This window comes from Melospiza melodia, unplaced genomic scaffold, assembly GCF_035770615.1.
Source record: "Melospiza melodia melodia isolate bMelMel2 unplaced genomic scaffold, bMelMel2.pri scaffold_55, whole genome shotgun sequence".
Lineage (NCBI taxonomy): Eukaryota > Metazoa > Chordata > Aves > Passeriformes > Passerellidae > Melospiza > Melospiza melodia.
Window position 1 is genome coordinate 448,153 of NW_026948799.1, and position 71,662 is coordinate 519,814.

Here is a 71,662-nt window from a genome sequence, read left to right on the forward strand (position 1 = left end):
GCTGGCCTCTGGGCCAGCAGGGAGGCAGCCAGGGCCGGCCATGGCCGGGAACAGGCCCTGAGCCCCACAGGAGGATGGAGCTGGGCCACAGCCAAACTCAGCCCAGGCTAAAGCTGGGCTCAGCAGCCAGGCCTGCCAAGGGTTGGGCACAGAGGCTGGTGCTGACAAATGTCCTGGGCCCCCTCCCTGCTCTGTCCATGCCACCAAGGGCACAGAGCAGCCTCCTCTCTGGGCCACTTGCCTGTTTGCAATGCCTTGCACAGGCGCTGGCCCTGCCCCACAAGGCCTGCCCTGAGTCCTGCCCCTGCACACTCAGCCAGGCTGAGATGGACACTGATGGTTTCTGGGCCAGGCTCTCTGAGCCCAGCCCAGCTCCCTGCAAGCTCTGCCAGCTGCCCTGAGCTCTGAGCAGCACCAAGGGCCTCTCCCCAGCCCAGCCAGCTCTGGCCCCAAAGCTCTGCTCAGGCCAGGCTGCTCTGGGCACTGCCCCATGGCCTCAGCCCCTGGCAAGGGCACAGCAGCAGCTGCAGCTGCTCAGGACTCAGCCCCAGCCATGGGGGAAGGTGCTTGGCCAAGGCCAAAGGAGGCTCCCTGGCTGCCCTGCTCTCCTCGGGCTGAGGTGCTGAGAGCTCTGCAGCCCCTGCTGCCATCCCATCTACTCAGGGCAGCACAAGAGCCCCAGCCTTGGGGCCCTCAAGAGCTGCTCCTGCTCCAGGCCCAGGGCCCATCGCAGAGCTGGGGCAGCCACAAAGCTGTGCCCATTTCTGTTCATTGCTGCTCTGATGGGGATGAATCCTCAGCCACTTGGGGGTTGCTGATGAATTTTATTTCTCCAGAGGCCACTTTTTTCTAGAGCTCTTCCATTCAGAAATTCAATGTAAAAGGCTAGAAAACATTTTTTCAAACACACCTGAACAAGGAAAGCCCTTGGGAATAATCTAAGTCTTCAAGTGTTCTTGGGCTAATTAGACAGATTTCAGAAGCTTATTTAAAGTGAATATACTGCATTTAAAAAAATGCAGAGAGAATTTTTTTCCTCTTTTCTTTTCCTGTTCATAGATTGATATCAGCAATGTCCAATTGATATTGACCCCCAGCACCTCCTCATGCATTTTGAACAGATATGAAAATCAAGACCCTTCATGGCTGACAATCAATCACACTTTGTCTCTACCTCCTCCCCACCATTTCCCTCATCCAACCCCTGGCACTCAGAGCAGCTGAGGAATGGAGTCACATCCAGGGGTGTCTCCAGGACTCAGTATTGGGGCCCGGTCAGTTAAAACTCTTTATGGATGATCTGGATGAGGCCATCGAGGGCACCCTCAGTCAGTTCTCAGGTGAGCCCAAGCTGGGTGGCAGTGTGGCTGTGCTGGAGGGCAGGAAGCTCTGCAGAGGGATCTGGCCAGGCTGGAGCCATCCATGGGCCCAGGACAGCTGGATGAGGTTCACCAAGGCCAAGGGCCGGGTCCTGCCCTGGGCTCACAACCAGGCTCCAAATCCCTGGCTGTGCCCTGCCCCTGATCCCCACAGCCTGTCCTGTTTCCTTCATCCCTGCATTGCCAGGGACTTTCTGGGACAAGGGAGCTCTGCTCTGACTATGGAGGGAGGTCCAAATGCCACCATTGGAATGGGAACCACAACTCATCAGGTTTGTGTCCTTTGAGGGTCAGGAGCTTGTGAGACTCAGAGGCACAGAAAGTTTCACTTCATGGCCAACAGACCATGGTTGAGCAGGACACAATTTAATAACAATCACCCTCTTCCCTGAGCTATGTGCAATGTCCCAGCAGCATCTGATGCTCAATATCCACAAGTGATTTCCATACTAAAATTAATTTCAGACAAACGGCGTTTTGTGATAGGTATAAACACAATTAAGTTCTTGTATCAGGATGCTCCTTCTGGAGTGTGGGGAAAACGGCTCCAACAATTCCTGATTTGCAAAGCTGTCAGTGGTGGATGGAGAAAGGGGCTCAGGCTGCTCTTGGTGTTGAGGAAATTCTGAAAGCAGCCTGACTCATTTTATCTCCTAATGCCCTGGTGGATCTCCCCTCTCTCCCCTCCCACCCATTGGCTTTTGTCTCCCCCCAGCCCCCTGTGAAGAGCCTGGCTCTGTGTTCTCCATCCCCTCCTGGCTGGCACTGCCAGGCTGGGATGAGGAGCCCCTCAGCTTTCCCTGCTCCAAGCTGGACCAGCCCAGTTCCCTCAGCCTCTGCTCACAGCCCAGGGGCTCCAGCCCCACCTTGGAGGCCCTTCCCAGACCCAGCTCCAGCTGCCAGACATCTTTCCTGCCCTAGGCAACCCAACCCAGGCCACAGTGACCTGGATAATCCCCGTCCTTGATGTCCTGGTCACACAGCCATGGCTCCTTGTCCCCATGTCAGGCTCTGGGGTGGATCCTGCGGAACATCCTTTGGTGGAGGCTGTGGCTCCAGGTGGGCTGGGGGGATCCCAGGGGACAGGGACCCTGCTGGGCATTAACAGCATTGGACTTGTTGGGAGAAACTGTGAGGGGGAGCTGGGGTGGAGTGACCAACCTAGTGACCTGACACAGCCCTGCTGGGATTTCGCACAGCCCCTCTGTGACGTTACAGCCTGTTCTGTGATGTCACAGCCTGCTCTGTGATGTCACAGCCTTCTCTGTGATGTCACAGACCCCTCTCTGATGTCACAGAGCTGCTCTCTAATGTCATCCCAGAGTCTGTGATGTCATTGTATGCACTGTGATGTCAGACCTCTGCCCTGTGATGTCGCAACCTTCTCTGTGATGTCACAGACCATTCTCTAATGTCACACAGCCCCTCTGGGATGTCACAGTCTGCTCTGTGATGTCACAGCCCACTCTGTGACCTCATGTTACCAGATGATCAATTGTCTCCACCAGGTGAGCTGACACCTGGAGCTTGTTCTCCACAACCCCAGGCCTGTGGAAACCACACAATGCCCATTGTGTGAGAAGGGGAACTGGAAGTTTAGCAGCCTCAGTGTCCTGCCAACTCAGCCAGGCCCACGGGAACACTGGGGTCCACGACCACCAAGCACCAACAGAGACCCCCAGGAGAACAGGGGAGGGGAAATACATTAATGATTTGGGGAAAATTATTATCAGATATATATTTAATCTGGGACAATTAATGAATATGTATGCAAAATACAGAATATAAACAGAAACTTTCCTTTACTCAGCCTGCAGGGCTTTGGGAGGAGCTGTCCCCTGTGCATCCCCCTGAATAAATAATGCTGCTTTTTAATGCTGCATTGGTGTTAGGCAGTTTTCTATTTTACTGAATTTTTGGTAACACTCCCACTGCCAAGGAAAGCTCTGTCTGCTGCTGTTCACAAACAGAGAAGGGCTGGTGGCAGATGTGGGGCTCGGAGGCTGCCTGGGGCACAGTGACCATGAAATAATCAAGTTTTCAATGTTCTGTGAAAGAAGGAGGGGCAGCAACAAAACTTCTACACTGGAATTAGGAAGGGCAGACTTTGGCCTATTTAGGATGCAGATTTGGGGAGTAATGAATCAGGCACTGATTTTTTTTAAGGAAACATCCCTTAGAAACAAAGGGGTCCAGGAAGGATGGACACATTTCACGAAAGTAATTGTAAGGGGGAAGGAGCAGGCTGTCCCAGTGTGGCAAAAGATGAGCTAGTGAGGAAAATGACTGGCCTGGCTGGGCGTGGACATTTTGTGGCAAATCAAGGGTAACAAGAGGTGCATCAACTTTGGACAGAAGGTCAAGCAGCTTAGGAAATGTTTAAGGATGTTGTAAAGCTGTGCAGAAAAAAAAGTTGAGAGGTGAAAGCTCAATTAGAGTTTAACCTGACCACTTCTGTGGAAAAAAAAAAAATAGACAATGTTTCCACAATTAAATTAATAGCCAAACATGGGATAAGGAGAACCTCTACTCTTTATTGGATGCAGTGGGGAATATAGTAACTAAAGATAAGGAGAAGGCAGAGCTACTTAACATCTTGTTTCTTTCAATTTTCAATATTAGGACAGGCTGTCCGCAGGACAAGTGTTCTGAGCTGGTAAATGGGCACAGGGAGCAGAACAGCCCCTGTAATCCAGGAGAAAGCAGTTGGTGACCTGCTGAGCCACTCAGATTCTCACAGGTGTATGGGATTGGATGGGATTCATCCTAGGGGGATGAGGGAGCTGTGGATGAGCTCCCCAAGTTGCTCTCCATCATTTACCATCAGTCCTGGCTCAGCAGGGAGCTCCCAGAGGACTGGAGGTGCCAATGTGAGCCCATCCCCATGAAGGGCTGGAAGGAGGAGCTGGGGAACTCCAGGCCTGTCAGCCTGACCTGGGTGCCCGGCAAGGTTATGGAACAGATCACCCTGAGTGCCATCACAGGGCACCCACAGGATGGCCGAGGGATCAGAGCCAGCCAGCGTGGATTCCAATGTCTGTACTGATGATCTGCATGAGGGGACTGAGTCCAGCATCAGCAAATCTGCAGATGACACCAAGATGGGTGTGAGTGTGGATCTGCTGGAGGGTAGGGGGGCTCTGCAGAGGGCCCTGGACAGGCTGGATCCAGGGCCCAAATCCAACAAGCTGAGGTTTTACAAGTCCAAGTGCTGGGCCCTGCATGTTGGCCACAATAACCCCTGCAGCACTACAGGCTGGGGACAGAGTGGCTGGAGAGCAGCCAGGCAGAAAGGGACCTGCAGGGAGTGATGGACAGCAGGCTGGACATGAACCAGCAGTGTGCCCAGGTGGCCAAGCAGGCCAGTGGCTCCTGGCCTGGCTCAGGAATGGTGTGGCCAGCAGGAGCAGGGCAGGGATTCTTCCCCTGTGCTCAGCACTGCTTGGGCAGCACCTCAAGTGCTCTTTGCTGGGGCCCCCAATTTAGGAAGGACATGGAGGGGCTGGAGCATGTCCAAAGAAGAGGAACAAGGCTGGGGAGGGGTTTGCAGCGCAAGTCCTGTGAGGAGTGGCTGAGGGAGCTGGGGTTGTTTATCCTGGAGGAGGCTCAGGGGAGACAAGGCGGTGTCAGGGCACAGGCTGGACTTGATGATCTCCATGGCCTGTTCCACCCTTGCTGATTCTGGGATTCTCTGAAAGAACCCTTGGAGCAGTTGCAGGAGGAGCCCTGGGCCTCCTCTTCAGGAGCTCCAGCAGCCCAGGTCCCTCAGCTTCTTCTGCCAGACCCAAAGCCCATCCTGTCAGTCCTGCAGAGCCTCTGCAGCTCCTCCTCACTGCCCAGAACAGGGAGCCCCAGAGCCAGACACAGCAGCCCAGATGTGCCCCCCTGGGCTGGGGTGCCTCTGGCAAGGGAGCAGCACGAGGCACTGCAGGAGCCTGCAGACAATTCCTGCAGCACTTGTAGGATGATCTGGCTCGCCAAGGGACGTTCCCATGGTGCCAAGTCAGGACTTGCAATGGGGAGTGGGGCCAGAGAGGAAAGGGCAAACAGGGATGGGCTGTGTACAAGGGAGGGAACAGGGGTGGGCAATGTCGCAGACATTTTTTCATAGAAATCCTTTCTTTGGGATTTGTTCATCTTCTGGGAAGCTGAGGCCCCAGAAGAAGAATGTAAACAATGGTTATCGGCTGGTGTGGAATGAAACAGGTGCAACGGTGATTGGTCTTCTGTGAGTGTTTGGATTTGCTGACCACTCACAGGAGAGTTTGTCCTTGCTTTCTGCTGGACACAGAACTTTGTTATTCTTTCTTTTCTATGCTATTCTTAGCTTAGCCAGCCTCTGCAACTTCTCTCTTTATTCCTTTTAGTATAGTAAAAATGTATTATATATCATATATCAATAAATCCAGCCTTCCGATCAAGAAACAAGATTCTCGTCCACTTCTCTCACCCTGAAGACCTTCATCAGGTGGCTGTAATATTTGGTGACCCCTCGTGTCAGAACAAAAATTAATTTGATAAGACCAGAGGAACAAAATTGCTGCACTGGGTAAAATCCTGTCTGTGTAGCATTTGATGGTGGCTTTGAAGTGACCACAGAAGTGGATTCAAGCCAGGAGCTGAAGAACTGAAGATCCTGATTTGGACAGAGGTCACAGCCAAGGCTGACCACAAAGAGAACCTTCTTCTGGAAAACCTTCAGGAAAAATGGTAGACAAGAGCAGCATACCTGCAGAGCTGGCCAGAGCAAGCTGGACTCTTTCAAAAGGTACTGTTCATTTTTCTATCCCTGAGGGTTCAGCCCTGAGAATATTGTTGCTGTTTATATGGGGGACACACTCCTTGGAGAAAGTGGTTCGTTTTTCTCCTTCAGAGGAGAAAATTATTGCCCTCTGGCAAAAATGGTGTAGAGAAGATGGATTTTTTTTGTCAAAAACCAGATCTCTTTAAATTCTTTTGATGGGCAAAGCTTTTTCGGTTCTTTACTGATGTGCTATACGCCTTGGATGTTTTCGTGTGGGAGTGCATGGACTCCATTTTCCGATTCGTTTGGGGTCAGGAGTGCGACTTCCCTCCTGTCTACCCAGCATTTAGAAAGCTCTTCCCAGTTTTGAAACGGAGAGCAGCTGTTTTTCCATGGATTTCTAACTGCTACGGGTTGGTTCCGTTCTCCCCAAATTCAGCGGGAGAAGACCCGGTGGGGGATGAGATTCTGCTTCCCAGCCCCCCCTGCTTCGCGGCGGGGGGGGGGGGGGGGGGGCGAAACTTCGCCATGCGAAGAAGTTTTTTTACTCTTTTTCCGGAGCGTGCGCAGATGGAACCTTCTCTTTCCCCTCTTCTCCCTCGCAGGGAGGATGGGAGTGGACAGGCCTGCCACAGCCGGCCTCTTGGACCCTCCCCCGCTCAGAGATGGGGGTGGCACCGGTCCCTGAGGCCCCCCCGCCCCTGTCACCCCGCGTCCGCCTCCAAGACCCGCCCCGCCGGCGCGGCCGCCACTCCGGGCGATCCCGTCTCCACCTCTCCAGGCAGTCCCGCCCACGGCCTTACCAGCTTCCCCGCCTGCGTCTGAGAATGCAGAAACAGCGCTTCCTGTGCCTGCTGAGTTGCTAGGCGACGACGACGCGTCTCCAGCTTCTGGCTCAGCGCAGGAGGAGTTCTCTCCAGCCCCTCCGGCCCCCCCGCCGTTTCCACTGGCCTCCCCGCCGCCTCAAGCCAAGACGGTCCCTGTTCAGGATGGTGCTGGAGACAGCACCAAACCCGCGGGACCCTCGGAGCAGCCCGCGGCCGCTACTACACCCAGTGTGATTCCCTCCCCGGGTTGTCCCGGGGCTGCCCCAGCAGTTCTGCCGCTGTCGGAGACTCTGTCCTCTGTGTCGGCGTCAGAGACTGCCCTGGAAACGGCTGTTTGTTTGAGCTCGGACCATTCCGGACAGGTTGCCTCTGTAGCAGCGGCCCCGGTGGCTGGTCTCTCCTTCCATGGAGCAGGGGGTGCGCGACAGCTGGGGGCAGGGGCAGTGCGTCTGCCTGCTTTCAAGATCAGCATTCTCGGCGGGTTGGGGGGTGTTTTTTCAGGGATTGTCCCATGGAGGCTGCCATCTCTGCCGCCTCCCTTATGCCCTAGTGGCGGGGGGCAGGTGGGTCCCAAAAGCTCTGCCTTTGGTCCCCAGCCCGGAGGAGGTGGGGGCGAAGCCATGGGGCAGATGAGAGACATACCCGATGCATTTGCATTGCAGGGGAGAGGGCACAGATGGAGGAGACCACAGCTGATTTGCTGTGGGAAAGAAACATCTCCAGACCCCAGATGGCATTTCTGGGGAAGGCTTTTATTTCCCTGCTGCTGGCATGCCTCAGTGGTATTGGGAAAAGGAAGCGTGTCACCACCCATGCTGCCATTGTACTGTGGGAATGCAGAGCCTGTGTCATGGGTTTGGCGTGGTCTGTTGGGTTCAGGAAGTTTCTGGGCTAGGGCCATCACTTGGCCTGATGTTTCTGGGAGTTGTGATTTCTCCTACCGGTCCTGGCCCCCCTTTGTGGGCCAGTTTTGGGGTTCCTGGTCCATCATGGGCCAGGGCCCCCAGGGCTTTCCTTCTCTGGCACTGCTCTGCTCAGCTGATGCTCTTTTCCTTTTCAATTAACAAAAAATAAAATTAAAAAAAACCCTTAAAATTAAATAAAAAAGGTTGAAAATAGTGTGCAGCAGCTCTGAAGCACTGAAGCATTGAAGGGCCAGAATAGGACATTCTAAAAATTGTTCAAATTGTTTGAAATTGTGTGAAATTGTGTTTTGACTGTCAATGGTTTTTGATAACTATTGACGGGACTTTTGCAGCAAGTCTGTTTCAAGACCAAAATCTACTCTCAGATTTGTCCAAAAGAAACAACTTCAGCTCATGGACTGTTCCGGAAACTCAGCTGCTTGGACTTGAATTTTCTTTGCATTGTTTTTTGCATTTTCTTAGATTGTAGGATTGTTTTAGTGATTTGTTAGTATTGTATATTTTACAGGTGAAGAAATTTCCTGTTCATTTCACATCAGCATTTTTCTTTTTAATTTATACAATTTAGAAAGGTGAGATGTTGCAGACATTTTTTCATAGAAATCCTTTCTTTGGGATTTGTTCATCTTCTGGGAAGCTGAGGCCCCAGAAGAAGAAGAATGTAAACAATTGTTATCGGCTGGTGTGGAATGCAACAGGTGCAGCGGTGATTGGGCTTCTGTGAGTGTTTGGATTTGCTGACCACTCACAGGAGAGTTTGTCCTTGCTTTCTGCTGGACACAGAACTTTGTTATTCTTTCTTTTCTATGCTATTCTTAGCTTAGCAAGCCTCTGCAACTTCTCCCTTTATTCCTTTTAGTATAGTAAAAATGTATTATATATCATATATCAATGAATCCAGCCTTCTGATCATGAACCAAGATTCTCGTCCACTTCTCTCACCCTGAAGACCTCCATCAGGTGGCTGTAATAGGGCAAAATGAATAAATTTGTGCAGAGGCCAGGACAAAACTGAGTGGCTTCCCTGGTGTCCCCCAGCCCTTGCTGGCCCCAGGGGCAGATGGCATTTGTGCTCCCTCAGGTTCATGCCCCCACAGCAACAACATGGGGGTGCTCCCCTTGCTCTGTGCAATGCAAACAGGGGCTCCTGAGCCAGTGCTGCCGTGTCTGTGCCTGCAAGGATGGGGCACCTGTGTGAGCTGGGGGAGAGGCCAGGGCTGCAGAGGGGGGATGTTGTTGGCAGCTCCATGAGGACACTCTGGTATTACAGGGACCTGTTGAAGGTCTCCATGGTGAGAGAAAGACGAGAATCTTGTTTCTTGATCAGAAGGCTGGATTTATTGATATATGATATATAATACATTATAACTATACTAAATAGAAAAAAGAGAGAAGTTTGCAGATGCTTGCTAAGCTAAGAATAGAAAGAAAGAATCTATAACAAAGTTGTGTCCAGGGACTCTGTCCCTAGCTTGCACTTGTGATTGGCCCTTTATTATAAACATGGGAACATGAACCAATCACCAATCAAAATAGGTGCATCCTATTACATTCCACAGCAGCTGATAACAATTGTTTACATTCTCTTCTGAGGCCTCTGCCTTCCAGAAGATGCAGAAATCTGAAAGAAAGGATTTCTCTGAAAAAATGTCTGCGACATCTCACCTTTCTAAATTGTATAAATTAAAAGAAAAATGCTGATGTGAAATGAACAGGAAATTCCTTCACCTGTAAAATATACAATACTAACAAATCACTAAAACAATCCTACAATCTAGAAAAATGCAAAAACAATGCAAAGAGAATTCAAGTCCATGCAGCTGAGTTTCAGGAACAGTCCATCATCTGAAGTTGTTTCTTTTGGACATCTGAGAGTCCTTTTTGGTCCTGAAAACAAACTTGCTGCAAAAGTCCCATCAATAGCTATCAAAAAACCATTGACAGTCTTACAACAATTTCAAACAATTTGAACAACTTTTGGAATGTCCTTTCTGGCCCTTCAATGCTTCAGTGCTTTAGAGCTGCTGCCCGCTATTTTCAATCTTTTTTATTTAATTTAAAATTTATTTTTTTTTGATCGAAAAGCAAAAGAGCAGCAGCCGAGCAGAGCAGTGCCAGAGAAGGAAAGGCCCTGGGGGCCCTGGCCCATGCTGGACCAGGAACCCCAAAACTGGCCCACAAAGGGGGACCAGGACCGGTAGGAGGAACCAGAAATCCCAGAAACATAAGGAGGCCACGCAGTGGGCCCGGCCCAGGAACTTCCTGAGCCCAACGGCCGAGGCCAAACCCATGACACAGGCTCTGCATTCCCACAGGCCTGCACCCTGCTGCCAGCACAATGGCAGCACGGGTGGTGAGATGCTTCCTTTCCCCAATACACTGAGGCATGCCAGCAGCAGGGTAATAGAAGCCTTCCCCAGAAATGCCATCTGGGGTCTGGAGATGTTTGTTCCCCACAGCAAACCAGCTGTGGTCTCCTCCATCTGTGCCCTCTCCCTCTGCAATGCATCGGGTTTGTCTCTCATCCACCCCGCAGCATCATCCCCATCCCTCCAGGCTGGGGATCAGAGGCAGAACTCTCGGGATGCATCTGCCCCCTAATGCCACTAGGATGCAGGAGAGGTGGCAGCCTCCATGGGACCATCCCCGAAAAACCACCCCCCAAACCACCAAGAATGCTGATCTTAAAAACAGGCAGCTGGACTGCCGCAACAGTGAGCTGGCGGGCAGCCCCCGCTCCACGGAAGGAGAGATCCCCCGCCGGGGCGGCTGCTACCGGGATGGTCTGAGCTAGAACAAGCCGCCGGTTCCAGGGCAGTCTCTGACGCCGACACGGAGGGCAGAGCCTCCAACAACGGCAGAGCCGCTGGGACGGCCAGTGGAAGCAGCGGGGGGGAAGCCCGAAACCGGGGAGGGAATCACGCTGAGTGTAAGATCAGCCACGGGCTGCCCCGAGGTTCCTGCGGATTCGGGGCCGTCTTCCACACCATCCTGAACAGGGACTATCTCAACTTGAGGCCGTGAGGAGGCCGATGGAAGCGGTGGAGGGGCCGAAGGAAGCGGCGGAGAGAACAACTCTGCTGAGTCGGAAGCTGGAGACGCGTCGTCGTTGCCTAGCAACCCAACAGGGACCGGAAGTGCTGTCTCTGCAGTCTCCGACGCAGGCGCTGGCAGGGGCGGGGAGGCCGGTGAAGCCGTGGGCGGGACCGCCTGGAGAGGCGGAGACGGGATCTCCTGGAGAGGCGGAGCTGGCAGGGGCGGGGAAACCTCAGAGACCGGTGCTGCCCCCATGTCTGAACGAGGCGGAGTCTGAGGGACCGGCTTTGGCAGCACCGCCTCCTCCCATCCCCCCGGAGAGAGAAAAGCGGGGGGAGGAGAAAATCCCATCTGCGCAGGCTCGGGAGAAAAAGTAAAAAAACTTCGCGCGGCAAAGTTTCAGCCCCCCCTGCCGCGAAGCAAGGGGGGCTGGGAAGCAGAATCTCATCCCCCACCGGGTCTTCTCCCAGGGACGATGGAAACGGAACCTGCCCATAGCAGTTAGAAATCCATTGAAAGACAGCTGCTCTGCGTTTCAGAACTGGGAAGAGCTTTATAAATGCTGGGTAGATAGAAGGAAGGACACGTCCCTGGCTCCAGACGAACTGGAGAATCGAGTCCATGCACTCCCAGACAAAAACATCCAAAGCGTATAGGATATCAGCCAAGAACCCAAAAAGCTTTGCCCATGGAAAGAACTCACAGAGATCTGTTTTTAACAAAAAAAATCCGTCCTCTCTACACCAGCTTTGCCAGAGGGCAATAAATTTCTCCTCTGAAGGGGTAAAGTGAACCTCTTCCTGCAAGGCATGTGTTTGCCATATGAACAGCCACAGACTACGAAGGGCTGAATCCTCAGGGATAGAAAAATGAACAGTACCTTTTGAAAGAGTCCAGCTTGCTCTGGCCAGCTCCACGGGTCTGCTGCTCTTTCCAAACATCTTCCTGAAGGTTTTCAAGAAGAAGGTTCTCTTTGTGGTCAGCCTTGGCTGTGACCTCTGTCCAAATCAGGATCTTCAGTTCTTCAGCTCCTGGCTTGAATCCACTTCTGTGGTCACTTCAAAGCAACCATCACATGCTACACATACAGGATTTTTACCCAGTGCAGCAATTTTGCTCCTCTGGTCTTATCAAATTAATTTTTGTTCTGACACGAGGGGTCACCAAATATTACAGCGTCCTGAGCGGGTCGCTGGAGGTGAGAGAGAGATGAGAATCTTGTTTCTTGATCAGAAGGCTGGATTTATTGATATATGATATATAATACATTATAACTATACTAAATAGAATAAAGAGAGAAGTTTGCAGATGCTTGCTAAGCTAAGAATAGAAAGAAAGAATCTATAACAAAGTTGTGTCCAGGGACTCTGTCCCTAGCTTGCACTTGTGATTGGCCCTTTATTATAAACATGGGAACATGAACCAATCACCAATCAAAATAGGTGCATCCTATTACATTCCACAGCAGCTGATAACAATTGTTTACATTCTCTTCTGAGGCCTCTGCCTTCCAGAAGATGCAGAAATCTGAAAGAAAGGATTTCTCTGAAAAAATGTCTGCGACACTCTGGGACGCTGCCCTGGGCTGTCCAGCGCACTGGGGATGGATCAGCCCCTGCTCTGCTGCTCCTTCCCGTCTGCCCCAGGGCCCTTGCAGAGCCCCAGCCATGCTGTTTCTCCCCAGCCTGCTCACAGCCAGCCTGGGGCTGCTCATGGGGCTTTTCTGTGCTGAGCATTGGCCTGGGTGTGTTCTTGAGAGAGGCTGGGCAAGGAGCCTGGAGCCCCCAGGGCCTGGGCTGAGGCGTCAGCGCTGCCCCAGCAGTGCCCATGGCCTGTCCCTGCTGCAGCCCCAGCACTGCCACCCCCAGGGCTGTGCCTGGCCCCGAGAGCACTCAGGCCCTACAGCAACACCAGGGCCACCAGGGCAGCGGGGCAGGGCTACGGCAGCAGCACTGGCAACACCAAGTGCTGCTGCTGCTGGGCACAGCTGCTGGGCCAGCACTGATCTGCCCCCAGCTCTGCACACAGACATTGCTGCTGCAGCTCCAGAGAAGGCAACAAAAGGGCAATCTCCCTTGAAAATTTTGCTGAGAGATCCCTTATTTCATTTGAAGTCACCGAGAACACAGATCCTGTTGATACAGTCTGGGGCCACAGGGAAGGTGGAGAGAAAAAAAAATAGAAATGGCAGAAACAATGGCCTTGGTTTAGGGAGAATATTAAAAAATTAAAACAGACGGGAAAATAACCAATCCAACAAATGTGCCAGATATTACTTTTATTACAAGAGATACATACAAATTGGCAACCAGTTTAATGTATTCTAAATTTTCCAGTCATCAGTCTCCACACTGCAGCCTTGAGCTCCTGGTTCCTCAGGCTGTAGATGAGGAGGTTCAGGGCTGGAGGCATCACTGAATAGAGAACTGAAAGGGCGAGATCCAGGGATGGGGAGGAGATGGAGGAGGGCTTCAAGTAGGCAAATGCAGCAGTGCTGAGAAACAGAGAGACCACGACCAGGTGAGGGAGGCAGGTGGAAAAGGCTTTGTGCCGTCCCTGCTCAGAGGGGATCCTCAGCACAGCCCTGAAGATCTGCACATAGGAGAAAACCATGAACACAAAACAACCAAAACCTAAACAGGCAGCAAGCAATGACATCCAAATTTTTCTAAAGTTGGAGTGTGAGCAGGAAAGCTTGAGGATCTGTGGAACCTCGCAGAAGAACTGGCCCAGGGTATTGCCATGGCACAGGGGCAGGGAAAATATATTGGCTGTGTGCATGAGAGCGTTGAGAAAGGCACTGGCCCAGGCAGCTGCTGCCATGTGGGCACAAGCTCTGCTGCCCAGGAGGGTCCCGTAGTGCAGGGGTTTGCAGATGGACACGTAGCGGTCGTAGCACATGATGGTCAGGAGAGAAAATTCTGTAGAAATGAAAAACAAAACCATAAAGATCTGTGCAGCACATCCTGTGTAGGAGATGTCCCTGGTGTCCCAGAGGGAATTGTGCATGGCTTTGAGGACAGTGGTGCAGATGCAGCCCAGGTCAGCGAGGGCCAGGTTGAGCAGGAAGAAAAACATGGGCGTGTGCAGGTGGTGGCCGCAGGCTACGGCGCTGATGATGAGGCCGTTGCCCAGGAGGGCAGCCAGGGAGATACCCAGCAAGAGGCAGAAGTGCAGGAGCTGCAGCTGCCGTGTGTCTGCCAATGCCAGCAGGAGGAAGTGCCTGATGGAGCTGTTGTTGGACATTTGCTGTGTGTGCACACTTCAACCTACGGAAGGAGGAAAAACAGGGAAATGGAGGGGAGATTTCTCACAGAAAAATCAAAGCCTTTTCTCACAGACATTTTCCTCCCACTAAACACCTACCCCTTGTCTATGTCTAGGAGACCTTGCTTCACCTTTTTTTCTGGATCCCTGATTGCTTCTGGCCAATGTTGTGTGAGGAGCTGGACCTTGTGTTGAAGGATAACTGCGGGTCAGTCCTGAACCCCAATCAGTGCATAGGAACAGTGAGGGCAGGGGCCAGTCCTGGTGTTGGGCCTTGGATAAAGAATGTTCAGCTAAGGCAGAGGAGCTGCCTGCATGAAGGGATGGGGATGGCAGGAGGCAGAATGAGAGATTCTGCTTCACTGTGGAAGAACAGAGACTCCAGAGAGGAAGGAGGGTTGTCTGAGGCTTAGGGCAGACTGAGGGGAGCTGCTCTGTCCCTCTCTCCTGTTCCAGCTGCCCTGGACTTGCACCTTTCTGAGATCCACTCCTGTGTTACCCTGGACAGCCCGCAGACACTGCTGAGAGCAGAGAGATCCCTGGCAAACAAAGTGGCTCCTGCCTTTCCCAGAGTCAGGAGAGTGGGCTCATTGCCAGCCTCCAAGGCTGCCCTGCCCAGAGCTGCCCGGGCACAGGGAGCTGGGACACCCCATTGCTGTGCTCAGCCTGCACAGGAGGAGCCCAAGGGCTGGGCCTGGCCCTGCAGCTGGAACTGCCATTCCAGAGAGCCCGTCAGCAATGCCAGCAGCTCCTGGGCAAGGCAAGGAGAGAGAGAGAGCTGGGCCTGAGGAAAAGCCTTTCCCTGGCCAGCCCTGCCCAGCCCCTGCAGGCAGCAGAAGGGCAGGACAGTGGCCCTCAGGCCCTGGGCAGCAGGGAATGGGCACATGGCCACAGAGATGCCCTTCATCTCTGGGGCTGCTCTGCTGGCCCAGGAGGGACTGAGGGCCCTGAGCCCCCGGGCTGAGGGCTGTGCTGGCTGTGAGGGGAGACAAGAGCTGTGCTGCTCAGGGCAGTGTGTGCCCTGCAGGGCAGGCCCGGCAGGTGCCACATCTGCCCTGCAGCAGGGCTTCCCTCAGCACTGCCTCCCTCCCTCCCTGCCCACGGCTCTGCTGCTGGAGCTGTCCCAGCCCCAGCTGCTCCTGTGGCCCCGGACTCCTTCCCTGCCAGAGCCCAGCCCAGCCCCTGGGCCAGCCCTGCCCTGCAGCTGCTGGGCCCTGCAGGGATTAAAGAACAGCCTCCCCAGCCTGGGCACCAGGGAAAGGTGATGCTGTGTGGATCTGGAGGCTGGGCAGGTGCAGACACTTGCTGAGATGCCCAGGAATCCTCAGGGTGATGGTTTAAGAGTCTCAGCCCCTGCTGTGCCCTGACCAGCTGAGTTTCCATTGCCACCAAGCTGAGCCAGGGAAAAGTGGGAGCACAGATTCAGGAAAGCAGAGGCCCAAGCAGGAAACTCCTGCCCTGAATGAGTTCATAAAAGTCCCCTCAGAAATGAGCTGGGCATGGGCTGGAGCTCTGAGCAGCCCTGGCTGCAGCCCCAGATTCACCCCCTGCAGCCATCCCTGGCAGCAGGAGCCGTCCTGCCCTGTCCCTCTGAGAGTGCCCAGGGCAGCCCCGCTCTGCAGCACATCCTCCTCCTGCTCCTGTGCCACAGAGAAAATGGGAGAGTCCTCCTGACACATCCCCCAGGCTGTGGGGTGCGCTGGCTTCAGGAGATCCCTCCAGGAGCACAGGGGACATTGCCCTGCACCCACAGACTCACCATGCAAAGGTCTGTGAAGATGTTTCCCCAAGTGAAGTCTCAGCTCAATGTCTTCCCAATCCTGATTGCCTTCAGCCTGTCTCTGCCTGGCTCCTGTCCCCTCAGTGCCTGCAGGCACAGCCCTCAGCCCTGCTGGGCTGGGAGAGGAGCTGGTCCTGGGAAGAGCTGTTCCTTTAAAGCTCATCAGCACAGACATAGAAAAAGGACTTTAATGAGCCTCTCAGGGATTTGGTGTTGTTTACGTCAAACTCAGTCCCTGAGAAATTGTTCAAAAAACTTCTCAAGAATTCAAACTTAAATTGGAACTCTGAAGTTTCTTCAAGTTTTAACGGGTCCCAGTGAGGGATACAACTGAGAAAGTGTCCCCAGGTTCCAGGTAGAGCAGAACACTGGTGGCAGTGATGACAGCTGCGGACAAACAAGGCAAAGGTGTCTCTGGTGCTGAGCAAAGCTGGATGTGTTTGTGGAATGCAAAGGGCCAAGGCCTGAGGCCCAGCCCCTGGCCAGGCAGATCCTGTCCCTCCCTCCTTGCTCAGGGCTCTTGCCGGGATGGGCACTGGCATGTGGGGATGTGCAATGGCAAGGGCAGGAGCATGGGGCGGCCCCTGCCAGGCTGCTGAGCAGGGACAAGGCCTGCAAGGGTCACTTGTCTCCTGCTCCTGCCTCAGTGCTTTCCTTTTTATGGAAAGGAACCATCCTTTCTTCCCAGGCACCCATTGTGGGGAAACAGGACTCCCATACAACTAACCAATATGATTAAGCAGAGGCTATTTATTGTTTCCATTATGCACTTATTTATACATTTATATATATATACATTTGTATGAATATACTTATTCATTCATTCTAACCCTACTGCATACACCGATCACACTCTTCTTCATTGGTGCCTCTGCGTTGTCCATGTGTCCTGCACTCACTTCTCAGAGTTTGTGATTGGTTACAGTCCAGGTGGTTCACAGCCTTCTGTTATCTAGTTCTTGTGGTCTTGGTATTCTGTTTCTCAGCCTTTTCTTTCTTCATTTAGCACATTTTATGTTTTAGTAACGTTGATGAATTCCAGAGGGCTCTGATAAGAATAACTACAAGTGGTATGGCTGGTGCACAGTGTGGCCCAAGTTGTTTAGATCCATTGCTATAATTCCCCTTTCTTCATCTTGCACCAGCCAAATCCTTCTCAATGTATTTTCTGCCAAGCGGGTCACCAATTTCACTATGCGTGGAATAGCACAAAGCAATATAATAGTAACTACTAGTAATAACAAAGCTCCCTTTAAGATATCTTTCAATCATCCATTTATTACCCATTCCTCAAACCATTCATCCAAGCCCAAATCATTCAGAGTCAATTTCTTCATGTTGTCTTGTAGTTGTTTGAGTTTCTTGTGAATGGAAAGAGGAGGTTCATAAAACACATTCCTTCAAAATTCTCACACCTGTGTCCATATGCTAACAGCAAAAAATCTATAGCAGCTCTATTTTGCAGTGTGCCATGTCTAATACTATCTACATCAGTGAGCATTTGGTTTAAAGTAGCTCAACTTGTGTTCAGTGTGGGACTCCATAAAATCAGAGGGTTTTGGGGAAGCTGCAAAAGGCAGGCCTCAGAGACAGTAGAACTGTGGTTAGAGCTAAGCAGTAGCCATGAGATAGGTCAGCAGAAGAATTATTTAAAAAGTAGAAAAGTAAGGGCAAATAGAACAATGGTCTGTGTATTAACGCTTGTCTAGAATAACTCCCTAAGATACAGAAAAGTTTATTTAGCAAGATATTAGGAAGTTTGAAGCTTAATAATGGAGCTCTGTGCATTATTGTGTTTTAAGGCTCACAAGCAGGTATTGTATTCGAAATAGGTAAGCATTGTTTTAACCAAAAGTACTTGTGCTTACAGTGGTTGGATAGAACTACTGTCAATATGCTTTTGCTTTGTGTGATTGGTCAAAAAACTTATAAAGTAAGTTATAACATTAAGTTCTTCATCTGCTGCTTGGGATGTGAGCTGCTGGCATCTTCCTATTGTCATACCCACGTAATGAGACTGATGCCGAAACATAAAACAGCTCAAGGCACGTTCCACAGCAGTCCCGTCCCATTTGTGATTTGTACATAGCCCCCAGCTGGCGATATCATCCACATCATCAATAAAGAGATTTCACTGACCTGGCCCCAATCCTGAGCCCTGGGGACACCCCTGGATGTGGCTCCATTCCTCAGCTGCTCTGAGTGCCAGGGGTTGGATGGGGGAAATGGTGGGGAGGGGGTAGGGAAAAAGTGTGATTGATTGTCAGCCATGAAGGGTCTTGATTTTCATATCTGTTCAGACTGCATGAGGAGGTGCTGGGGATCAATATCAACTCAGGACTGCTGATACCAATCTATAAACAGGAAAGGAAACTAAACAGGACAAAACAATTCTCTATTCATTGTTTTCGATATAGTAGGTTCACTTTGAAAACACTTCTGAAATCTGTGTAACCACAGAAGAACTGAAGATTTGAATTATTCCAATGAGCTTGTCTTGCTTGGATGTTTTGAACAAATGTTAATCAGCTTTTCTCGCTGAATTCCTGAACTGAAGAGATCAAGAAAGAAGAGGCCTCTGGAAAAGCAAAATTCATCACCAGCTGTTGGGAAGGATGAAAGTTTGACAAGAAAGTCTCACACATGTGTATGTTTAGCAGAAAGATTTTTAAATGTAGAATCTGAAGAAGGAATAGAAATGAAAGCAAGTTTTGATATGGAAGAAAAGAATTTTTGAACCAGTCTTACTGGCTAACCAAGGAGGCAAAGGGTATGTTAGTTATAAGGGGTTTTTATGGCTTAGAGCAAAGGATAAACCCACCTCAATCGCCCTGGACACTGGAAATTTTGGAGGAGGAATCATGTTTTGGTCATGGATGCTTCAATGAGAAGAGCAGTTCTTTTCCATTTGAAGGAAAGCCCAGAGCCCCAGGGTTTCAGGGGTACATGAGAAGAGACCCTTGACATGCCAAGGGCAGTTGGACCAGTCAGGCCAAGCCAACCAGATCTGTTCCCCGTTCCCTTGTTTCCATGGGGCCCTGCAGTGTCACAGTGGTGGTGTCATATTGGATCCTTGGTTCCATCAGGCCCAGATGTGTCACACTGGCCTCTTGTTTCCATGGGGCTCCACAGTGTCACAATGGTCCCTTGCTTCCATGAGGCCTTGCAGTGTCAACAGGGTTTCCCTGGTGCCACAGTGTCACAATGGACCCTTGGTTCCATGGGGACTCTCAGTGTCAGAAGGGTCTCCTTCGTTCCATATGGCCCTGCAGAGCCCCTTGATTCAACGAGGCCTCCAAGTGTCATCATGGCCTCCAGGATTCCATGAGGCCCCGCAATGTCACAATGGACCTTTGGTTCCATGGGGTCCTGCACTGTTCCATGGATCCTTAGTTCCATGGGGCCCTGCAGTGTCACAATGGCCTCCTTGGTTCCATAGTGCTACACAGTGTGACAACTGCCCCTTGGCCTGCCAAGACTCCACAGTGTCACAATGGTTCCTTGGTACAATGGGGCCTGTAGTGCCACTGTGGTCTCCATGATCCCATAAGGCCTTGCAGAGTCACCACAGACCATTGGTTTCATGCAGCTTCACAGTGTCACAATGGTCCCCTCAGCTCCACAAGGCCCTGAAGTGCCACAATGGCCCTTTGGTTCCACAAGGCCTCCAAGTGTAAAAATGGCCTCCATGGTTCCATGAGGCCCTGCTGTGTCACAATGCACCTTTGGTTCCATGGTGCCCCAGAGTGTCACAATGGTATCCTTGGTTCCACAGTGTCAGAATGGACCCTTCATCCCATGGAGACCCACAGTGTTCACTGCAGTCCCCTTGATTCTACCAGGCCCTGCCATGCTATAATAGCCCCTTGGTTTCAGTGGGTCCCAAAGTGTCAGAACAGTCTCCATTGTTCCATGAGGCCTCACAAGGTCACTGTGCTCCCCTTGGCTCCACAGGGCCCCACAGTGGAACAATGGACTCTTGGTTCCATCAGGTTCCTCAGTCCCAATGGTCTCCTTGGATCCGCAGTGTCACAGTGGCCCCTTGGCTCCATGTGGCCAGGCTGTGTCACAATGGCTCATGGTTCCATGAGGCCACACAGTTTAACAAGGGACCCATGGTTCCACCAGGCCTTGCTGTGTCACAAGGGATGTGTGGTTCCATGAGCTCTCACACTGCCAGCAGCAGTCTCCTTGGTTCTGCAGTGTCACCATGGACCCTTTGTTCCATGATGTTCCGCAGTAGAACACGGTCACCTTGGTTCTGTGACGTTCTGCAGTGTCACAAGGGACCCATGGTCCCACCAGGCCTTGCTGTGTCACAATGGCCCCTTGGTTCCAAGAGGTTTCTCAGGGTCATAATGGTCTTCTTGGATCCGCAGTATCACAATGGACCATTGGTTCAATGTGGCCCCAATGTGCCAAAATGGATTTTGGTTCCATGGGGTTCTGCTGTGTCACAATGGACGCTTTGTTCCATGAGTTTGCACAATGTCACAGCTGACTCCTTGTTTCTGTGAGGCCCCACCGTCAACAAACCTCTGAAATATCAGAATAAGTGTCCTGAATACTAATTTGCTATTTCAGAGAGAATCATTTATTCAGGCCTGATGTCTAGGAGGCAGAACTTTCAACCCTGATATGGACATGTAATTCTGCCAGTTGGCCCTGCCAGAGCCAACTTGGGCAGCACTTTGGCCATGGCTGCTGGGCCTGGGCCTGAGGCAGGAGCAGGAGACAAGTGACCCTTGCAGGCCTGGGGCCTCATTGCCTCCTTGTCCCTGCTCACCAGCCTGGCAGGGGCCGCCCCATGCTCCTGCCCTTGCCATTGCACATCCCCACATGCCAGTGCCTAACCCGGGAAGAGCCCTGAGCAAGGAGGGAGGGACAGGATCTGCCTGGCCAGGGGCTGGGGCTCAGGCCTTGGCCCTTTGCATTCCTCAAACACATCCAGCTTTGCTCAGCACCAGACACCTTTGCCTTGTTTGTCCGCAGCTGTCATCACTGCCTCCAGTGTTCTGCTCTACCTGGAACCTGGGGACACTTTCTCAGTTGTGTTTCTTAGTGGGACCCCTTAAAACTTCAAGAAATTTCAGTGTTTCAATTTAACTTTGAGTTCTTGAGAAGTTTTTTGAAGATGCTCTCAAGGACTGAGTTTGATGTAAACAACACAAAAGCCCTGAGAGGGTCATTAAAGTTTTCCTAGTCCAGTTATGGAGAAAGATTTCAAGGACCTTGTCAGAAATACACATTCCAATTTTAAAGGATGTATTTTATTTTATTTTATTTTATTTTATTTTATTTTATTTTATTTTATTTTACTTTATTTTATTTTATTTCTCTTTAGAGCAGAGGTGAATGCAGCATTCTGTGATTGATACTGACACAGGGTCTCTCCTCAGCAGCTCTGGCTTGCTCACAAAAGCTGTACCTTGAGCTCTAACCCAGTGTCGACAACCTTGCTCCACATTGCCCAGCCCCATCCTGTCTGTCCTCACTGCCCTGGGCCCTGCTGTGCTTGCAGAGCTGGCTGCACCCAGCCTCAGAGGGGTTCTCCCTTTTTGTTTTTTTTTTTGAGTAATTTGAAACTCCTGAGTTGCCCCACTGCAAACAGACACACTGCTCAGGTGTGTGCCGGCCCCAGGTGCCACCAAAGCCACTGCAGAGCTGCCCTGGGCCAGCTGTGAGGGTGGAACATCAGCCCAAGCTGCACTGGGCCCCTGCAAGGGGCTGTGGCCATGGGCACTGCACTGACCGCACTGCTGGGTTTGGCTGCCACGGCCACCGTGAGAAATGAAACTGTCCTTGGAAACACTGGGGAGGACTGGGACATACTGGGAACACTGGGAACGCTGTGGGAGGCACTGGGATGTACTGGAAGTGACACTGGGGAGGCCTGGGACAACCTGGGAACACGAGGAATGCTGAGGGGGAATGTGGGTGGACTGGGATGGACTGCGGGGGTACACTGGGACATACTGGGAGTGATACTGGAGCAAACTGGGGACACTGGGGGCATTGCGGGGAAGACTGGGGACACTGGGGCATCCTCTGGATGAAACTGAGGTGCACTTAAAGGGAGTGGGAATAAACTCAGGTGTATTGAGAGGGATTGGGCTGTACTGGGAGGGATTGGAGGGGCACTGGGGTAGTACTGGTCTGTACCGAGAATGAACTGGTCTGTACTGGGAGGGACTGGAGGAGGGTGAATGGGCTCTTCCCGCCTCCACTGCATCCCATTTGCTGACGCTCCCGCCCATCACCGATCGCAGCCAATCAGCACCAGGGACCCAGTTGTGGGGGTGGTGCCTAGATGGGTGGGTTTTATTTTTTGCCTACAACTCCCATCATGCCCCACGGCCTGACTGAGCCCAATTAGAGCCAGAATTAGAACTCCCGTCATGCCCGGCTTTCCACAGAACCCCAGGATCACCCCCATCTGTCCCATTAGTGTCCCCCAGACCCTCCAGGATCCCTCAGTGCCCCCTCAGTGCCCATTCGGGACCCCCAAAAGCGTCCCCCGACCCTGTGAGTGCTCCCAACCCCACAGATGCCTGGAACAGCCACTTCTGGGAATTCATCTCCTATCATCCCCCGCGGCCTCAGAGCCCCTCAGAACACAGTCCCGCGTCTGAAACTCCTGCTGTGCCCTGCGCCCTAAAGAGCCCAGTTGGAGCTCCCCGAGCTCCCACCGAGTGCTCTTGAACTGTTTAAGTTCCTCCGAGGACCTCAAGTCGCGACTCGGACGCAGAAGTGTCCCCCAAAAGCCTTCCCGGACCCCTAAACATCATGTTCGAGCCACTTCCAGGACTACAGCTCCAATCATGCTCCGCAGTGCACGTCCAGCACTGTTCCAGCCTGGACTTCATCTCCCGTCATGCCCCGCACCCCACTGAGACCCATTGCAGCTGTGCCTTGAACTCCCATGATGCTCCGCGGCTCTCTTAAACCGTATGATACCCGCGCCTACAACTCCCATCACCCCCCGTGCCCAGAGAGCCCCGTTCGAGTCTCCCAAGGACCTGCCCGCACCCCGAAGGGCCCCAGATTCCCCTCCCTGACCTCCCAGGGCCCCCCTGGATCTGCAAGTGCTGCCCTGGACCCCGAACTGTCTCTCAGAATCCCTGAGTGCCCCTGCAAGTGCCCACCCGGCTCCCCCAAGTGTCCTCCAGACCCTCAAGTTCTGTCTGAATTCCCTCCCCAGGCACAAAACTGCCCTGAATGTGCCCCAGAAATGTCTCCAGGGACCCCTAAGTGTCCCCTTTTACCCTGTCTGTGAAAATTATTAAAAAGATGACAAAAGGATTTTAAATAGGACTAATTAGCATAAAAAAAGGGAAATCAATAGCCAACACTGGTCAATGAATTAATGAAGGGAATTGTGTTACGTAGAACCAATGACCGATAAATCTTTTGCTTGCCAAAAATGTACGGATTTTTAAATATAAACATAAAATTCAGTAATACAAATATAGAATAACACTATTATAAATAAATTAAAAAATAATTATAATTTATTATTTCATTACTTTTTTTTACAGGAAAAGGCATGAAGATTTTATGCTTTGGATTGTCATTCTGTAAAAGACAGTCCAAAGATCCCTCATCTGCCTCTCAACTGCTGTTAAGGACAGAGATTGAAGCCCTCCCCAAGGACTGAGATGACACTCTTTAAAATTCTAACCCAGGGGTGCTAGCCTGACTGGAGTGGGATGTCTGCCATAGGAAGCAGGAGGTTTCCTATAGGAACCAGTCCTGAAACAGCAGGCCCTACTCACTTCTGGCACCGGTTTGTGCTGTTCAGAACTGGACTGTCTGTACCTGTTCTCAATGGATTTATTCTCCACTGTTCCCTCTATGTGCCATCCTGCTCCCCTCCCGGCGGTAGATTATAAAAGACCTCTGAGTTAACCAAAGACTTTGAGCCCCAGCCCCTGCCCAGGCAGATCCTGTCCCTCCCTCCTTGCTCAGGGCTCTTGCCGGGATGGGCACTGGCATGTGGGGATGTGCAATGGCAAGGGCAGGAGCATGGGGCGGCCCCTGCCAGGCTGCTGAGCAGGGACAAGGAGGCCATGAGGCCCCAGGCCTGCAAGGGTCACTTGTCTCCTGCCTCAGGCCCAGGGCCAGCAGCCATGGCCAAAGTGCTGCCCAAGTTTGCTCTGGCAGGGCTGTCTTGCAGCTGCTGCCCATCCCTGTGCCCTGTGCAGCCCAGGCTGTCCCACGGTGTCCCTGCCCTGAGCCTCTGTCCCTGCAGGCTGTCGGCATCCCCCGGCTGCTCCACCTGGCTGGGCCCTTCCTTTGCTGACAGCTCTGCCTCCTGCCTGCCTCTGCCTGTCCACACAAAACCTTGGGCTGACCCAAAATCCTTCTGGCAGATGTGTTGTGCCACAGCCCTGCCCTGGGAGGGAAATTCATCTCTCTTGGTTTCCATTCTGGGTCTTCACAGCTGCATTTGTTGACATTATTTCTATCTCAGGCTCATTTCCACTATGAAGAAGAGGTCCAGTATATTTGAATCTACCTTTGTAGTCATCACTGGCTGTTCTCAATCTTTCCTCAATCTCCACACAGTTGAACCCACAATTTCCAGCTGCCATAAAGTGATCATGTTTGGGGCCTCCAAAGCACATCCTGGGAGATCTCTGGGCCCTCTCAAATATGTTCGACCTTGGAGATGTGATTTACATCCAAGAATGGCTGTGCACCTTTTTGCCTAAAGGTCTTTTTGGGGAATATAATATAGATTAATATACTGTACCTTTAAACTAACTGAGGGCACATTTAGATTTTCTGTAGGGATAAAATATTTTGTGATGATGGTGGCAGAACACTGGCACTGGTTGCCCTTTAAATAGAAATCCCACCCCTGGAAATGTTTAGGTCAGGGGCTTTGTACAACCTGAATGAGTGAAGGTGTTCCTGGGTCATGGAAGGGGAGTTTTACCAGAGGCTTTTTAGGTCTCTTCTAATTCAAAGCATTTTACAATTCTTTGATTCTTATATCCCAACTGCTTCTGCACAGGGCTGCAAGTACCTATGCACACCATGCCAGCATTTTAATTTGGCCAAATTCTCATTCTCTTGTCCATATCATGGACGAGAATTGCCTTTTTTATGGAGGAACCATTAAAAGGCTAAAAAGTAAAGAAACTGAAAGGAAGGACCAACATCTCAGTGTGAAAGATTCACAAAGTGGGACAATGGCAGAGACTCTAATGGTGACCTCCATGCTTTGGATGGGCATTTCTGCTTTGGGGTCTGAGTATCAGGATGGAAGGTTGCTCCCAGGAGGAGTCCCTGTGCATTTCCCTCCCCCATGGCTTTGCCCTTCCTGATCCAGCAGCTGTGGGGTGGCACAGCTGGGGTAGTGCAGGGACAGGGCTGGTTCTGACAGGGCAGTTGTGGTTTAGGAATGGTGCTCTCCCATTTCCTACTCCCACTAGCAAGACCATGTGCCTCCCCACATTTATATTCCCACCATTGTCCCCTATACCACAGGGGCTTTACCTGCCTGGTCGTGCTTGATCTCAGCCCACATTTCACAGTCAGGGATAACCTGGAGATGGTGTCCAGGGTTAAATCCACCCCTCGCTCATGAGCCCATCTGGAGGTTGCACCTCTTCCCTGATGATCTGAGGTGTCCAGAAATAACTCACCCTTGTGTGGCCAGTCCAGACCCTCAGACACTTAAATCCTGGCAGCCCCATCCTCCTGTCCATTGTTGTGATGCTCTTCAGTGCGCAACTCTTGGGCACGTGAGCATTCACAGGAGAGACTTTCACAGCCAACTTCTCCCCCAGACAGCAATGTCTTGCCCCACTCCAGCAGCCCAGCTGGGTTTCCCTCTGCACAGCCAATTGTCCTTTTTCCATGGTTCCAGCCACCCCACAGAGCATTTCCCACCATCCCCGAGTCAGTGCAGAGGTGCAGCACTGGCCATTTCTCTCGTTTAGAGCTCCAGGGATGGTCCCAGTGCTGCAGTGATTGCAGGAAAGGGGACCCCACAATGGGACATATCTTGGTCAAATACAGACAGGAAGAGTGACAAACTGTCTGTGACTCAGGTTTTGGCCTGGAAGCCCCTGCCATGGTTTGCAGGGAGCTGCAGTGTGGCCTGGCCCTGGCAGTGCCCAGCAGTTCTGGCCTGGGAGAAGGTGTTGGTGCCAGCTGGCCCAGGGAGCTGCAGCATTTGGGGAACGAATCCCTCCTGGCCTCCTGCCCCAGGGTGACATTGCAGGGCCTCATGGAGCCGAGGGGCCATTGTAGCACTTCAGGGCCCCATGGAATTAAGGAGACTGTTTGGACATTGTGGGGTCTTGTGGGACTGAGGCAATTGTGACACTTGAGAATAAAGGGGCCCCTGTGAAACTGTGGGGCCTTGAGGAACTGATACTGAAATCACCCAAATAGCAACTTTCTACACAATTTGAGTATTAGAAAGCAGCCATTCTTTATAGTAGCACTGATCACTTGGAGGATCCTTCCTCCATTCGAGTGCCCCAAGCGTCAGGTGAGCAGAGGTTTTATCACACACATTGATCACATATTCATGAGCTATTCTTCTGTGGTGGTCTACAGATGGTCTATAGGCCTCACAGTATAAATAATTCCAACTTTATAACTGAAATAAGTGATTTATTATATAATTACCTTACTTATGTAATTTGACCATTAAGAGCAGGCCCAGGCCATTGGGGACTCAGGCTGCTATTGGCTGGTTAGCTGAGTAGTAACTGGCTCAGCCAATGAGGATTAACCTCATGGGCCTTTTTATTTATATAAGAAAGTAGGATCTCAAGCTGGCTGTTGCTGCATGAACATGGAGTGTCTAGTCACCTGTCTCCTATCACTACAGGACACCGCTGCACACAAAGTGAAGAAAAAAGGGAAGTTTAATTTCTGACTCCAACATTTATAGTTTTGCAAAAGTGACAGTGGATTGGAGGGTGACAGTGCCACCTCTCCAATGACACTGGACAAACCAACAGTCCATCAAATTTCTCCTCCTCCATAAAAGAATGCAAAACCATGAGTTATTTACAGAAAGTGTGTGAGAAAGTTCATTACAAGAATGTGAACATCAGAAGGCTTAGAAAATCTTAAAAAATCAGGACGACATCTCACCCATTTCCATAAAAAAAAAAAAAAAAAAAGAGAAAAGAAAATGAACAATGTAAAAAAGAAGGCATGAACAATGTTCTGTGTCCATTTGAAGAGGAATCATCGGAGTGTTCACTCTCATCACCTGCTGAGAGTGACTCATCTGAGTCATCACTCAATGATTCACCCGCTTGATGCCTTTCATGTTGGTCATGGTTTCCATTTTGCCCATTGGCTGGATTCTTTGTCTGCTGTTGCAGGTCAGGACAAAGACACTTCAAAGGTACCCAGCGTACCCCAGTATCTGTGGATACATAAGCATACCCGTGCCCCGAAGCAATAAGGTCATAGGGATCTTCTCCCTGTTTGGTGACTAAATTCTGTACCCAAACCTTTGCTTGAGGCTGATGTGCCTCGTCCGCAGCCTGCAACGAGAGATGGTGATTCAAAATGACAGGGTTATTTGAGTTCTGCGGCACAGTGAGATGATTGTGCACAAAGCTTTTGCCAACTGACTGTGCAGGGTTTCACCCTGCATTCCCCTTTTTGGTTTTTGAAGAACCCGCTTCAAAGTACCGTGAGCATGTTCGACAATAGCTTGACCAGTCGGAGAAAGAAGGATACCAAACTTCTGTGAGACATGCCACAACTGCAGGAACTTTTGCACTATTGCGATGCATAAGCAGGACCACTGTCGGTTTTCACAGCAGAAGGTATGCCCAGAACGGAAAAGGCCTGCCTCCACTGGGCAAGGACATCATGGGCCTTCTCCCCAGTGTGAGCAGAAGCCCACATCCCAGAGGAGAACGTGTCCACAGTGACACACACATGCTTGAGCCGGCCAAACTCGGCAATCTGGGTGACATCGGTCTGCCAAAGCTCCAAGGCCTGAAGGTCTCTGGGGTTTACCCCAGCCGGCAAAAGCAGAGCAAGTGCGTGGCAGTCATCACATGACTCAACAATGTCACAAGACTCATTTGGCGTCAGCTGAAACTTCTTCTGCAGGGTATGTGCGTTTTGGTGGAAAAGCCCATGCGATGCTTTGTTCTGCACGAGTGTATCAGGTTGAGGCGCTACCCATGCTGGGTTAGCCAACTTGTCAGCCCTTGCGTTACCTTCCACTATAAAGTCTGGCAAATTGGTGTGACTCCTCACATGCAGAACATAAAATGGATGAACCTGGGGCTGAATGGCACACCACAAGGTCTTCAGCAAATGAAACAAAGCAGGATTACTGACCTCCTTCAAAACCGAATGACCCAACTGCTGTGTGATATTGGCCACAGAGGTGTAATCCGTGACCAAGTTGAAAGGTTCCTGGGAAAATTTCTCAAATGCCATGACAGCAGCCCTCAATTCAACCAACTGGGCTGACCCATCCTCATGACCGTCCAGAACCTGCCACTCTGATCCGTCCCTCCAAGTAACAATTGCCTTTCCTGTTTTCCCTGAACCGTCAGTGAAGATGGTGGGTCCTTGCACGGGTTCCTGACTATTTTTGGGCTGCAAAGGGATTTGTGCGAATTTTGCCATATGCAGTAGCCTATGGCTGGGCAGATGATAAGTGATCTGCTCTGAAAAGTTTTCCAGAGCACTCTGCAGGGACACAAAGTTGGCAAAGCTCCAGTCAAATCCTCCTGCTGTACCGGGAGTATGATCTTTGCGGGACCCATACCCATCAATTGCAAATACCATTGCCGGCATTTGATTATCAAGCAAGCAATCAGCTCAAGCAATGGGGTTGCCGTCTTCTGTGGCTGATGGGGCAGGAAAACCCATTTCAAGATGAGCAAGGAATGGACCATTTGTCACTCCATTGGCCAATGATGCCTGTGGGATGTGAATCTGGAGTGGTGATGAACACAGTGACATCAACGGAGGGATCAATGCGATGAACTTGGCAAGCATAAACAGCTTGCTGAACCACCTCCAGCACCTGACGTGCCTCCAGGGTCAATGTGCGAGGTGACTTTAGACCAGAGTCCCCTTTCAACAAATCAAACAGAGGAGACAGCTGTGCGTCAGTTAGTCCCAAGTATGGACGTAACCAAGTGATGACACCTACCAATTTCTGAGCATCATTCAGTGTCTTCACAGAATGCACAAATTGCACTTCCTGGTGACGCACCGTCTGTTCCAGAATTTTGACCCCCAAGTACTTCCAAGGCAGTTGAACCTTTTCTGGAGCCACCTGCAGCCCATGAGAATGCAAAATGTTGAGTAACCGCAGCTGAATCCTCAGCAGCTCATCCTGGGTGGACGTGGCCACCAAAATGTTGTCCATATAATGGTACAGATGCGCATCAGGAAACTGCTTGCCAACTCCAGACAAGGCCCGGGCCACATACCACTGGCATATAGCCAGAGAATTGCGCATGTCCTGTCTCCATTGATATCTCTGTGCGGGCTCAGCCTCGTTAATTGCTTGCATTGAGAAGGCAAATTTCGGTCTGTCATTGGGATGCAAAGGAATGAAAAAGAAACAATCCTTCAGATCCACAATGAGGATCGGCCAGTCTGCGGGAAGCATGGTAGGCGATGGCATGCACACCTGCTATGCTCCCATGCTTTCCATCACAGCATTGACCTTTCAGAGGTCTTGCAACAAACTCCATTTCCCAGATTTTTTTTCTTGATGCAGAAGACAGGAGTGTTCCAGGGACTGGTAGAAGGCTCCAGATGATCCTGGTCCAACTGCTCCTGCACCAGATTCCAAAGGGCCACCAATTTATCTTGAGGGAGGGGCCACTGGTTCTCCCAGACAGGTTTGTCCATCAGCCACCGTATAGGGGGCATAGGACACTCTGCACCCTTCATCACAGTGGCCCCCATCAAAAACCTCTCCCAATGTGCACCCTCCAGTGCAGACAGAACATCCCTCCCCCAGAGGTTGGCAGAACTAACATGAGGCCTAAGCCAGGCTGTCTGTCCCTCCATGTTCGCAACCAGCACGGGCCGCTGGCTCACGTAACATTGCAGCTTTCCTCCTAGGCCTGCGACAGGCATCTACACCAGATTCAGGGGCCACTCCGGGGGCCAGGAGGCAAGGGAGAGAACCGTGACGTCAGCACTGCTGCCAAGAAGCCTGCAGAGGCAGATCTCTGTCGGCATCACACCAGGAAGGGACAGGGTACACAGCATCTCGGGACATTCTTTGGTCAGGACAGCAGTCCAATGAACTTGAGGCAGCCCCATGGATCCAAAGCCACCAGCTGCATGTGACCGGTCACCTGTCCTGCGAACAGAGGACTTAAAGGCACAAGTTGAGAAAGTCGCGTCCCTTTTGGGATCGTGATGGGGAGGGTGGGTGTGGAGACCATGGCACAAATCTGCCCTGTAAAATCTGCATCAATGAGCCCCAGGTGCACAATGATGCCCTGAAGAGTGGCACTAGACCTCCCCATCAGGAGAGCACTCATGCCCCCACCCAAGGGACCAAAGGCAATCTTGTGTATTTAACAAGATTCTAAAACAACTGTTGCTGTGGTGCAGACATCAACACCTGCTGAGCCACGGGTGTTGGCTGCAAGCTGGCCAAGCAAACCTCCATCGGCTCCAGGGTCTGGAGAGAAGCTTGTGTCTGGGCATGTCTTTCCTTTGCGCTCCGCTCCTCATTTCCCAAGCCCAGCAAAGCTTGGCCATTAACATGAACAGTCACCTTACAGACATTTGCAGTATGGTTCAGCCTTCCACACTGACCACACAAGAACATGGGAATTTTGATTTTCTGTGCTTTCTTCCCCTGTTTCTTGCTGGCCTGAGCATTCCCCTGCTGTGGCCACCTGCCCTGAGGCACTGCCCAGACCGGTTGCACAGCAGTAGCCAAGGCAGCCGTCTTCTGAATTGGGGAGCCTTTGTTTGCACAGGCCTCTGCCATGTGGGAGACAGTAGGCTCACCAGGAAGAGCCTCTATGATTCTCTTACAATTGTCATTGCAGTTACTTCTCACAAGGTTTGCAATCACAAGTCTCCTGGCCACAGGAATCTGCCAATTGCCTCTCCACAGAGGCAGTCAGCATCCCTGCAAATTTCATGAAAGACTCATCAGCCCCCTGGACAACAGTCGCAAATGGCTACTTTGGAGCAGTCATTTCCAGGGTCCAAACCATTGCTGCAATGCCGATTGTCTGGAACTGGTCAAGAAGGAGGGGATCAAAGCCAGCTTGCCCCAAAGGATCAGCATGATTTCCTGTGCCCAACAGCATGTTAGTGCCAATCACACACCTGGGATCCTGCAGTCCCAGCGTAGCATTCTGCTCCTCTGCACTGGCTGCCAAACGCGCCCACTTGGTCTCACTGGAGTGGAGCCTGACGGAACACCGACCACCGCCCCAGCCCCGGCAGCTTCCATCGCCTGCACCTGCCCGACACACTGTGCAGACTCAGAGACGGGTGAAGCTGCCCCCCTTGTCGAAGAGCCCAACTCGGAGGCAGGTGAACCCGCTCCCGCCATGCCCAGGGGGAATGTTGTGGAATCACCACAATTCAGACAAGGAGTTGTCATCGAATCAGACTCAGTCAGAGGCGGAGGCTGATCCAGAGGCTCCCCGCCGCCCCTAAGCACCAGAAATGCACTAAGAGAGGGTGGGGGAGGGTCCCCCACACCCCACTGCCCACATGACATGGGGCAGAGTGGGGACAGCTGAGCCGATTCCACAGAGCCCCCACAAGCCCGTGGGTCTCCGCGCCCTGGACTCGGGGCCAGCTGGCTGGGAGCCCAATCCACCCCGGGGGAAACAAACATCACCCTCCAAGACAGACCCATCCCCCAGCTCACCATCCTGGGATGGGTGGAAGGGTCCTGCATCGCACAGAAACTCAAACTCCCCCTCGTCCACCTCCAAGATGGAAAGGTCCCTGTGGAAATTCTGAGAGCTACAAAAGCCAGTCCCCCACCAAATATCGTCAAACTTTTTCCACTGCACCAGCAGTGAACCCACATCTACAGAGCAATCATCAAGCAAGGCGTACATGAGATGGTCTCCCACAAGAGACCACACCTCCCTGGAGAACACCTCCGCAGGGTTTGAAAAAAACCCTTGTCTGGCCCACAAAAAAATTCTTTCAAAATCACTCTAGAAAACAGAAACTTGTTTCCACTCCAGGAGACTCCTCCAGAGGTCCAAAACTAGAGAATCCTCCACAAAACCCACAGAGGTTGCCATCACCACAAGAGCAGCAGGCAAAGCACCAAACTGGGAGGGGGGTAAATGACACAACCTCACCGGCAGTGCGGACTCTGTGCCTCGCCCTAGGCTGCAGTTCACGGCGGCGGTCACCAGATGTCGCTAAAGCACACAAAAGAACACAAGCGCACACTGCTGCTCTCAAGGTGAAGGAAAAAGTTTATTTTCTGACTCCAACATTTATAGTTTTCCAAAAGTGACAGTGGATTGGAGAGTGACAGTGCCACCTCTCCAATGACGCTGGACAAACCAAACATCAACTTTCTCCTCCTCCATAAAGGAATGCAAAACAATGAGTTATTAACAGAAAGTGTGTGAGAAAGTTCACTACAAGAATGTCAACATCAGAAGGCTTAGAAAATCTTAAAAAAACAGGATGACACCCCTTCTCTGCTACCCCCACCCACGAGTGTTCTTGTTGGGCTGGCTGCCCCAGCCCCAGTTCTGGGCAGAGTGGTGGGCAAAGGCTGCCATCACAGCTGGAAGCTGGCTCCCCACTCAGCCCTGCTCAAAAAAAACTCAGCTGAAGACTCAGTGCCACTCAGGGCAGCAAAAGGGAGAATCCATGCTGCCACACCCAGCTTGGGTTCTTCCCCGCCCGGCACGGCCCAGCTTCTGCCGCTGGCCCCGCTCATTCACCAGCTCGCCCCAGTGCTGGACGCGCTTCTGTGGCACCCTTTTGATGGCCAACTGCAAGCTAAGGGCAACAGTGGGCTCAGCTCGCCGCCCGCCCTGCCCAGACCCATCCTCTGCCCTCCTTCTCCTGCGGCCGCCGCCGCTGTTCACAGAGGCGCTGTCCGAGAGCCACGTGGCTGCAAAGACGCTGCTGAAGCAACCACGCCCCAGCAGCGAACCCAGCCTGTCCTGCTCCTTCAGGCCCAGCTGCGCCGTCCCTGCGGGCGGGACGCGGCGGTCAGCGCTCGGCCTGGGGCCAGCAACAGCCCCTGAGCACCTCTCACCCGCCCCGGGCCGGCCATGCCCAGGCGTTCGCTCCTGGGAACGCGGCACAGGAGGCTCGGGCCCAGTGGCCGTGCTGCCGAGCAGCGGAGCTCGGGCCGGGGAAGCCGCAGCGGAGGCGGCGGGAGCGGCCGCGCCACGTATGTCCTCCACGGGCCGAGGCCGGGACTGGACCCTGTGCCGGGTCAGGCGCCGGGCTCTGGCCAGGCGGAGGCAAAGGGCGGCCATGCCGCCCCCGCCCCAGGCCCTGATGCTCGCCCGGCAGCGCCACCGCCAGCACGGTCAGAGCCGGCCGGAGGCGAGACCGCGGTGGGATGGCCGGGACGAGGCACGGGGCAGCCCCGCCCGGGGCCAGGGGCGGGCCAGAGGCATGGCCCGGCCGGGCATGGGGAGAGAGAGAGAGACTGGGAGAGGAGGGGACGCCGGGAAAGGGAGACCGGGAGAGGGTGCGGGACTGCTGGAGAGGGAGAGGAGAAGTGAGAGGGAGTTGACAAAGTCGCTTCTTTCGCTGCTGCTGCTGCCGCTGCCGCTGCAACTGAATATCTGGGGCCGTTTGTCCCCGTGTCTGTTTGTCCGTTGCCTGCTCACCCCCATGCCGAACCCTGCGCTCCCCGGGGGCAGCCCCTGAGCCTGTCCAAACACGGGAACTTTGCCAAGTTCAGCCAAGACCCAGAGTCTGGACTCCTGCACAGCGTCACAGGAATCCCCTCGGTCACTGCTGTGCATTGTCCCTGCTGAGGGTCAAACACTATTTGAGCCCGTTCCCTGAATGCAGAATTTGTACCCAACCCAAGCACTGCATTTACCTCTCCAGTATTGTTTTACAATAAAAAAAAAAATAAAAGCAGGGGAAGGCAAACTGTGTATAGCTCGTGGTATTTTACAGTGTCTAAAACATGCCAAGTCATGGACCTTCAAGGTGAGATCCATTTGAAATTAATGGGATGGAGAAGTAGTGCAAAGAGGAGCATGAAAATAAATAGAGTAAAACATCTTGGTTTGTTTCTTTCTGTTTTGATTTCATTTCTTGAAAACTGTTTCAGTTCTTCCAGAATCTTGTCCACAGTCCTGTTTGCTCTTTCCAAGAACCTTTCCTGGAGAACGAGGTGCAGCTTCTGTCACAAGATGTGCCAGCAACTGCATCTTCTCTTGGCTTTCCATACCATGCGTGCAGCATGACTCTTGCAGCAAAGCAGGACAAATGTTTGAAGAAATTTACAGCTTGTTCTTTCTTTTCCTTGTGGACGGGGCAGTTGTGCCATTGGTAAGGTTTTCATTGTTACTGTTCTACCCTAAGAAAACATGAGGGGCTATCAGGAATTGTTAGGAAATGCAAGCCTGACTGAATGCAGAGAAAGAATCTCCAGAGCCTGCAGCCAGAAATGGAGAGCTGTGGGATAATCATTCCAACATCCCCATGCTGCCAGAGCCGGGCGGGACTCGGGGACAGGGAACGGACACGGGGGGACAGCAAAGGCCTGGTGGCTGCAGGGATGGTGGCGCTGGGGCCAGGGCCAGCACAGAGCTTCAGCCCGCATTTAACCCCGAGGGAAACGCTGGGGAAAGGCTCCATTCCAGCCTTTCTGCACTCGTGGCTGTGAAGGAACCAAAATAAAAGGAGAACAAGCATGGCCCGACACCTTCTCCTTTGGGAGGAGCCCCAGGCCTGGGGCTGTGAGGGGCCATGAGGGGCTGAGAGGGACCATGAGGGGTCATAAGGAGTTTTTAGGAGCCATGAAGGGTTCTCTGAGGGGCCATGAAGGGCTGTTAGGGACCTTGAGGGAGAGAAGGCTCTCTGAGAGGCTGTGGGAGGCTAGGTACCTCATGGAACCAAGGGTCACTTATGACACTGTGGAACCAAGGAGAGTTGTTTGCCGTATGGAAACTTAATTAAGTCAAAAGTCCATTGAGACATTCTGGGGCCTCATGGAACCATGGAGACCATTATGACACTTCAGGACCCACTGGAACCAAGGGGCCACTGTGACACTGCAGGGCCTCATTTAACCAAGGGCTCATTGTAGCACAGCAGGGCATCATGGAATCAAGGAGATCACACTGGGGGTCCATGAGATCATGGGGACATTCTGACTCTGTGGAACCAAAGAGACCATTGTGACACTACAGGGCTTGATGGAACCAAGAACTCATGTAACAGCGAGGAGCCCAATGGAATCAAGCGGCCATTCCATACTTCAGGACTTCTTGGAGCCAAGGTGCCCTTGTGACACTGCTGGGCCTCATGGAATCCTGGAGACCATTATGGCACTTTGAGGCCTTGTAGAGTCTATGGGCTCTGTAGGGCTTTGTGGAACCAAGAAGCATTTTTTGACACTGCAGGGCCTCATGGAAACACTGAGACCATTCTGGCACTCTGAGTCCCCATGGCACCAAGGGGCCTCTGACATGGAAAAGTTCTGGTTGGCTTGGCCTCACTGGTCCAGCTGACCTTGGAATGTTGAGGGTGTCTTCTCATCTGCCCCTGAAGCCCTGGAGTTCTGTGCTTTCCTCCCTGTGGGAAAGAACTCTCCTTATCCAGGGGTTCATGGATGAAATTGGGATTCTACCTCCATATTTGATTATATCCAAAGATTGTCCCACATGAAACCATCCAGAACAGGCAGCTCTGGATGGCCTTGTCATCTTACGGGCCACCTCTCATCTGCCTTCAAAACGTTGAGCAGCCAAGCTCTTCTTTCCATGGAAAAAACATCTTTCAAGTCCAGGTGTCCATAGCCAAAACTGGGAATCCGCCTCCAAAATTTTTTATATCCCAGGACATCTCCCAGACAAAAGCTACCCGGACTGTCTAGGTTCCCTTGGCTTCCTGAGGACCAGCTCTTATCTGCCTGTGAAACACTGGGGCTCTGTACTTTCCTTCCTATGGAAAAAAAACTGCCCTTCTTGTCCAGGTGCCCATGGACAAAACTGGGATTTGGCCTCCCAAATTCCCTCTATCCAAGGATTGCTCCCAGACCAAAGCTGCCAAGACAAACAGGTCTGGCTGGCCTTGTCCTCCTTGGGGCTTCCTCTAATCAGCCTGTGAAATACTGGGGCTCTGCCCTTTCCTTCCTGTGAAGAACTGGTGCAGGCACCCATGGCTGAAATGGAATTGCACCTCCAAAACTCCCCAAATATCCAAGGGTTGCTTCCAGACAAAAGCTGCAAGGACAGACAGATCTGGCTTGCCTTGGCCTCTCGTTACTGCCTCTGATCTGCCATCAAAACCCTGGGGCTCTGTGGTTTCCTTCCTGTAGAAAAGAACCGTCCTTCTTATCCAGGCAGTCATGGCCTCATGCACATGAGCACTGTACAGGGACAGAGAAGCTCTGTGCTCAGTCGGGTGGGGACTGAGGACAGCAGAGGAGAGCCCTGGGAGTGACTGAAGGGAGGTTTCAGAGATGGTGGATCCTTTTAACATGGTAGAGAACAACCTGAAAAAGGAAAACATCAATGCTGAGGGCAGCTGGGGAGCCCAGATTGGGAACAAAGAGTAAGGAACTTTGCTCCCAGGGCAGGGCTGTGGTGCAGCACATTCCCCAGAAGGAGTCTGGTCAGCCCAAGGCTTTCTGTGGGCAGGCAGAGGCAGGCAGGAGGCAGAGCGGTCAGCAAAGGAAGGGGCCAGCCAGATGGGGCAGCCAGGGGATGAGTTTTACAACATGGCTGATGTGGTCCAGGACCTGTTCCACATTGCCAAAAGATGGCTGCATCCTTGGGAGATATTATTTGGCCAACACCCCTGTCGATCACTGTAACACAAAGTGACCTGGAGAAATTCACATCAGACCTCTGTCATTAGTTTGGTTCCACTGAAGGACAAAAGTTTATTCTGTATTATCTTCATTTTGAAAGTAAGAGCAGTGATACTGGAGTCTTCTGTAGCAGAGGACATGGTGTACCATATGGACCATGTGGACCACGGTAAAAGATGTTAAATAAATAAATACAATACATTAAATTCAAAAATACATTTATAAATAAATAAATAAATGAAAACATTCCCAGATGTTCCAGGAGTGCCTCAGCCTCATGGTATGGAATGAAAACGTATCACCATGAGTCAGCAGAGTGGCTCTCCAAAAGGCTTTGCAGAATGGCTGGTATTACTGCCTAGTGGTACATGGTTAATACTGGGGTGCAAGGAAGCAGCATTTTGAATTTCACTAGACTTAATATGGAATGGTAGGGGAAGAACCAAAGAAGGAAAAGGGAGGGATCAAGGTAATTTGGAGAGAAATAGACATAGGAAAATAGAGGAATAATACAGTAAGGGGGGTCAGTCATGCTGACAAATGCTGATCAGTGTGCTTGTAAGGCCCTGCCTTGCACCTGCTCCCTGCACTGTTCCACAGTACCCTGTTTCCTCATTAGACTCGATGTGTATTTTCTGACTGCTCTGCAGAGCCAGTGGGATCTGGTGGAGTCAGATGAGAAACCTTTTTGCACACTTGTCTGTGTGGATGAGCATGTCTGTATGAGGTAGCTGAAAAGTTGAGAGTCCAAAGGCCAGATAAGGGGTGGTCCATATGGTATTGATAAAGGTGATACCTTTATCATGGTATACCATGAGAACTTATCCCTTGGGGCTCAGTAATCTAAAGATTTATAAAATGTCTTATGGATAGGCCTTAGTTACCCTTAATGACCCCTTTTTTCCTTTAAAAATACAAACAATATCAGGTTAGTTATAATTTCATAAATGAATTTCTTAAAAAAGAAGAACTATAAGGCTGCAGGACAAAGTCATTTCCCAGTTGTCCTCTTCAGTTATGTTTCAAGCTTCCAGAAAAATAGTTGTATTGAAAAACATATGGATTCTAACTTGGCCCCTTCCTGGAGTGCTATGGTCATGAATGCCAATGCCTGAAATGATTCCTAATTATTTTTACCTTTGTATTAGATATTACAGACAAAGAAGGACACCCTTCTATTAAGAGAGGTCAGTTTCATTATAATGAAAACCACCAAAGGATAATATACGGACTTATGATCCAATATTTTCAGAAAAAAGAGATGAGAATTTATGTTTTGGTGCTCTGTAGCCATCCATATGGACAACATTCCAATACGCCAAGGTGTGTGTCCAGAAGGTACAGGGGAACCTGTTCCCAGAGCCTGCAGGGACAGAGGGGCAGGGAGACCGTAGCACAGCCTGGGCTGCACAGGGCACAGGGATGGGCAGCAGCTGCAAGACAGCCCTGACAGAGCAAACTTGGGCAGCACTTTGGCCATGGCTGCTGGGCCTGGGCCTGAGGCAGGAGCAGGAGACAAATGACCCTTGCAGGCCTGGGGCCTCACTGCCTCCTTGTCCCTGATCAGCAGCCTGGCAGGGGCCGCCCCATGCTCCTGCCCTTGCCATTGCACATCCCCACATGCCAGTGCCCATCCCAGGAAGAGCCCCGAGCAAGGAGAGAGGGACAGGATCTGCCTGGTCAGGGGCTGGGCCTCAGGCCTTGGCCCTTTGCATTCCACAAACACATCCAGCTTTGCTCAGCATCTGAGACATCTTTGCCTTGTTTGTCCCCACCTGTCATAATTGCCTCCAGTGTTCTGCTCTGACTGGAACCTGGGGACACTTTCTCAGTCGGGTCTCTCCATGAGATCCATTAAAACTTCAAGAAACTTAAGAGTTTCAATTTAAGTTTGAGTTCTTGAGAAGTTTTTAAAACACTCTCTCAGGGACTGAGTCTGATGTAAACAACACCAAATCCCCAAGAGACTCATTAAAATCCTTGTGCTGTGTCTGTGCTGCTGAGCTTTAAAGGAACAGCTCTTCCAGGACCAGCTCCTCTCCCAGCCCAGCAGGGCTGCGGGCTGTGCCTGCAGGCACTGAGGGGACAGGAGCCAGGCAGAGACAGGCTGAAGGCAATCAGGATTGGGAAGACATTGAGCTTAGACTTCACTTGGGGAAAGATCTTCACAGCCCTGTGCATGGTGAGTGTGTGGGTGCAGGACAATGTCCCCTGTGCTCCTGGAGGGATCTCCTGAAGCCAGCGCACCCCACAGCCTGAGGGATGTGTCAGGAGGACTCTCCCAGGTTCTCTGTGGCAAAGGAGGAGGAGGAGGAAGACATGATGCAGAGTGGGGCTGCCCTGGGCACCGTCAGAGGGAAAGGGCAGGACTGCTCCTGCTACCAGGGAAGGCTGCAGGGGCTGAAGCTGGGGCTGCTGCCAGGGCTGCTCAGAGCTCCAGCTCATGCCCAGCTCATTTCTGAGGGTCTTGTCATGAGGTCATTCAGGGTAGGGGTTTCCTGCTTGGGTCTCTGCTTTCCCGAATCTGTGCTCCCACTTTTCCCTGGCACAGCTTGGGCGCAAAGGAAACTCAGCTGTGCAGGGCAGAGCAGGGGCTGAGACTCTTAAACCATCACCCTGAAGATTTCTGGGCACCTCAGCAAGTGCCTGCACCTGCCCAGCCTCCAGATCCATGCAGCATCACCTTTCCATGCTTCCCAGGCTGGGGGAGCTGTTCTTTAATCCCTGCAGGGCCCAGCAGCTGCAGGGCAGGGCTGGCCCAGGGGCTGGGCTGGACTCTGGCAGCTCTGGCAGGGAAGGAGCCCGGGGCCACAGGAGCAGCGGGGGCTGGGACAGCTTCAACAGCAGAACCGTGGGCAGGGAGGGAGGGAGGCAATTCTGAGGGAAGCCCTGCTGCAGGGCAGATGTGGCACCTGCCAGGCCTGCCCTGCCGGGCAGATACTGCCCTGAGCAGCACAGCTCTTGTCTCCCCTCACAGCCAGCACAGCCCTCAGCCCGGGGGCTCGGGGCCCTCAGGCCCTCCTGGGTCGGCAGAGCAGCCCCAGAGATGAAGGGCATCTCTGTGGCCATGTGCCCATTCCCTGCTGCCCAGGGCCTGAGGGCCACTGTCCTGCCCCGCTGCTGCCTGGCAGGGGCTGGGCAGGGCTGGCCAGGGAAAGGCTTTTCCTCAGGCCCGGCTCTCTCTCTCTCTTGGCCTTGCCCAGGTGCTGCTGGCATTGCTGAGGGACTCTCTGGAATGGCAGTTCCAGCTGCAGGGCCAGGCCCAGCCCTTGGGCTCCTCCTGTGCAGGCTGAGCACAGCAATGGGGTGTCCCAGCTCCCTGTGCCCGGGCAGCTCTGGGCAGGGCAGCCTGGGAGGCTGGCAATGAGCCCAGTCTCCTGACTCTGGGAAAGGCAGGAGCCACTTTGTGTGCCAGGGATCCCTCTGCTCTCAGCAGTGTCTCCTGCCTGTCCAGGGTAACACAGGAGTGGATCTCAGAAAGTTGCAAGTCCAGGGCAGCTGGAGCAGGAGAGAGGGACGGAGCAGCTCCCCTCAGTCTGCCCTAAGCCTCAGACAACCCTCCTCCCTCTCTGGAGTCTCTGTTCTCCCCAGGTGCAACAGAATCTCTCATTCTGCATTCTGTTATCCCCATCCCTTCACTTAAGCACCTCCTCTTCCTTACTGGAAGATTTTTTGTCCAAGTCTAAACACCAGGACAGATCCTTGCCCTCACTGTTCCCCTGCACTGACTGAGGGTAAGGGCTGACTCCCAGGTGTCCTGGAGGCCAAGGTCCAGCTCCTCACACAACATTGGCCAGCAGCAATCAGGGCTCCAGCAACAAAGGTGAAGGAAGATCTAGAGAGAGGCAGGGGGAGGTGTTCTATGGCAGGAAATGTCTACGAAAAAGGACTTTGAGTTTCCTGTGAGGAATCTCCCCCCATTTGTCTCCGTTTTTTGATCCTTCAAAAGGTTCCAATGTCTGGAGACGGCAAATGTCCAACAGCAGCTCCATCAGCCACTTCCTCCTGCTGGCATTGGCAGACACGCGGCAGGTGCAGCTCCTGCACTTCTGCTTCTTGCTGGGCATCTCCCTGGCTGCCCTCCTGGGCAACGGCCTCATCATCAGTGCCGTAGCCTGCAGCCACCACCTGCACACACCCATGTTCTTCTTCCTGCTCAACCTGGCCCTCAGCGACCTGGGCTCTATCTGCACCACTGTCCCCAAAGCCATGCACAATTCCCTCTGGGACACTAGGGACATCTCCTACTCAGGATGCGCTGCACAGGTTTTCTTCTTTCTCTTCTTTGTGTCAGTAGAGTTTTTTCTCCTGACCATCATGTGCTACGACCACTACGTGTCCATCTGTAAACCCCTGCACTACAGGATCCTCCTGGGCAGCAGAGCTTGTGCCCACATGGCAGCAGCTGCCTGGGCCAGTGGCTTTCTCAATGCTCTGCTGCACACAGCCAATACATTTTCCCTTCCCCTGTGCCATGGCAATGCCCTGGGCCAGTTCTTCTGCGAAATCCCACAGATCCTCAAACTCTCCTGCTCCAAATCCTACCTCAGGGAACTTGGGCTTCTTGCTGCTAGTGCCTGTTTGGAATTCACATGTTTTGTGTTCATTGTTTTCTCTTATGTGCAGATATTCAGGGCCGTGCTGAGGATCCCCTCTGAGCAGGGACGGCACAAAGCCTTTTCCACCTGCCTCCCTCACCTGGCTGTCGTCTCCCTGTTTGTCAGCACTGGCTTTTCTGCCCACCTGAAACCCCCCTCCATCTCCTCCTCATCCCTGGATCTGTCAGTGTCAGTTCTGTACTCAGTGGTGCCTCCAGCCCTGAACCCTCTCATCTACAGCCTGAGGAACCAGGAGCTCAAGGCTGCCCTGTGGAAAATGATGAATGGATGATTTCTGAAGCAACCAAATTCCCATTTTCTTCTTCATAGCTTTTGAAATAGAACTTATGACAGGCCAACAGACGTTCCCATGTCTTTTGGTAATATTCAGTGTGTTTTTCTCTCAAAAAAACTGTCCTCAATGAAACTTTTTAATCCCCCCATCAAATTCACTGTCTGCCTCTTGAATTTGACCCATAAGCTCTGCAAACCAGGTCTTGGGCTATTGTGTTATTTGAAGAAAATAAAGTACCTTGCAGTGCCTGTTTTATCTGGTATCCCAGCTCTGAGACCTGCATGAAGTGAGAGGGGAGAAGGAGAAAACAGTCCCAGCAGAGCAGCAGGGCCAGGGAGCAGCAGGGATTGGTCCTTTCAGAGCTGCTCTGCCCAACTCCACCCTGTCCTTGCCAGCCCTGCTGTAGCTGTAAGGCCGGAGTGCTCTGGCAGCTTAGTCACTGTCCTGCTGCGTGTCCCTGCTGTGGCCACAGGCAGGGCCAGGCCATGGGCACTGCTGGGACACAGCTGGACTCCAGCACAGCAGCTCCATCAGCAAAGGGCATCTCATGAGGGCAGGGCAGGGAGGCTTCGCTCCGCTCCAGAGCTGCTGTCAGCAATGTGCTCCAGGAATGCCCTGGCACAGCAGAGCCCAGTGCCTGGGGCAGGGGGGGAGTGTGCAAGGGGGCTCACAGCAGTGTTCTGGCACAGCCAGAGCTCCTGGCATGGACCTGGGGAAGCAGCAGAGCAGGGCCTGGACTGTGTCTTTGTTCTGGGGACAGCCTGGGAAGGTGCCCCAGGGCAATTGTCCCACACCAGCCCCTGCAACCACCATTGCCAGCACTGGCCTCTGCCCTCACCTGCAGGAAGTATTTTGTCCCTGCACGGAGGGACACCAAGTGACCAGGCCAGCAGGCTATGTTTGCTCTGTACTGAGGAAATCTCAGCAGTGCATCTTGTGTGTGGGGAGATGAACCCCAGTGAGCACAAACACCATCAGCACAAATACCAGCAGCAGCACCCGGGGGTGGCGCAACTCCAGTGGCACAAACAGGGCCTTGAGGCCACTTCACTCTGGAAGTAACGTCCTCTGGGAAAACACCTGAATTCTTTGCTGGGTTGTGGTTAGGACTGCATAGAGAGAAATATCCCAGGCAGGGAGGCTCCAGGAAAAAATGTTCAGGGCAGCCATGGACTGCACAGATAGACATTGGATACAGTGAGGGTCTGTGGGGAGAAATCAGAGCTGCCTCCCATTCTGAACCAGCCCGAGGACCTGGATAGGGCTGTGCTGTGTTCTGGGCACTGACCTGGAACTGAGGGAGGTGGAAAAGGCCTTTGGTGTCAGGGCTGTTGAGAAGGCTGGGCAGTGTCACTGTGGGACCTCTCTCAAACCCCTTAGAAAGGCCAGAGTCATCCCAGAGGGTCCTGGGCACTTGGGAAGGGCAGACATGGAACCAGTCTGTAAACAGAGCAGGGAGAGGGACTGGGAGAGTCACAGCCTGCTCAGGCTCAGTAGGGAAGGGGATGTGGCAAATCCTCCTGCAGCCATTCCAGTCACTGGCAGGACAGGGCAGGGACTGCAGAACCCACGTGGGAGGGAAAAGAAGGGGATGTTGTGTGCCCAGACTTCAGCCAGGCCTGGACAGGCTCTTCTGTGGTCTCCTCAGAGCCAGACTGGAGAGAGCTGGGCTGAAGGCATGGAACATGGGCTGGGTGGGAATTTGGCTGAACAATGAGGGTCAGATGTCATCCATGGTACAGAGTCCTCTTGGCAGCCACGCTCTGGTGACATCCCTCAGTGATCAGTATTACTGCGCCTGAGTGGGTCGCAGCTGGTGAGAGAGAGACGGTGAATCTTGTTTCTTGATCAGAAGGCTGTATTTATTAAGATATTATATATAATACATTATGACTATGCTAATAGAATAAAGAGAGAGGTTTGCAGAGCTGCTAGGCCTGGCTAAGAATAGATAGAAAGAATCTATAACAAAGTTGTGTTCAAGGACTCAGTCCCCCTAGCTTGCACTGGTGATTGGCCCTTAATTATAAACATAGAAAATGAGTCAATCAAGGTGTCCCTGTTGCATTCCATAGCATCTGATAATAATTGTTTACCTTCTGAGGCCTCTGGCCTCCAGAAGACGCAGAAATCCGAAAGAAAGGATTTCTGTGGAGAAATGTCTGCGACAGACCAGCCCTTGGCCACCAATGTGGAATATTTCTATTGTCTGTACAATGCCATGAAATGTACTTTCAATTCCTTTGTGGATGCTGCCAAATTGCAGGGAGTCTGTGACTGAACTCATCTAGTTCATGGTGACTGCAAAACGTAATTGGGCAAGGTGACCGAGTTGGGTAAATTTGTCTTGCCATCAGGTGCCAAGCAAGCCCCAAGAAGAGGCAGAGAAAATTTATGCATCAGAAGAAAGACAGTTGAATAGGGAAAAACCCAAACCCAATGAAAAAAAAAGACCCCAAACCGAATTAAAAAAACAAAGCAAGATCTACCCACAGCAACACAAAACCCCCACAAACAAACCAACCACAAAAAGCAAAGGCCACAAACAGAAGAAAAGCAAATCCACCGGAAATCTCTAATCAGCAGAAAATGTTTAATCACATTATGGCAGGAGAGGATTCTGTATGTGTAGGTGCTGTTTTGAAAGAAAAATGTCTTAAAAAGAAAAGAATCCCCTACCCCCCTTGTGCCCCCCCGCTTCTCTCAGTTAATTGCTGATCATGGTGTGACATGGAATGGAACATCCCTTGGGTCAGCCCAGCCCAGCTGTCCCATCCCTGTTCCCCAGGAACACTTGCCCACCCCAGGCCCATAGGTTAGGGGGGTTGCAGACGCCTCATGTGGGGGAGCACTGAGACAAGGACAGGAGAACAGAACATTTAGTCTTGTCAAGGAAAGCAGAACAGAACAGAACAGCCTTGGAGAAACTGATTGAGGATGTACCTCTGGCAAACAGAAGTCACACCAATGCAAGCAGGATGCCAGCTCAGCTCTGCAAAGTTGACAAAGCAGAAGTTATGCAAAACAATAATATTGCTCTTACTCAAAAGGAGGGTTCAAGGAACAGCCGCCTAAAAAGGACACTGGATGTTGAAGACAAAACCCAAAGAACCATGAAAGGATTTGTGATAAGGGGTGCAAGTATGTCAAATAAACTCAAAGAAAGTGGAGATAGCTAATGGATACATAATCAGTGTGTGTGATAAAAACTCTGTTCATTCAATGCTTAATGCACTCCAATGGAGGGAGGATGGCCCAAGGGACAACCATACTGTAGTAAAGAATACCTGCTTTCAAATACTCAAACTCTGTTCAGAAATTTCTATCCAGTTTGTTTCAGTATCAGTGGTGTCCTTGGCTCTATTATGCCCCACAGTTTCACAATGACCCCTTGGCTCCATGAGGTCCTGCTGTAGAACAATGGACCCTTGTTTCCATTGGGTTCTGTACTGTAAAAATGGCCTCCTTGGTTTTTGTCCTGGGGTGATGTTATGATGCTTGTATCCGCATTCATCTGTTCTGTGCCTTTAAGACCGGCTCTGAAGAGTGGAAGTTTTGTTTGGGTTTCTCTTATCAGGGACACAGAGACGAGCAGTACATAGGGCTGTTTTTCACTTCTTGCTTCAGCTTGCTGCTTTGCTTGCTCCCTTTTCTGCTCTTGCTTCTGCTCTGCTTTGGCCTCTGCTTATTACCTAGTTCTAGCTACACAGTCCACATCCCTTCCTGGACTGTTTCTCCTCTCCTGTTTCTGTGACCATCTTGAACCTGCTCCAGACTGGGACCTGGGAACACCGAGGGTTTGCACCGTTTGGCTGCAGCAGCTGGCCAGCACTGGAGGGACTAAGAACAGAGCAACCACCCCCGAAAGAGACTTTCTGGTTTTGTCATCTTTCTCAGAGCGGTGTCATCGGGTATTGTTCATTTTGTGTGCTGGGGGGTGCTGTGCCTGAAATAAACAGGTTCTTTCCACCTCTCTCCAAGGAATTTTTTCCCAAACCGGTTGGGGGGAGGGGCCGTGTGGGTTTTGATTTCTGGAGGGGCCATCCTTTGCAGATTCTTTAACAAATTTGCCCTAAACCAGGACAAAATATTGGTGCTCAAACGTGGGGCGAGAGAGAGAGTGGAAAAACCCTGTTTTGACTGCATTTTGGTTGCTATTACTCTGTATTCCATGTTTAAATCAGCTTATAGCCATGCTTTTTGAATTCATAATGTTTATTGGGGTGAAGGTTTGCATGCATTTCTGGTCCCTAGGGTTTTTTGAGATTTTAATACCTCTCTGGTCCCTAGGTTTATTTTCTTATCCAGAAATAGCTTTAGTATTGCCCCTAATACTTAGGTTTTACATCAGAGGGGCAGTGACCAGAGTAGCTATCCTGCTGGGCTTGGTGGCAATAATGTGCAAGAAGTTTATAAACATGCTAGGGTCTGCTCCAGGTATGAATGGTTCATGGCTATGGTTATGCATCCAGTTTGTTGCAGGAAGTGCAGGAGGGAATGAGGTTTTCAGCCTCTGCTTTCCTTCTTCTCCTATGAATCAGTTGCATCACTAGTGAAGGATATTCAGTTTCCCCTCAATGTTAAAGAAACCATCTTTCTGGTATTCAATCTGGTAACCTTCCTCTATACAGCCTGCTGCTTCTCTAGAATGAGGGGTGAGATTTCTAGACGGGCTGATGAGACCCCTGACTCAGGAGTAAACCCCAGTGTGGAAAATCCTAAGTGGTGTGGGAAATGGAAGGATATGGGCCAAATCCTGAAGGAATTCTCTGACCCTATAGTCTGGGATTTTCCCCATGAACAAATTCAGAACCCAGCTGAGGTGGGGAAATATCTGAAAGAGAAGTACCAGGATGAGCCTAAGGAGAGGAAGGTCATTGCAGTGAGCTGGGCCCTCGCGTATGCTTATTGCACACTGCTAGATACTGTCGGGCAGCAGACAGAGGCAGGGGGGCAGGGAGATAAATCAGCAACTGTCCCGGTGACTCAGGCTGCAGCTAACACTCCAGGCTCAAAGCCAGCATCTAAACCCGTGGCTGTTGCTACCAGCACTAGAAGTGGGAAATGCACAGACAAGACCAATCGACCAGTGGACAATGATGATGATGATGATGATGAAGGTGAAGGAGAAGGAACCTCAATGCCTTCTGACATAAAATCAGGAGTCAAAGCAGCAGGTGCAAGATCAGATGCAAATATTGAGTCCTTTTCCCTGAAGGACCTCCGTGGCCTACGGAAGGATTACACTCGAAGGTCTGATGAATCCATAATTAGTTGGCTGGTCCGTCTCTGGAACGCTGCAGGCGAGGCTAAAATTCTGGATGACACCGAAGCCAGGCATTTGGGATCCCTGTCACAGGATCCTGCCATAGACCAAGGAATGATGAGGGGGGCTAACTCTCACAGCCTCTGGGAATGGGTCCTAGGAAGTGTAGCAGAAAGATACCTGTGTGCAGACGATCTCTATATGCAGCAAACTCAGTGGAAGACCATAGAGCAAGGGATCCAATGCCTGAGAGAAATGGCAGTGGAAGAGATTATCTTCTCAGATGATGTAACAACTCGGAACCCAGACTTAGTACCATGCATGTCTGTGATGTGGCAAAAACTCATATGATTTGGGCCACATGAATATGCTTCTGCCTTAGCCATCATGAAGAGGGATGAGAGGGGTGAGACTGTGCTTGACATGGCAAGGAAGCTCCGAGCATATGCAGATGCTGTACATGGCCCGACACATGCCAGAATCGCAGCGGTAGAAACACGTCTGCAGAACTTAGAGGATAAGATAGAGGAGAACCATAAGAAGCTTAGAGAGGAGATTAAAGAAGACCTTCTCCAAATTTCAGCAGTACAGATCCGAGGTTCCGGTATCCAAGGCAGATGTTTCTCAGATGGTGAGAGAAGGTACACGCCACGAGCTGAGCTGTGGTTTTACCTGCGTGATTGTGGGGAAAACATGAGAAGGTGGGATAGGAAACCTACTGCTGTTCTGGCACGACGGGTGTGTGAACTGAAGGAAGCCACCAGGAGGAAAGCAGCTCCAGTTGCCCGTAGCTGAATGGCCAGGTATGATGATGATGACATGTCTGATCCCCTCAAAGGAACATCCAAAACATACGCCCAGCGAAAGAAGGATAACCAGGCTTAGAGGGGCCCTGCCTCTAGCCAGGTAGAGGCCAGGGAAAATCGTGTTTTCTGGTCTGTGTGGATTCGTTGGCCTGGCACATTGGAACCACAAGAGTACAAAGCTTTAGTCGATACTGGTGCACAATGTACATTAATCCCATCAAGACATGTAGGGACAGAGTCTGTTTCTATTGTTGGTCTGACAGGGGGATCCCAGGATTTCACTTTGGTGGAAGCTGATGTGAGCCTAACGGGAAATGAGTGGAAGAAGCATCCTATTGTGACTGGCCCAGAGGCCCCATGTATTTTGGTCATTGACTACCTTCGAAGTGGGTACTTCAAAGACCCAAAAGGACTCAGATAGGCATTTGGAATAGCTGCTGTAGAGACAGAGGGCATCCAGGAATTGAACACCTTGCCTGGGTTGTCTGAGAATCCATCTGCAGTAGGATGCCTGACGGGAGAAGAGCAACGAGTGCCAATTGCCACTTCCATAGTGCATCGACGACAGTATAGGACCACTTGAGATGATGTGATCCCCATCCATACGATGATCCGAGAGCTGGAGAGCCAAGGGGTGGTCAGCAAGACCCACTCACCCTTCAACAGCCCCATTTGGCCTATGCGAAAATCTGAAAGAGAACGGAGATTGACTGTGGACTACCGTGCATTGAATGAAGTGACTCCACCACTGAGTGCTGCCATGCCAGACATATTAGAGCTCCAGTATGAGCTGGAGTCCAAGGCAGGAAAGTGGTATGCCACTATAGACATTGCCAATGCATTTTTCTCCATTCCTCTGGCAGCAGAATGCAGGCCTCAGTTTGCTATCACATGGATGGGAGTGCAGTACACCTGGAACCAACTGCCCCAGGTGGGGAACTACAGCCCCACCATCTGCCATGGACTGATCCAGACTGCACTGGAAAAGAGTGAGGCTCCAGAACATCTGCAGTATATTGATGTCATCATTGTGTGGGGGAACACAGCTATGGAAGTGTTTGAGAAAGGGAAGGAAATAATCCAGATCCTCCTGGGAGCTGGTTTCACCATTAAAAAGAGCCAAGTAAAGGGACCAGCTCATGAGATTCAATTCCTGGGAGTGAAGTGTAGAAGTCCATCTGAAAATCCTTCATTTTTTGCCTCACAATTGTCATGAGGAAAAGACTACCGAAGCGTTAAAACTGTTGAGCCAGTTGGGAAAGAAAGTCTCCTGCTTATCTAGTGTGTTCACAGGTGATGTTTGCAGAACATGCCATGCTGTACTCGAAGGGGGCATGCTGCCCTTTTCTGGACAATTGAACTGGACTGTCTTCCAAACTCCTGGCCTGGCTGGACTGAGCTCTGGGGTGGCTCCCCCCCGCTCCATGAGAAGACCCCTCTTGCCTGTCTTCAACCACTGTGAAGGACCAACAGAGATGCAAATCCCCTCATCAAGGAACCAAGAACCCCTCTGTTACCCTACTGGCACCCCCATGGCAACCTCCTTCCAGAGACTGGGACTGTACCCCCTCCCAACTCAGGGAGGGGGGAAAAACCTGCCCAGCGTAAATGTACCTGTGAGCATTCGGCCATGAAAACAATGGAACTGTCTCACCCCCTCCTCCTGTTCCTCTTCTTCTCCCCTCCATGGAAACCTAATTTCAGCCGCCTTTCCCCCAACCAAGAACAGTATATATATTGGGGTTCGGTTCGACTGCCCTTCGAGGTCTCCCCAAAGCGTGCACCAGCGAGTTTCAGCAGTGGGACCCCGAAGACATCACGTTTTGGTAGCTATACCCCATTCCCTGACCTTCTTTCCTCCCTTTTTCCTTGTCCTACCCTTCTCTTCCCCGGATCCCCTAACCAAATGCATATTTAGCTGTGGTTATCATCAATAAAATTGCATTTTGTTGATTTGTTACTGCAAAACCTCTGTGCCTTTGTTGGTTATTTTTGCACCCAAAAATCATTCGTCACCCGTTAATTTCGGGCGGACCTTCACATGAAGTGGCAAGATGGACGGCATCACATTCCTACAGATGTCATCAACAAGATCACAGCAATGTCTCCACCCACCAATAAGAAGGAGACACAAGCTTTTGTGGGTGCAATAGGTTTTTGGAGGATGCATATTCCTGAGTACAGTCAGATCGTGAGCCCTCTTTACCTGGTCACCCGCAAGAAGAACAATTTCCAGTGGGGCCCTGAGCAGCAACAGGCCTTTGTCCAGATCAAACAGGAGATTGCTCATGCAGTAGCCCTTGGCCCAGTCAGGACAGGACCAGAGGTAAAGAACATGCTCTACTCTGCAGCCGGGAACCATGGCTTGTCCTGGAGCCTTTGGCAGAAGGTGCCTGAGGAGACTCATGGTCGACCACTGGGATTTTGGAGTCGAAGATACAGAGGATCTGAAGCCAACTATACTCCAACAGAGAAAGAAATCCTGGCTGCCTATGAAGGAGTCCAGGCTGCCTCGGAGGTAATAGGCACTGAAGCACAACTCCTCCTGGCACCTCGACTACCGGTGCTGGGGTGGATGTTCAAAGGCAAGGTTCCTTCCACTCACCATGCCACCAGTGCTAAATGGAGCAAGTGGATTGCTGTTATCACTCAGCACGCCTGTGTAGGTAAACTGAATCGCCCTGGGATTTTGGAGGTAATTACAAATTGGCCCGAAGGTGAGAATTTTGGTGTCACAGATGAAGAGGAACAAGAACCAGTGACACATGCTGAAGAGGCTCCTCCCTATAACCAACTGCCAGCAGAGGAAACACGCTACGCTCTTTTCACTGACGGTTGCTGTCGCATCGTAGGGATGAACCGGAAGTGGAAAGCAGCCGTATGGAGCCCCACACGACAGGTTGCACCAGCTACCGAAGGAGAAGGTGGATCAAGCCGACTTGCTGAACTCAAAGCTGTTCAACTGGCCCTAGACATTGCTGAGAGAGAGAAATGGCCAAAGCTCTACCTTTATACTGATTCATGGATGGTAGCCAATGCTCTGTGGGGATGGCTGGAGAGGTGGAAACAGGCTAACTGGCAACGTAGAGGGAAACAAATTTGGGCTGCTGATGAGTGGAAAGACTTTGCTACCAGGGTAGGGAGGCTACCTGTGAAAGTCTGCCATGTAGATGCCCATGTACCCAAGAGTAGGGCCAATGAGGAGCACCAAACCAATGAGCAGGTAGACCAGGCTGTAAAGATAGGGGTGTCCAAGATAGACCTAGATTGGGAACATAAGGGAGAGTTATTCCTAGCTCGATGGGCTCATGGTGCCTCAGGCCACCAGGGCAGAGATGCCACCTATAAATGGGCACGAGACCGAAGGGTGGATCTAACCATGGATAGTATTGCTCAGGTTATCCATGACTGTGAGACGTGTGCTGCCATCAAGCAGGCCAAGCGAGTGAAGGCCCTGTGGTACAGTGGGCGGTGGTCCAAGTACAAGTATGGGGAGGCCTGGCAGATTGACTACATCACACTGCCCCAGACACGCCAGGGCAAGTGCTACATGCTGACCATGGTGGAAGCCACCACTGGATGGTTGGAAACCTACCCTCTGTCTCATGCTACGGCCCGGAACACCATCCTGGGCCTTGAAAAGCAAGTTCTGTGGAGACATGGCACCCCTGAGAGGATCGAGTCAGAAAATGGGACTCATTTCAAGAACAGCCTTATCAACACCTGGGCTAGGGAACATGGCATTGAGTGGGTGTACCATATCCCTTACCATGCACCAGCTGCAGGAAAAGTGGAGAGGTACAATGGACTACTAAAAACCCAGTTGAAAGCTTTGGGTGGGGGATCTTTCTGCTCTGCTTTGGCCTCTGCTTATTACCTAGTTCTAGCTAAACAGTCCACATCCCTTCCTGGACTATTTCTCCTCTCCTGTTTCTGTGACCATCTCAAACCTGCTCCAGACTGGGACCCGGGAACACCGTTCGGCTGCAGCAGCTGCCCCAGCGCCGGAGGGACTGAGAACAGAGCAACCACCCCGGAAGAGACTTTCTGATTTTGTCATCTTTCTCAGAGCGGTGTCATCGGGTATTGTTCATTTTTTCTGCTGTGGGTTGCTGTGCCTGAAATAAACAGGTTCTTTCCACCTCTATCCAAGGAATTTTTTCCTGAACCGATTGGAGGGGAGGGGCCGTGTGGGTTTTGCTTTCTGGAGGGGCCCTCCTTTGCAGATTCTTTAACAAATTTGCCCTAAACCAGGACAGTTCTGCACTGCCACAACGCTCTCCTTGGTTCCACGAGGCCTTGGTGTGTCACAACAGCCCCTTGGTTCCATCAACTGCCAGAGTGTCACCCTGATCTCTTGGATCTGTATTACCACAATGGACAATAGGTCACAAGCAGCCAGCCCTGCTGTGTCACCATGAATATTTGGTTCCATGGGGCCCCCACAGTTTCACAACGGCCCCTTGGTTCCTCAAGGTTCCACAGCATCACCATGGTCTCCTTGGATCTGCAGTATCTCCATGGACCCTTGGTTCCATGTGGCCCTGCTGTGTCCCAGTGGTTCCTTGGTTCCACTGCATAACAACAGAATCTTGGTCCATTGAGGTTCTGTACTGTCAACAATGGTCTCCTTGGTTCTGGACTGTAACAATGAACCCTTGGTTCCATGAGTTTCCATGATGTCACAATCGTCTCCATGGTTCCACAAGGCCTTGCTGTGTCACAATGGACCTATGGCTCCATGAGTTGGTGTCAGAATAGCCCCTTTGTCCCATGGAGCCCCACAGTGTCACTATTGTCTCCCCTTGATTAAATGAGGCCTTGCTGTGTCACAATGCTCCTTTGTTTCCATGAGGCCCCATGTGTCACAATGGTCTCCCATAGTTCTATGAGGCCCAGCTTTGTCACACTGGTCCCTTGCTTCCATGGGGTCCCACAGCATCACAATTGCCCCCCCTTAATTCCATGAGGCCCTGCAATGTCACAATGGACCTTTGGTTCCATGAGTCCCACATTGTTTCAAGAATCCTTAGTTCTATGGGGCCCTGTAGTGTCACAATGGTCCCTTGGTTCTGTGGTGCCACACAGTGCCACAATGGCCCTTTGGCCCAACAGGGCCTCATAGTGTCACAATGGACTCCTTGGTTCCATGGAGACACAAAGTGCCACAACGGCCCTTTGGTTTCACAAGGCCTCAATGTGTGAAAATGGCCTCCATGGTTTCATGCAGCCATGCTGTGTCACAATGGACCTGTGGTTCCATGATGCCCCAGAGTGTCAAAATATTCTCCTTGGTTCTGCAGTTGAAGAATCCCCCCTTGGTCCCTTGGAGCCCCACAGTGTCACTATTGTGCCTTTGGTTCCATGAGGCTTTGCTGTGTCACAATGCACTTTTGATTCCATGATGAGGCTCCTTTGATTCCAATTTTAGGCCTCAAAGTGTCATAATGGTCTCCATTTTTCCAGGAGGCCTTGCTGTGTCACAATGGACTTTTGTTTCCAGGAGCTTCCACACTGTCAACAATGGTCTGAGCACAGCAGTGTCACCATGGATCCTTTGTTCCATGAGGTTCCATAGCATAACATGATCCCCTTGATTCCAGAACGTTTTGCCCTGTCCCAATGGACCATTGGTTCCATGCAGCCCCACACTGTCACAATGACCCCATGGCTCCATGAGCTTCCACACTGTCAGCAATGCTCTCCTTGGTTCCACGAGGCCTTGCTCTGATAAAATGGACTTTTGGTACCAAAGGGTTCCACAACATCACAATGGACCCTTTGTTCCATGGGGTTCCACAGTGTCACAGCTGAGTCCTTGGTTCTGTGAGCCTCTGCTGTCACCAAATATCCAAAATACCAGAATAAGGCTCCTTAACACTAATTTGCTATTTCATAGGGTATCATCTATTCAGGCCTGAGGTCCAACATGAAATAACTGCTAACCTTACATGGACATGGAATTGTATCAGTGAGTTACTTACATACAGTCACTAAATGTGAATTACAATTTACTCATTTCCATAAAACCCACACCAAGTTCCCAGATTCACTCCTTGTTTTCTCTACCCCTGCACCCTTGAACCAGATGTCTTCTTCTTCTCTTCCAACCATCCTTGCTGGGAAAGCAGCCCCTGCATGACTTGTTGTTGTGCTGAAAGTTCCCAGGCGGGGTAAAAATGGAATGAAGCCTTTTGGTATCAGCCCCAGGTTTGTGTGGGCAGGCAGAGGCAGGCAGGAGGCAGAGCTGTCAGCAAAGGAAGGGCCCAGCCAGGTGGGGCAGCCGGGGGATGCCGACAGCCTGCAGGGACAGACTCTCACAGGCAGGGACACCGTAGCACAGCATGGGCTGCACAGGGCACAGGCATGTGCAGCAGCTGCAAGACAGCCCTGCCAGAGCCAACTTGGGCAGCACTTTGGCCATGGCTGCTGGGCCTGGGCCTGAGGCAGGAGCAGGAGACAAGTGACCCTTGCAGGCCTGGGGCCTCATTGCCTCCTTGTCCCTGCTCAGCAGCCTGGCAGGGGCCGCCCCATGCTCCTGCCCTTGCCATTGCACATCCCCACATGCCAGTGCCCATCCTGGGAAGAGCCCTGAGCAAGGAGGGAGGGACAGGATCTGCCTGGCCAGGGGCTGGGGCTCAGGCCTTGGCCCTTTGCATTCCTGAAACACATCCATGTTTGCTCAGCACAGAGACACCTTGGCCTTGTTTGTCCCCACCTGTCATCACTGCCTCCAGTGTTCTGTTCTAACGGGAACCTGGGAACACTTTCTCAGTCATGTCTCTCAAGTGGGACCCATTAAACTTTAAGAAACTTCAGTGTTTAATTTTAACTTTGACTTCTTGAGAAGTTTTTTGAAGACACTCCCAGGGAATGAGTCCAATGTAAACAACACCAAAACCCTGAGAGGGTCAATAAAGTTTTCCTAGTCCTGTGTTAGAGAAATCTTTGAAAGACTTGTAAGAAATACACTTTCATATTTTAAATGATTTTTTTTTTGGACCAGAGGTGATTGCAGCATTCTATGATTGATATTGACCCAGGGTCTCTCAGCAGCTCTGGCCTGCTCACAGAAGCTGTGCCTGGAGCTCTGACCTTGCTCCACATTGTCCAGCCCCATCCTGTCTGTCCTCACTCCCGTGGGACCTGTTGTGCTTGCAGCTGGCTGCAGAGGGGTTTTCACTTTTTGTCGTTTTTGAAGCAATCTGAAACTCCTGAGTTTCCCCACTACAGACACACTGCTCAGGTGTGTGCCAGCCCCAGGTGCCACCAAAGGCACTGCAAAGCTGCCCTGGGCAGCTGTGAGGGTGGATCATCAGCCCAAGCTGCACTGGGCCACTGCAAAGGGCTGTGGCCATGGGCACTGCACTGACTCCACTGCTGGGTTTGGCTGCAACGGCCACCATGAGAAATGAAACTCCTTGGAAATGCTGGGGAGGACATGAACATACTGGGGAACACTGGGAACGCTGTGGGAGATACTGGGACATACTGGGAGTGACACTGAGGAGGACTGGGAGAACCTGGCTAACACTGGGGACATTGCAGAGAAGACTGGGTGACACTGGGGCATCCTGTGGATGACAATGGGGGGAGGGGAACTGGATGGGACTGGGAATGAACTCAGGTGTATTGGAATGGACTGGGCTCTACTGGGAGGGAATGAAGGAGCACCAGGGTTGAACTGGGTTCTAATTGGGATGAACTGGGCTGTACTGGGGTTGTACTGCTCTGTACTGTGAATGAACCTGGCGGGACTGTAGGAGTTTGAATGGGCTGTTCCTGCCTTCACCGCATCCCATTTCTCTAGGCTCCAACCCATCACCGCCCGCAGCCAATCAGCGGCGGAGGTCAGGGATACGGGGGCGGTGCCTAGAGTGGGAAACTTTTTTTGCCTACAACTCCCGTCATGCCCTGTGGCTCAACTGAGCCCCATTGGAGCTGGGACCACAACGCCCACCATGCCCTGCGCTCCACAGAACCCCGGGATCCGCCACCTTCTTTGTCCCTTATGTGTCCCCCAGACCCTCCAGGATCCCTCAGTACCCCCACAGCGCCCATTTGGGACCCCTCCAACAGCGTCCCCAGACCCCCTGAGTGCTCCCAACCCCACAGATGCCCAGCACAGCCACTCCTGGGAATTCATCTCCTCTCATCCCCTGCGGCCCCAGAGCCCCTCAGAACACAGTCCCGCGCTTAAAACTCCTCCCGTGACCCGCGCCCTAAAGAGGCCGGTTAGAGATCCCAGACCTCCTCCCAAGGGCTCCCAAACCATTTACATTCCCCCTGAGGGCTTTAGGTCGTGGCTCGGACGCAAAAGTTTCTCCCAAGAGCCTTCCCGGACCCCCAAACCTTGTGTTAAAACCACTTCCGGGACTACAGCTCCCATCATGCTCCGCGGCGAACGTCCGGCACTAGTCCAGCCGGGACTTCGTCTCCCGTCATGCCCCGTGCCTCACCGAGAGCCATTGCAGCTTCGCCTCGAACTCCCGTGATGCTCCACCACCCTGTTAAACCGTAATATACTCTCACCTACAATTCCTGTCATTCCCCGCGCCTCAGAGAGCCCCGTTCGAGCCCCCCAAGGGCCCGCCCGGACCCTGAAGGGCCCCAAATTCCCCTCCCTGACCTCCATGGCCCCCCTGGACCCCCAAGTGCTGCCCTGGACCCCGAACTGTCCCTCAGAATCCCTGAGTGCCCCTCCAAGTGCCCACCTGGCTTCCCCCAAGTGTCCTCCTGACCCTCAAGTTTTCTCTGAATTCCCTCCCCAGACCCAAAACTGCCCCAAATGTGCCCCAGAAATGTCTCCATGAACCCCAAAGTGGCCCCTTTTATCCTGTCTATGATAATGATAAAAATGATGACAAAAGGATTTAAAATAGGACTAATTAGCATAAAGGAGGAGAAATCAATAGCCACACTGGTCAATAAATTAATGAAGGGAACTGTGCTACTTAGAACCAATGACCAATAAATTTTTTGCTTGCTAAAAATGCATAGATTCCAAAAAGTAAATATTAAAATTTGGTAATACAAATCTAGAATAACAGTATTACAAATAAATTAGAGTAAATAATTATAATTTATTAATTCATTAATTCATTACTTGTTTTTACAGGAAAATGCATAAATTTTTAATTCTTTGGGATGTCATTCCGTAAGAGATGGTCCAAAGATCCCTCATCTGCCTCACAGCTGCCGTCAAGGACGGAGATTGAAGCCCTCCCCAAGGACTGAGATGAGACCCTTCAAATTCTAACCCAGGGGTGCTGGCCTGACTGGAGCGGGATGCCTGCCATAGGAAGAGGGATGTTTCCCATAGGAACCAGTCCTGAAACAACGAGCCCCGCTCACTTCTGGCACCGGTTTGTGCTGTTCAGAACTGGACTGTCTGTACCTGCTCCCAATGGATTTATTCTCCACTGTGCCCTCCATGTGCCATCCTGCCCCCCTCCTGGTGGTAGATTATAAAAGAGCCCTGAGTTAATCAAAGACTTTGAGATTCTCCCCAGTGTGACCAGACGGATATATTGGCCCGACCACAAGGATTTCATCTCTCTGTTGGTAGCTATTCCCCCCACCCAACCCTCCTTTCTCTCTCTCTCTGTCCTTTATCTCCTTTCTAATCCTTCTGTCGCATCTGCTGTGGGCACTCAATAAAAGGTGCATTTGTTTTGATTGAATGTCCCCTGCTGTGTGTCTTTGGGTACTGGAAAATAATGGTAAATAAAGTACACATAGTTCATAGTATAAAATGTAGACACCAGCCCAGGGATGGGGAGTGTGCCTCTGTCTGACCTCTGGCAGGCCAGAGAAAAATTGTTATAGAGAAGAAACAATAAACAACCTTGGAAACCCGAGCCGAAGAATTCAGACTCCTTCTTCAAAACACCAGGCTGGGAAAAAAGGATTCTCGGCGTCATCTCTGACTGCAGGGAACCTGAGATTGGCTATCTGGGCTGTCTGGGTCAACATTAGAGTAAATCTGGAAGTTTTGATCTAGCCGTATTAAGTCATGGTGCTCGGGTCTCATCTTTTTTCTGGGTGCTGTCAAACACTAACCTGGTATTACTCCCTCTAGGTGTTGGAAAAGAAATGAAATTTAGTGAAATGTTTAATTACAGTTTAGTTATGAGTTGTGTGTGAATTGGTTTGTTAAAAGCAGTTTTGTAGCCGTTGATAGTGTGTGTTGAGGTTTGTGTGTAACCTAGCAGGTAGTCTTAGGAATTTAATAAATATTTAAACTAGTGTAGAAAAGTAAGAATGCTAACCTGTCTGAAGGCAGCATACAATGCTCTTAGAATAAGATAAGCAGAAGATTTATGATCCTCTTTGTGAACTAAGGAATGTATCCCAAGGGGTCTGTGGCTAGGCAAGGGGAACTGTTTCTTGGAGACTTTGTTATGAATCGCATGTATAAGAGGGAAGCACTCATATGTGAAACTGGGGCTCGGACTTGGGACGCTAGTCCACCGGCTCCCGGGCCCTTAATAAAGCACCGCACAAAACTTATCCGAGTTTTATGTCATTTATCAATTGGGCAACATAGGGACTGATTCTTCTATCCCTCTGGTCATCAGGGACCTGTAATCTCTCATATTCCTTCTCACCTCTTCTTGATTAGGGTCCCAGTTAGGATCCACTGAAGGCATTTTTTGGTCACCTGGGGGCCCAGGTTGGTTTTCTCCCTCCTAAATTTGCATTCCTGCAGTTCTTATTAATCGAGTCTCTTTTGGGAAAATAGGATGTTAAAGTTGGAGTTTAATTCTCCCCATGTATAAATATTAGGGCTAAAAATGGATCAATTTGATTTGCTATTCCTACTGGGTCTTCCACTAAATTTTGCAATTCTTTCTTAAAGTTTCTAACTTTGGACGCAGTCAAAGGAGCGTTTACAAATCCAATCTCACTGGTCACCCCACCCATGGGAACTTCTCTGAGGGGGAACAATTTTTCCACTTTAGCTGCTTTAGTGTTACAACATCAGCTGTGGAGGCTGGCTGGGTAACTTCACTCTTGGGCATGAGATTCTGAGATGTTGTTTGGCTTCTCATTTGTGGTGGGGAGGCAGAGCAGGAACTTGCTGGTGAATAAGGGGTGCATGAGATGGTTGAGGTAAGGGGACAGTAGTGAAGGGCAAAGAGAGTAAGGAGAGGGTTGAGGGGAAGATGGTGGAGGTATGACTGGGTTAGGAGGTGGTAAAGGAATGACAGCTGGGAGAGGAGGAGGAATTGGGTCCACAGCAAGTGGAATTGGAGGAAGGATTTGAGGTACTGCAAGGGTAGGAGGGAGGAAAGTGATCAAGGAGGGCCCAGTTTTTGTTAGCCTTCCCAGCCTCTTCTTCTACTTTACTAGCTTGCTTTCCCTGTTTTAATTTACAGCCTCCTGTATTTTCCTCTTCTGAGGCATACTTTAGCCAACAGGTGACGTTCTCTATGTGATGGGCCTTTTGCAGGAACTTGGGGAAAAAGGAAGGTGCATCACCTTTGGACAGAGAGCGAGGTAAATCAGGGAACATTTAAGGATGTTTTTAGGTCATGCAGAAAGAAAATTAGAGAGGTGAAAGCTAAAGACTTACCCAGGCCCCTTCTGTGAAGAATAATAAAAAGATTTCTATAAATAAATTAATGGCAAAAGGAGGTAGAAGGACAATCTGCATTCATTATTGGGGAAGATGGGGTTACCAAGTATGAGGGAAACGCCCTAGGGGTTAGGTACCTAACCCTTCTTTGCCTCATTTTTCAAGAATAAGACAGGTTGTCCTCAGGACAAGAGTTCTCCTGAGCTGGTGGATGGGCACAGGGAGCAGAACAGCCCCCCTGTAATCCAGGAGGAAGTAGATAGGAACCTGCTGAGCCACTCAGATGCTCACAGGTGTCTCTAGGAGCAGATGGGATCCATCTCAGAGGGATGAGGGAGCTGGTGGATGAGCTCCCCAAGCTCTCCATCATTTACTATCAGTGCTGGATCAGCAGGGAGGTCCCAGAGGACTGGAGGTGCCAATGTGAGCCCATCCCCAAGAAGGGCTGGAAGGAGGAGCTGGGGAAATCCAGGCCTGTCAGCCTGACCTGGGTGCCCGGCAAGGTTATGGAACAGATCACCTTGAGTGCCATCACAGGGCACCCACACGATGACCAAGGGATCAGAGCCAGCCAGCGTAGATTTCAATATCAGCACAGATGGTCTGTATGAGGGGACTGAGTCCAGCATCAGCAAATTTGCAGATGACACCTAGGTGGGTGTGAGTGTGGATCTGTTGGAGGGTAGGAGGGCTCTGCAGAGGGACCTGGACAGGCTGGATCCAGATCCAGGGCCCAAATCCAACAAGGTGAGGTTGAACAAGTCCAAGTGCCGGGTCCTGCGCTTTGGCCACAACAACTCCTGTAGTGCTACAGTCTGGGGACAGAGTGGCTGGACAGCAGCCAGGCAGAAAGGGACCTGGGGGCACTGAAGGACAGCAGGCTGGACATGAGCCAGCAGTGTGCCCAGGTGGGCAAGAAGGCCAATGGCTCCTGGCCTGGATCAGGAATGGTGTGGCCAGCAGGAGCAGGGCAGTGATTCTTCCCCTGTGCTTGGCACTGGTGATGCCACACCTCGAATGCTATGTCCAGTTCTGGGCCCCCGATTTATGAAGGCCATGGAGCGGCTGGAGCGTGTCCAGAGAAGGGCAACAAGGCTGGTGAGGGGTCTGGAACACAAGTCCAGTGAGGAGAAGTTGAAGGAGCTGGAGATGTTTATCCTGGAGAAGAGGAGGCTCAGAGCGACAAGGCCGTGGCCAGGCACAAGTTGGACCTGATGATCTCCAAGGCCTTTTCCAACCTTGCTGATTCTGGGATTCTCTGAAACCACCCTTGGAGCAGTTGCACAATGAGCCCGGGGCCTCCTCTTCAGAAGCTGCAGCAGCCCAGGTCCCTCAGCGTCTCCTCCCAGGCCCGAAGCCCATCCTGTCAGTTCTGCAGAGCCTCTGCAGCTCCTCCTCACTGCCCAGAACATGGAGCCCCAGAGCCAGACACAGCAGCCCATATGTGCCCCCTGGCCTGGGGTGCCTCTGGCAAGGGAGCAGCACCAGGCCCAGCAGGAGCCTGCAGACAATTCCTGCAGCACCTCTAGGATGATCCTGCTGCCCAATGGACATTCCCATGGTGCCAAGTCAGGAACTGCATTGGGGAGTGGGGCCAGAGAGGAAAAGGCAAGCAGGGATGGGCTGTTTGCAGGGGAGGGAACAGGGGTGGGCAATGGGAAGACATTTGTATCAGGAAGAGTAAAGAAAGCAAAGGTGAAAGCAAAGGAAATGCTCAGGACAGTTTGGGGGTGGCTGCCACACAGCCCTGGCTCTGAGCAACAGCGTCTGCAGTGGGACAGGAAACTCCCAGCTGATGGGAACACACTTTCTGGCTGACTGCAGAGGGCAGGACAAAGCTAAGTGTTTTCCCTGGTGTCCCCCAGCCCTTGCTGGCCCCAGGGGCTGACGGCATTTGTGCTCCCTCAGGTTCATGTCCCCACACCAACAGCATGGGGGTGCTCCTGCCTGTTGTGTGCAATGCAAACAGGGGCTGCTGAGCCAGTACTGCTGTGTCTGTGCCTGCAAGGATGGTGCACCTGTGTGAGCTGGGGGAGAGGCCAGGGCTGCAGAGAAGGGATGTTGTTGGCTGTTATGAACAAAAATCCGGTTAATATTTTTTTGTGAGAAAAAAGTTACCACTTCTGCTGGGCTGCTGCCTGTGTTATGGTAATTACGGGTCGTTGTTGTTAATGGTTGTTTTTGTATTAGTAAAAGCCCTGGCTGGGGCGAGTTAATGGCCCTTCTCCTGAGACAGTAACGGGTGGAGACCTTCCCGAACAGTGAGGAGAAGAGACCTGGAGTGGGGGGTTATGCAAAGTGACTCCAGGACCAGAATGCTTTGTGGGAGCCCCGGCTCCAAACTCACGGAGAAACCCCAAAAACAACGAGCCAAATAAGAGTTGAGAGACTGGAGTGATGTCTGGTTGTGAGGAGCCGAGTGCTGAGCCTGCAGAGATGCAGAACACCTTTGGAGCCTCTCGCCCTGACCATGGGAGTAGCCCCTGGAGATGAGGGCCTGCTAAGATGGCCGGCAAAAGCAGGAAGATCTTTTGGGGACCACCCCACCCTAAAGGCTCCCACGAGGATGGGATCCCCGAGCTCTGCCCCTAGTGGACAGAGCTGTGCATATCCTCCTCCTCTGAGTCGCCCTGGGAGAGACGACGGACGCTGCAGACCCGTCGAGCCACCCAGTCCTGAGCTGATCACTTTTAATAAAGGCCTTAAAAAGGAGAAGAAGTCTCCTGGCCTGTTTATTTCATTGGCTACTCCATGAGGACGCTCTGGGACGCTGCCCTGGGCTGTGCAGCGCACTGGGGACGGATCAGCCCCTGCTCTGCTGCTCCTTCCCATCTGCCCCAGGGCCCTTGCAGAGCCCCAGCTATGCTGTTTGCCTCCAGCCTGCCCACGGCCAGCCTGGGGCTGCTCACGGGGGTTTTCTGTGCTGAGCATTGGCCTGGGTGTGTTCTTGAGAGAGGCTGGGCAAGGAGCCTGGAGCCCCCAGGCCCTGGCCTGAGGTGTCAGCGCTGCCCCAGCAGTGCCCATGGCCTGTCCCTGCTGCAGCCCCGGCACTGCCAGCTCCAGGACTGTGCCCGGCCCCGGAGCACTCAGGCCCTGCAGAAACACCAGGGCCACCAGGGCAGCGGGGCAGGGCCATGGCAGCAGCCCTGGCAACATGAAGTGCTGCTGCTGCTGGGCACAGCTGCTGGGCCAGCACTGATCTGCCCCAAGCTTTGCACACAGACATTGCTGCTGCACCTCCAGACAAGGCAACAGAAGGGGCATCTGTAGTTAAAACTTTGCTGGTAGAGCCTTTAGTTCATTTACAGCCACTAAAAGCACAGCTCCTCCTTGACAAGTCTGGGGCCACAGGACAATTTAAGAGAAATAAAATGAGAAATGGAAAAAAGAAAAGCCTAGATTTAGAGACTGAAATAAACAGGGCCAGGAGACTTCTTCTCCTTTTTAAGGCCTTTATTAAAAGTGATCAGCTCAGGACTGGGCGGCTCAACGGGTCTGCAGCGTCCGTCGTCTCTCCCAGGGCGACTCAGAGGAGGAGGATACGCACAGCTCTGTCCACTAGGGGCAGGGCTGGGGAAATCCGGTCCTCTTGGGAGCCTTTAGGGCGTGTTGTCCCTGTCAGATGGTGCCCCTCCCACTCAGTCGGCTCGGTCTCACCGCCGGGGTCGACTCCCATGGTCAGGGCGAGAGGGTCCGAAGGTCTCTGCAGGCTTTGCACTCGGCTCCTCACGTCCAGACATCATTCCAGTCTCTCAACTCTTAGGTGGCTCGTTGTTTTTGGGGTTTCTCCGTGAGTTTGGAGTCGGGGGTCCCACAAAGCATTCTGGTCTTGGGAGTCACTTTGCATAACGCCTCCCCTCCAGGTCTCTTCTCCTCACTGTTCGGGAAGGTCCCCATCCGTTACTGTCTCAGGAGAAGGGCCATTAACTCGCCCCAGCCAGGGCTTTTACTAATACAAAAACAACCATTAGCGACAACGACCCGTAATTACCATAACACAGGCAGCAGCCCAGCAGTAGTGGTAACTTTTTCTCACAAAAAAAAAAAAATTAACCGATTTTTTGTTCATAATAGAGACAATAATACAAACTAAAACAGAGGGGAAAAAACCCCAAATCAACAGAACTATCCAAGATGACTTTTATTATAGATTATTTGCAGAAACTGGCCAGCCGTTTAATGTTTCTGAAACCATCCAGTCATCAGTCTCCATACTAGAGCCTTGAGCTCCTGGTTCCTCAGGCTGTAGATGAGGGGGTTCAAGACTGGAGGAACCACCGAGTACAGAACTGACACCACCAGATCCAGGGATGGGGAGGACATGGAGGGGGGCTTCAGGTAGGCAAAAAAGCCAGTGCTGAGAAACAAGGAGACCACAGCCAGGTGAGGGAGGCAGGTGGAAAAGGCTTTGTGCCGTCCCTGCTCAGAGGGGATCCTCATCACAGCCCTGAAGATCTGCACATAAGAGAAAGCAATGAAAACAAAACAACCAAAAGCTATAGAGATAGAGAAAAGAGAAACCTCAATTTCCCTGAGGTAGGATTTGGAGCAGGAGAGTTTGAGGATCTGAGGCATTTCACAGAAGAACTGGCCCAGGGCATTGCCATGGCACAGGGGCAGGGAAAATGCATTGGCTGTGTGCATGAGAGCATTGAGAAAGCCACTGGCCCAGGCAGCCGCTGCCATGTGGGCACAAGCTCTGCTGCCCAGGAGGGTCCTGTAGTGCAGTGGTTTGCAGATGGACACGTAGCGGTCATAGCACATGATGGTCAGCAGGAAATATTCTGCTGAGATGAAGAACATAAAGGAAAACAGCTGAGCAGCACATCCAGTGTAGGAGATGTTCCTGGTGTCCCAGAGGGAATTGTGCATGGCTTTGGGGACAGTGGTGCAGATAGAGCCCAGGTCGCTGAGGGCCAGGTTGAGCAGGAAGAAGAACATGGGCGTGTGCAGGTGGTGGCTGCAGGCTACGGCGCTGATGATGAGGCCGTTGCCCAGGAGGGCAGCCAGGGAGATGCCCAGCAAGAGGCAGAAGTGCAGGAGCTGCAGCTGCCGCGTGTCTGCCAATGCCAGCAGGAGGAAGTGGCTGATGGAGCTGCTGTTGGACATTTTTTCACTCTGACCATGGTGGACTGTTGAAAGAAGACATTGACAAGCGCTTTGAGTCAATCCTATGAGGTTATTTTAGGAATTCCCTCAAAACTACTTTTCTATCTGCAGGGGAATTTCACTAAGCATTTTTTATTTTTGATTGGGTTTATGCTTTTGAGTTCCTTCCTCATCTTCAGCATTGCTCTCAGCCTGAACCCTGGGGAAGCCCAAAAGGCAAAACAGGGCTCCCTGTGCCCCAGTGCAGTCAGACCTGCTGTTCCCACACAGGTGCCCTATGCCTATTACATCTCCTCTTATTTCAGGGTGATGAAATTTTAAACATGTTTAAAAACAAAAGTGGAGTTTCTAAAGACTCCAGTTTCAAAGTCAATTTCTCTAAGCCCATCTCTCTTTCCCAGTGCACCTGAACAGAAAGGGATACCAAGGATGGGTCTGGCTCTCTGCTGCCTGTAACTTTGCCTACTAGGAGCTGTTCCTCTCTATCCAAGCCTTGTCCCTGCCAGTGCTGCCAGAGCCCAGCCAAACCCTGGGGGCTCAGCTCTGCCCTGCAGACCCCTCCCATCACAGGGCACTTCCCAGGGGCATATCCATGGCAGCAGGGCCTTAAGGGCAGGCCAGAAAAACAGAGATGCTGCAAGCCAAGGTGCTGCTGCTGCTGTCTGCAGGGAGAGGAGGCTAAGGAGGCACTTTCTGAGGGAGATCTGAGGCCCATCTGCTGATGCCCAGGCTGACAGTGCAGGAGTCTCAGTGACACAGCCAAAGCTGACAGCCCCTTTCCCTTCCCTTTAGGAGAAAGCTGAGAGCAGCCCTGGCCATGCAGCACCATCTTCACAGCAGGAGGAATCTGCCCTGATGGGGGTGGCTCCTTCCACCTCCAACTTCTCCCCTGCAGCGTCCATGGGCAGCTTCCAGGCAGGCTGAGAGCTGCCCCTGGCAGGTGGCACATGCCCTGGGCTGGCCAAGAGCCCTGAGGGATGCAGGAGCTGCTCTGCAGGACAACCCTGGCTGCAGCCCCAGCTTCAGCCCCTGCAGCCATCCCTGGCAGCAGGAGCCGTCCTGCCCTGTCCCTCTTACGGTGCCCAGGGCAGCTCCGCTCTGCATCACATCCTCCTCCTCCTCCTCCTCCTCCTCCTCCTCCTGTGCCACAGAGAAACTGGGAGAGTCCTCCTGACACATCCCCCAGGCTGTAGGGTTTTCTGGCTTCAGGAGATCCCTCCAGGAGCACGGGGGACATTGCCCTGCACCCACACACTCACCATGCCCAGGGCTTTGAAGATGCTTCCCCAAGTGAAGTCTCAGCTCAATGTCCTCCCAATCCTGATTGCCTTCAGCCTGTCTCTGCCTGGCTCCTGTCCCCTCAGTGCCTGCAGGCAGAGCCCTCAGCCCTACTGGGCTGGGAGAGGAGCTGGCCCTGGGAAGAGCTGTTCCTTTAAAGCTCTGCAGCACAGACACAGCACAAGGACTTTAATGAGTCTCTTGGGGATTTGGTGTTGTTTACATCAGACTCATTCCCTGAGAGCATCTTCCAGAAACTTCTCAAGAACTCAAATTAAATTTAGACTCCAAAGTTTCTTGAAGTTTTAATGGGTCCCACTGAGGGACACGACTGGGAAAGTGTCTCCAGGTTCCCGTTAGTGCAGAACACTGGAGGCAGTGATGACAGCTGGGGCAAACAAGGCAAAGGTGTCTCTGTGCTGAGCAAAGCTGGATGTGTTTCAGGAATGCAAAGGGCCAAGGCCTGAGCCCCAGCCCCTGGCCCAGCAGATCCTGTCCCTCTCTCCTTGCTCAGGGCTCTTCCCGGGATGGGCACTGGAATGTGGAGATGTGCAATGGCAAGGGCAGGAGCATGGGGCGACCCCTGCCAGGTTGCTGAGCAGGGACAAGGAGGCAATGAGGCCCCAGGCCTGCAAGGGTTACTTGTCTCCTGCTCCTGCCTCAGTGCTTTCCTTTTTATTGAAAAGAATCATCCCTCCTTCCCAGGCACCCATTGTGGGAAAACAGAACTCCAATACTAATAACCAGTATGATTAAGCCATTGATTGTTTACGTTATGCACTTATTTATACATTCTAACCCTACTGCATACACTGATTACGCTCTTCTTCATTGATGTATCTCTCTTGTCCTTGTGTTCTGCACGCACTTGGCAGGGTATGTGATTGTTTCCAGTCCAGGTGGTTCACAGCCCTCTGTGTTCGAGTTCTTCTGGTCCAGGTATTTTGTTTCTCAGCCTTTTCTTTCTTCATTTTGCACAGTTTATGTCTTAGTAATCTTGGTGAATTCCAGAGGGTTCTGATAAGAATGACTACAAGCAACATGGCTGGTGCACATTGTGGCCTAAGTTGCTCAGATACATTGCTACAATTCCCCCTTCTTCTTCCTGCACCAGCCAAACCCTTTTTACTGTATTTTGTACCAAGCAGGTCACCAATTTCACTATGCATGGAATAGCACAAAGCAATATAATAATAACTACTAGTAATAACAAAGCTCTCTTTAAGGTATCTTTCAATCATCCAGTTATTCCTCATCCCTCAAACCATTCATACAAGCCCCAGTCATTCAGAGTCAATTTCTTCATGTTGTCTTCTAGTTGTTTGAGTTTCCTGTGAATGGAAGAGAGGTTCATAAAACACATTCCTTCAAAATTCTCACACCCGTGCCCATATGCTAACAGCAAAAAATCTATAGCAGCTCCATTTTGCAGTGTGCCATGTCTAATATTATCTAAATCAGTGAGCATTTGGTTTAAAATAGCTGAACTTGTGTCCACTGTGAGAATCCACAAAATCAGAGGGTTTCTGGAAAGCTGCAAAAGGCAGGCCTCAGAGACAGCAGAACTGTGATTAGAGCTAAGCAGCAGCCATGAGATAAATCAGCAGAAAAATTATTTGAAAAGTAGAAAAGCAAGGACAAATAGAACAATGATCTGTGTATTAACGCTTGTCTAGAATAACTCCCTAAGATACAGAAAAGTTTTTCTGGCAAGATATTAGGAAGTTTGAAGCTTAATAATGGAGCTCTGTGCATTGTGTTTTAAGGCTTACAAGCAGGTATTGTATTCAAAATAAGTAAGCATTGTTTTATCCAGAGGTACCTGTGCTTATAGGGGTTGGGTAGAACTGTCAATATGCTTTTGCTTTGTGTGATTGGTCAAAAAACTTATAAGTAAGTTGTAACATTAACTTCTTGGTCTGCTGCTTGGGATGTGAGTTGATGGCATCTTCCCATTGTCATAACCATGTAATGAGACTGATACTGAAAAATAAAACAGCTCAAGGCACGTTCCACAGCACTCCCGTCCCATTTGTGGTTTGTGCATAGCCCCCAGCTCCCTCCTTTCACAAGAGAGACTATGCAAAGTAGTTTATGTTATTCGAATTTCATGAATTCTAATATCATATCTAATTCATGAATTGCTCTCAAAAAGAACCAAACCCCCCTGTCTTAAGGCACTTTCATACCAACATGTACACACACCTCAAAGAAAGACCTCCAGTACTTGACCAGAATCATGAATGTAAAATTATTGAAGGGCAATAGCCTCTCATTATGTGGGGGAGAGGATATGCTTGTGTTTCTACAGATACAGGACCCTGGTGGATTCCCAGAAGATTTATCAGTTCCTACGTAGACCACAGATCCGAAGACGACCCCTCAAATGAACACAAAGTCAGCTCCCTCTCCCACCATGCCACAGAAGCAGCTTTCTCTTGGAGATGAAGAAAAAAGAAATTCATATATCCAAACACTGTGGCAAGGACACTCATTGCACCTAGATATATCCCACTGGTAACATCCATGTCAATCTCAAATGCAGACACACCCCTCCCTTTTCCGTCCCTCTACCAGTGACCCTTTATCTCTACCGCTCCCTCTTTCCCCTCTTGAAACTACTCCCTTTTCCCTGCCTCAAACTTCCCTTAAAAAAGAGAAGGCAGTGACTGGGAGGAGCTGTTAAGAACTATAGGGGGAACTTAAGAATATTTAAGGATGTCTTAAAATAAGTCAACTAATGTGTATTTTTGCCATATACAAGTGAAAACTACCCAGTGGGAGAGAAGAAGTATGATTCTTTCTGCAACATCCTCCAGGGCGCCCTGCAGCAGTACCAGTGTCACCGTTGCCATCGTCTTTATTCAGCCCTCATCCATATCCAAGTGACCACTATTACAGCGACCTGATAAGGTCTTCAGGGTGAGAGAAGTGGACGAGAATCTTGTTTCATGATCAGAAGGCTAGATTTATTGATATATGATATATAATACATCATTACTATACTAAAAAGAATAAAGAGAGAAGTTGCAGAGGCTGCTAACCTAAGAACAGAATAGAAAAGAATGAATAACAAAGTTCAGCAGAAAGCAAGGACAAACTCTCCTGTGAGTGATCAGCAAATCCAAACACTCACAGAAGACCAATCACCGCTTGCACCTGTTGCATTCCACACCAGCCGATAACAATTGTTTACATTCTTCTTCTGGGGCCTCAGCTTCCCAGAAGATGAACAAATCTCAAAGAAAGGATTTCTATGAAAAAATGTCTGCGACATCTCACCTTTCTAAATTGTATAAATTAAAAAGAAAAATGCTGATGTGAAATGAACAGGAAATTTCTTCACCTGTAAAATATACAATATTAACAAATCACTAAAACAATCCTACAATCTAAGAAAATGCAAAAAACAATGCAAAGAAAATTCAAGTCCAAGCAGCTGAGTTTCAGGAACAGTCCATGAGCTGAAGTTGTTTCTTTTGGACATGTCTGAGAATCCTTTTGTTCCTGAAATAGACTTGCTGCAAAAGAGTCCCATCAATAGATATCAAAAACCATTGACAGTCATAACACAATTTCACACAATTTCAAACAATTTTAACAACTTTTAGAATGGCCTTTTCTGGCCCTTCAATGCTTCAGTGCTTCAGAGCTGCTGCCCACTATTTTTAATCCTTTTTATTTATTTTTTTTTTTTTAATTGAAAAGGAAAAGAGCTGCTGCCAAGCAGAGCAGTGCTAGAGAAGGAAAAGGCCCTGGGGGCCCTGGCCCATGATGGACCAGGAACCCCAAAACTGGCCCATAAAGGGGGGCCAGGACCAGTAGGAGAAATCACAACTCCCAGAAACATCAGGAGGCCAAGTGATGGCCCTGGCCCAAACCCACGAAGCAGGCTCTGCATTCCCACAGGCCTGTACCCTGCTGCCAATACAATGGCAGCACGGGTAGTGAGATGCTTCCTTTCCCCAAAACCACTGAGGCATGCAAGCAGCAGGGAAATAGAAGCCTTCCCCAGAAATCCCATCTGGGGTCTGGAGATGTTTGTTCCCCACAACAAACCAGCTGTGGTCTCCTCCATCTGTGCCCTCTTCCCCTGCAATGCAAATGCATCGGGTTTGTCTCTCATCCATCCCATGGCTTCATCCCCACCCCCTCCAGGCTGGGGACCAGAGGCAGAGCTCTCGGGATGCACCTGCCCCCCGCCACTAGGGCACAAGAGAGGCGGCAGAGATGGCAGCCTCCATGGGACAATCCCCGAAAAAACACCCCCAAACCGCCGAGAATGCTGATCTTGAAAGCAGGCAGACGCACTGCCCCCACAGTCAGCTGGCGAGCACCCCCCGCTCCACGGAAGGAGAGACCAGCCACCGGGGCCGCTGCTACAGAGGCAACCGGTCCAGGTGGTCCGAGCTCAAACAAACAGCCATTTCCAGGGCAGTCTCTGACGCCGACATGGTGGACAGAGTCTCTGACAGCGGCAGAACTGATGGGGCGGCCGGTGCGAGCGGCAGGGGGGGCCAGAACCAGGGAGGGAATCACGCTGCATGGAGGAGCGGCCGCGGGCTGCTCCGAGGGTCCCGCAGGTTCGGCGCCGTCTCCAACACCATCCTGAACAGGGACTGTCTCGGCTTGAGGCGGCAGGAAGGCCGGTGGAAGCGGTGGGGGGGCTGGAGCAGGGGACGACCCCTCCTCCGCTGAGCAGGAAGCTGCAGACATATTTTCGTTGCCTAGCAACAATGGCGCAGGTGCAGGAAGCGCTGTTTCTGAATTCTCAGACGCAAGCGGGGAGGCCGGTGAAGCTGCGGGCGGGGCCGCCTGGAGAGGCAGACGCGTCGGCGGGGCAGGTCTTGGAGGCGGCCGTGGGGCTGGCAGGGGCGGTGGCAGCGCAGGTCTTGGAGGTGGCCGCGGGGGTCCAGCAAGGGGAGGGCCTTGGGGACCAGTACCACCCCCATCTCTGAATGGGGCTGGGTCCGAGAGGCCAACTGGCAAGAAGCCTGCCGGGCTTCCAGGGGCGGCACCAATGGCGCTGGCTTGAGCGGCGCCGCCTCCTCCCATCCCCTCTGTGAGGGAGAAGGTTGGGGGAAGAAACAGCTGCATCTGCGCATGCCCCGGAGAAAGAGTAAAAAAAACTTCTTCGCGCGGCGCAGTTTCATCCCCCCATGCCGCGAAGCAGGGAGGGGCTGGGAAGCAGAATCTCATCCCCCACCAGATCTTCTCCCACTGGGGGCAGTGGAAATGGAGCCAATCCATAGCAGTTAGAAATCCATGGAAAAACAGCTGCTCTGTGTTTCAAAACTGGGAAGAGCTTTCTAAATGCTGGGTAGACAAGAGGGAAGTCGCACCCCCTGACCCCAAACGAATCGGAAAATGGAGTCCATGCATTCCCATATGAAAACATCCAAGGCGTATAGGACATCAGTAAAGAACCCAAAAAGCTTTGCCCATCGAAAGAACTCACAGAGATCTGTTTTTGCCCAGAAAAATCCGTCCCCTCCACACCACATCTTTGCCAGAGGCCAATAAGGTTCTCCTCTGAAGGAGAGAACTGAACCTCTTCCTCCAAGGCATGTGTCCCCCATACGAACAGCCACAAACTTCTCAGGGCAGAATCGTCAGGAAGGGAAAAGCCAACAGTACCTTTTGAAAGAGTCCAGCATGCTCTGGCCCGCTCCACGGTTCTGCTGCTCTTTCCGAACATCTCCCAGAGGGTTTTCAGGTTCTCTTTCTGGTCAGCCTTGGCTGTGAACTCTGTCCAAATCAGGATCTTCAGTTCTTCAG